At 39.4% G+C, this 72,089-nt stretch overlaps 2 non-coding genes across 2 annotated transcripts; both read left to right on the top strand.

Annotated features, from left to right (window-relative positions):
- Nucleotides 1-21,812: 21,812 nt before the first annotated feature.
- On the top strand, nt 21,813-21,919 carry LOC131247557 (small nucleolar RNA R71). Its single transcript, XR_009171838.1, has one exon. It is a non-coding gene; the product is annotated as a small nucleolar RNA R71 (small nucleolar RNA).
- Nucleotides 21,920-26,679: 4,760 nt separating this feature from the next.
- On the top strand, nt 26,680-26,785 carry LOC131247659 (small nucleolar RNA R71). Its single transcript, XR_009171934.1, has one exon. It is a non-coding gene; the product is annotated as a small nucleolar RNA R71 (small nucleolar RNA).
- The last annotated feature ends 45,304 nt before the right edge of the window (nt 26,786-72,089 follow it).

Below are 72,089 nucleotides of genomic sequence, written 5' to 3' on the forward strand. Positions count from 1 at the left end.
ACTTGTGGCCCTGATCGAGTAACGGTGACCGTTGAACTGAAACTGATCCTCCGCGGTCGATCTGTAAATCCGATCAGACCGAAAACTTAAATTGACCTAGATCTAATATTAGGGAGCTTACTCTGAACCATACACAGAAAAGGGGCCTCCAAATGTGCTCCGTTGGACCAAAACAACCAACTTTTGGCTATAACCTAAGTAAACCATGGTCCTGGGGCCATTCTCATTAGTTCTGGGCCTATATAAGGGCCTTAAACCCTCTCTCTCCCATTCCATACGAATTTTTAAACCTTAGGAGAGAAAAGAGAGAAAAGAGAAGAAGAAAGTAAGGAGAAGAGAGAGAGAGTTAGGGATTGTCGCTAGGATTCGATCCCACCACTCCACGTGCTTAACCACCACTTCCGTGTCGCCATACCGGCGATTCCGATCCTGTTGTTGGGTAAGAAATCCTAACCCTAATCTGACGTAGATATCCAAATAGAGTGATAGGTGGAATAGCTAACCTATTTCATGCTATAGGTTGTCGTTGTGCCGTAGACGAAGACATAGTGTTTGAACTGAGTTCGTTACGATTCTACCGGCAAAAGGTACGGACTATAAACATTTAAGTTATGGTTTTCAAGGCTTTCAATGTCAGCAATAATTTATTTCTGACTTGATTGCTATCACATATGCTTAGATACGATGTTTTGCACATATTATACATATATATGAACTATGTTGAAATACATGCATTCCATGTGTTTGTTGAAATGTTTGTATGAGTATGGAATTATGACTTGTGCTTACTACGATTTATGTTTGAGGGTACATGATTGTTGTACGTGTGGCAACTTCCTTGTGAAAGGATTTGCTATAATGCATGTTATAACTACTATATTACATGTATGTTAATATGTGTAGCCTAAATGTTTCATAAAATTCCTAAATGAGAAAATGCTTGTTGAAATGTAATTGGTTGGGTGATTCTTGATCCCCTTATCTATAGTTACAATCTCTTTCATACAACCTATCTTATTACTACGTGTTTTATGGATGAATGCCTATGTATGTTAACATGTACTTTATGTGTTCGTTAAAATGCTTATATGAGATTCATATTTAAATCGGTTGCTACATGCTGCTTTTGATTAACACATGTGAATGTTATCGTATTTGAGGTGTGATTGGGACTACTGCATAGTCTAGGCAATTGAAAAAGTTTCTCAAGTAGTGGCCGAGGTCGTTTCGCCACACAAGCATGTTTGAGGAATCCGAGTTGTACACTGATTGTCGACAGTGGTTAGGCCACGCAGAGTGCTTACACGCTTCATGTCGATGAACTCAACGTACGCTCGTACCAATCGAGCTTGTCAAGTAACACGATTGGCCTAATGTATGTTCACCATGTATGGACGTTACTGCCTGAATCTAAGGTACTAACTTACCAGTGAAAAGCCTGTTTAACCTTGGTACCTTGATCCGCTAAGACTCATGATCAGATATGGTGGTATGGGATGCCGTGGTGGAGCTGTCAGCCTAGCTGGGGTGACGAGCCTCCCCGTAGTGTCCAGTGAGCAACCCAGTCTCGTGAGTTAAATACGGTGGTATGAGACACTATATTCAATCTGTCGGCCTATGGTTAGGTGACGAGCCATTCATAGTGACCTCGAGCATATACTTGGTCTACAATGAGGTGACAAGCCTTTTCGTAGTAACCTCGAGTATAACCCAGGCCTGCGCTGAGGTGACTAGCCTCTCCATAGCAACTTAGAACCATCTATCGTATGTGACTAACTAGGATTGACGACCATAGATGGATCATTGTTTGGGTAAGTGATATAAAGGGAGGTGCCTTAGCTTCCCAAACACGCTGTTTGAATAAACCTAAACAAGAACTTGGCTAACACGATCATGCACTGCATTGCATGTGCTTTGGCGAAGAAGCACACGTTTAGGGAGGTTGCCATGCGCGATCGTGAGATGATGTTGCTGAGGGAGTGCGGGCGAGGGCATGCATCATTATTGCATACCATCCTTGCATTAACAAGAGTACTTAAGATATGATTGATGTACTACTTGATTGAATTGATAACATGTTAACCTTTTCCTTATAGCTCCACTGAGTTGATCACTCCCTCCCACTCTAGGATGGTGTTTTAAAATACTAACCAGACAATAGTTTAGTTGCAGATGATGGCAATGCTTGCGACGTGGAGCCAAATTTCTATGATGATGAGGAGGAGTTCTTCTATTTGTAACTCTTTGGCAGGTCTATGTAGACCTGGAGTTGTGTCACCTGGGCTACAGGGATATGGATAGATGACATTACACTTCCTCATTTTGTGTATTTTGGAACCGAACATGTAATTATTTAACTTGGTAACCTGATCATACTCTGGGGACTTACAACCATTTGTATGCTTTATATATATATATCACAGTCTTCCGCTTGCGTAATTTAACTGTCTCTGGAGTATGATATGCTACTTTGTTATAATGTCATTCATGTTTAATGCACTAATACGGACAACATTAATCACCATTATCTATGTTGCATAAGTGATGAGTTGGAACTTGGGAGTTGGGCTCCTGCTCAACCCTTGATTTTTAGGGCCTTACAAGTTGGTATCAGAGCATGATTTGGATTAAACTGGACCTGGGTTATGGTAACACGATGCACACTGACATACTTTGACTTAGGAGGGTGCAATGAAACGTAGAAACAGTCATAGGATGCCCAGTTTCACCAATTGAAGAAAGTGACCAAAATTGATCATTGAAACCGTGCCCGTAGGCCTCGGTGATCATGTGAGATGGCACTAAACCTTTCCCAGACTGTCAATCAACAAGTTTAGATGAGGATTTGGTGTATTTTATACTCAAAGAACTTGAAAAGTGTGAATATACGTGTGGTGGGACTCGAAAATGCTTTAAACAGGCTCAGGGTGCCCCAATGACGCAAATCGAAGGGATCCGAGGTGGGTCCCACGCACATCCAGTGTCCCCGGGGGGGACAACATCTCTGGTTTAGGGAGGCATCTCCCCACTGTCCAGCAACCGGGGATGGCATCCCCGAATTTGGAGAGCGGACCTGTCGGGCCGACGAGTGTAGATGGTTGTAGGGCCCATGAAATCATGTGGGACCCCTTCTATTACCCCTCTATGCTTCATTTCCCTCAATCTCACCCTTCTAAGCTCTCCAAATCTCTCTAAACCTCACGTTCCTCTCTCAAATCCCCCTCCATTCTACGATCCTCTTCATTTTCTTCATCACCTACTCTCTTTCCCTCATCCTCCTCAAAACCCTATCTTCTACTATTTCCATTTTCCCTATTTCTTACTCATTTGGGCACAAAGTCCATAGCTTTGTGTCTCATCTTTCAAAAGGCCTCCACATCCACCTTCATTATAAGGCTATTTGGTTTCCATGGTTCTTTTTTGAGCTTGTGGCTGCCATTTTCTCTCTCTCCATAATTCTTTCCCTCATGGGAAAGAAGAGAGCTCCTACGGATGAAGCTGGGCTTAGCCGCCCAACCTATCCAAGGAAGAGATTGGGTGTAAGGACAAGTACGAGTGCCACATAAGAGCTGAGGATGAAGCAGGTGCTCGATCCCCAGGTTCCCATTGAGAGAGCTCTACAGCTTGGCATTGCACATGGTGGATTCAGGGACGCAGGGTTCTCTTCGAAGCGCATGTGGACGAGAAGCTGTTTGGGATTTCTCCACTGATGGACCACCTGTCAGACGCAGGATGGGGGCCCGTATTTGAAGGCAATTCACATGCGACTGTGGACACTGTCCGAGCCTTCTATACCCATATACGGGACCCATCGCTGGAGCCTTTGCAGTTTAAGATTCCCGTGACAAGGCGGGAAGCAGTAATCGATATCGATTTAATGGCTCGAGTCATGAGGATACAACGTGGTGAGGTGCATGCTGATGAGAAGTATTTCAGGAATGCGTGTGAAAGAGATCATCGCACGCGATACCTTTGTGGCCGCTTGGTCCACTGGAACTGCGGCAACTGCCTCCCAGCGATCAAGATGATCCCTGATTTCTATCTACTCCACCATATATTCACATACAATGTGTATCCCAGGTGGAGCAACCGCACTGAGTGCATGCTCTTGATTGTAGACTTCTTGTACCGTGTTGGGTAGGGAGACAACTTGTGCCTGCCTACCTTCATCCTACATGAGATAGTCCTGACCACTGGTTCTACTAGGGCAGCTACTACACTTCCCTTTAGCTGACTCATATGCAAGCTTGCTCGTGAGTTTGGCTATGGACTTCGCCCTGGTGAGTTGGTGCCAATTCACTTTATAAATGACACCACACTCGCCAACATGAAGATTGGGCCGTGACCACAACATGATGGGTCTGAGGACGAGGAAGGCAGTGAAGAAGATGAGGGGAGTGAAGAGGAAGGGAGTGAGGAAGAGGAAAGTGATGGAGAGGAGGAAGAAAATGATATAAAGGAAGAAGGAGAGCAGGAAGAGGAAGAGGAGGCCTAGGACATTGATGAGGGCTCTCCTCCTACTACGCAGGTGCCTGACAGTGATCGGGCTGCTATAGAAGCCCACCTGGCTCAGATCGAGGAGGGCCAAGTCGCCCTACGACAGGAGGTCAGTGAGACCGGGGCCTTCGTGAAATAAAAATTCAAGAAGGTGTCTCGCACCTTGAAGGCCATCCTGTACTGCATGCAGGACAAGGGCGCCCCTCCATCACCGGATTCAGACAACTAGTCTCACGTGTAGTCGTCTTTTAGTTTACTTTGCTGTTAGTCTTCCTTTGTACTAGCCTTAGTAGGCTTGTTTGGTTGATAGTATGTTTAGTGGTTAAAGCTTATATAAATTGGCTCACATGCATCTTCTGTCATGACTCATGTGAAACTATATCTCATGTATTGTGACATATTTTGTTAAATGGAATGCATGCAGCTCCTTTGTTATGGAATGTGTAGAATACTTGAAAAAAATAAAATTGAGTGTTGTATGCTAAATCTCACTCAGGTTGCACCCTATGTTGTATATAGGGAATGCCACCTAAGAGCACGCGGAGTACGGCATGTCTCACACTTGGCGACTCGATTGACGGGGCACCTCTCCTCAGCGATAGCCATATGGACCTCCGTTTGGGCCCGACCCACGAGACTATGCCGGATTCTCATCCAGCCACTGGCCCCACTAATGGGACAACATCTGTTGAACCACCTGTGGCACCATCGGTTCCTGAACAGAACCGTGCGTCTACCTCGACGCCTCACATGCCTTAGGCCGCTCCTCCTCTTGATAGGTTGGAGCAAATGATGCTCTTGATGCAGTAGCAGCAATAGCAGGAGCAACAATTTTTGGCCCCCATTGGAGGGGTCTTTGCCTAGAGTATGGGTGTGGTTCCACCTACACCACTCGTGCACCCTACTGGGAATGTGGGTGCTAGCGGCCTGTTTGAGCGATTCTAACACTTCTGACCTCCTACTTTTGCGGGTACTCACCGACCCGAGGAGATCGAGTATTGGCTAGACCGCATCTCTAAGATGCCAAAGCCGCTGCACTGCACTGAGGCAGAACAGGTGGAGTTAGTCACCTACATGTTCGAGAAGGAGGCCAGCCTTTGGTGGGACAACGTCCTATGGACCATTGCTATTGGTTATGTGTGGACATGGGAGGCCTTTGAGACGCGCTTCCATGAGAAGTATTTCCCTCTCACGTACCACCATGAGAAGGAGGGAGAGTTCCTTCACCTCCGTTAGGGAGGGATGACAGTGACAAAGTACAAGAACAGATTCACAGAGCTAGCTAGGTATGCTCCGTTGATCTTAGCTGATGAGCCGATGAGGATGCGGCAATTTTCTGAGGGGTTGCGACCTAAGATACGCTCAAAGATGTGCTGCACTAGTATATCTCATTATGCTGAGCTAGTGAGCATGTCCCTACAGGTAGAGCAGGATGGGGATAGACTATCCCGTACGCGTACACCCATGGGTCAGAGGCCTCGACCAAATCTGCCGAGCCGACCATTCCTCGGTAAGAGGCCGCGTGCGGATTCACCTCCTAGGCTTGCGGCACCACTGCTCAGCCGAGGCGAGGAAACTTGTGGTGCACCTACTGCAAGAGGTCAGGCCACACAGATACATATTATTTTACTAGGATGAGGGATAACGGCTTCTCGCCACCTCAAAGGATCAACCGCCAGCTTCCACAAGCTATTTCAGCCCCACCTCTACTGTCAGCACCAGCCCATCCATCTTTTTGGCCACCTACACCTCATTTTAGGCCGCCTCAACGGCCTATGACGCCACAGCCAAACCGTTCTCAATAGGCTTGGGTGCACTCACTTACAGCTGAGGCATCCGAGATGGCAGTTACAGCACCGATGGCTTTTAAAGTCACGACGCATGTTCAAGATACACCAGTCTTCTTATTGGTGGACACTGGGTCCATTATCTCTATAGTATCATGCGCTGTAGTCAAGCGACTAAGGTTGGAAACTAGTCCTATGGTTGGGTTGAGACTCCTTACTACCACAAGGACTTTCTCAGACTCCACTAAGATGTGTGGGGGTTGTCCGATAGACTTAAGGAGCAGAATAGTGCTTGTTAACCTGATGATCACTCCATTATGTCACTATGACATCATTCTCGGTATGGATTGGCTTACGGAGATGAAGGTAGAGATCGATTGTGACACTAGGGTGGTGACAGCCCATGGACCGGAAGATATGACCTTTACATTCCCAGTGCAGGTCAGTTGGTACTACCACATTAGTTGTTATGCTGCCTTACTTGAGAGTGTTGATGATCCAGCACTTGGGAACACGCAAGTAGTTCAAGACTTCTTGGACGTGTTCAGGATGATTTCTGGATTGCCTCCTCAGCGCGAGATCGATTTTACCATTGATCTTGTGCCTGGTGTGACACCCATTTCACTACTCACGTATTACATGCCTCCGTGTGAGATGGAAGAACTGAGGAAATAGATCGATGATCTATTGGATGTAAGCTTCATACGACCTACTGTGTCTCCTTGGGGAGCACCCGTATTATTTGTGAAGAAGAAGGACAGATCACTGCGATTGTGTATTGATTATTGCAGGCTGAACTAAGCGACCGTAAAGAACAAATATCCTTTGCCCAGGATAGATGATCTGTTTGATCAGTTGAAAGGGGCACAGTATTTCTCAAAGATCGACTTGTAGTCAGGGTATCACCAATTACGCGTTAGGGATGAGGACGTGCAGAAGATGGCTTTCAAGACCAGTTTTGGGCACTACAAGTTCCTTGTGATGTCATTTGGACTCACAAATGCACCGGCCGTGTTCATGGACTTGATGAACCGGGTGTTTCGGCCATATCTATTTCGATTCGTCATTGTGTTTATAGATGACATCCTGATATACTCCAAGAGTCGGGAAGATCACGAGGAGCACCTACGAGTAGTTTTTGATACTCTCAGGAAGAACCATTTGTTTGCATAGTACAAGAAGTGCGACTTCTGGAAGGAAGAAGTGAAGTTCCTGGGACTGTGGTGTCTAAGGAAGGCATAGCTGTGGACCTTGCTAAGGTAGCCGCAGTTCAGGACTGAGAGCAGCCCGGTTCGGTTACCGAAGTGAGGAGTTTTCTTAGCCTAGCAGCTACTACCGTTAATTCATTAGGGATTTTTCCAAGATAGTCAGACCGTTGTCTCAGCTGACTCGGAAAGATCTCAAGTTTTCCTGGAATGAGAAGGCAGAAGCATCTTTTCAGGAGCTGAAGGACAAGTTGACGTCCGCCCCTGTGGTAGTATTGCTAGAGCAAGGGGTCAAGTATACAATATACACCGATGCATCTCGTGTTGGTTTGGGTTGTGTTCTGATGCAGAAGGATAGGGTTATTGCTTATGCATTGCGATAGTTGAGGAAACACGAGGAAAACTATCCTACGCACGATCTGCAATTAGCGGCTGTCATCTTTGCATTAAAGATTTGAAGATATTACCTCTATGGAGAGGAGTTAGAGCTCTTTTGCGACCACAAGAGCCTCAAGTACATATTTAAGCAGAGGGACCTGAATATAAGGCAGCGGCGATGGATGGAAACCTCGAAAGATTTTAAGTTCAAGGTCTCCTACCATCCTGGCAAGGCTAACCTTGTGGCAGACGCATTGAGCCGCAAGAAGACAATAGCATTTTCGGCTCTACTGATGATGGAAGAATAGGATATGGTAGAGTTTGTGTGAGACTTTGAGCAGAAACTTACTTTAGAGGAGTCGTTCGAGAGCATCGCACACGTTCGTGTACAGCCACTCATCGATGATCGAATCATTGTGGCTCAGGAGGAAGATGAAGGGTTGGTAGAGCTGAGAAAGTGAATTAGTGATGATGCAGACTCGGAATGGAGAATTGGTACGGATGGGGGTTTACGTTATTGCGGCCGCCTGTGCGTCCCAAACCTTAATGACCTGAGGAAGGAAATTCTTGAAGCTGCACACAATTCGAGGATGTCAATGCATCTTGGCAGCACGAAGATGTACCAAGACATGAAGCGCTCGTACTAGTGGGACAACATGAAGGCCCACATCACAGATTATGTGTCTCGTTGTCTCATGTGCCAGCAGGTCAAGGTAGAACATCGCCGACCTCCTAAACTACTTCAGCCCATGCCATAGCAGAATGGAAATGAGATTTCATCTCAGGGTTACCAAAAACAAGGAAGGGACATGATTCCATTTGGGTGATTGTGGACCGACTGACGAAATTGGCTCACTTTCTCCCTATTAGGGTTTCGAACTTGGCAGACGATTTGACAAGGCTGTACATCAAGGAGATAGTACGTTTGCATGAAGTTCCTATGGAGATCGTGTTGGATAGAGACACGCGATTCACATCTATCTTTTGGACTCATATCCAGGAAACAATGGGTGTGAAACTGAAGTTCAGCACTGCGTTCCACCCACAGACTGACAGGCAGACGGAATGGGTAAATCAGGTGTTAGAAGATATGCTGTGAGCTTGTGTGTTGGATTTCAAGGACAGTTAGGATGATTGTCATCCTTATGCAGAGTTCGCTTATAACAATAGCTTCCAAGCAAGTATTGGCATGGCTCCCTATGAGGCCTTGTATGGGCATCCCTATCGTGCACCACATTGTTGGGCAGAGGTTGGCGAGAAGAGCCTGATTGGCCTAGACTTAGTTCAAGCGACCTCATAGAAGATTGACATTATCAGGCGTCGACTTCTGGCAGGACAAAGCAAACATAAGAGCTACGCCGATACAAGGCGGCGGCAGCTAAAGTTCGAGGTTGGGGACCATGTGTTTCTAAGGTTTTCCCCATGAAGGGAGTCCTTCGGTTTGGCAAGAAGAGGAAGCTCACACCGAGATTCATTGGCCCATTCCAAATACTAGATCGAGTGGGTGTGGTAGTGTACTACCTTGCTTTACCCACACCACTCGTAGGCGTGTACAACGTATTTCACGTATCGATGTTGAAGAAATACGTTCCTGACCCTTCCCATGTTATCAGATGGGAGCAGGTACAGTTGATTGAGGATGCTACTTATGTACTGCGACCAATGCGTATCCTAGATAGGAAGGAATAGGTGCTACGCAGTAAAGTGATTCCACTTGTGAAGGTTCTGTGGACACACCACTCTGAGGAAGAGGCTACTTGGGAAATAGAAGCCGAGGTCCGTAAGAACTACCCTCAGATTCTTGAGGAGTACGAAAAGGTACTAATTTTAAGGAGGAAATTTTTCTTTAAGGGGGGTAGATTGTAACGTCTCGAAAAAATTCGTATAAAGACCCGAGTACCACCTCAGGCAGAAATCACTAAGGACCAAATCCTTTAAAAATTAGATGAAAATTAATTAAGTGATAAACTGAATTAAATGCTAGATTAGCTTGAACAACTTTTTATAAGATCTGTAAGACCTAAAACTAGTAGGATCGTTAACGCTACATTGTCTAGAAACCTAGGATCAATCTCAAAACCCAGTTGCTCTCGGGAGCAGCTCGAAACTCCGTTTCAGACCTGGACCGTGCGTTGAAAGTCCGATTAACATGAAACTATACACTTATGACTACCTTACTGGGCTTGAAAACCATCTAAGAAATCAAGTCCTATTAGTATCCAGAAACATATAACTTGAGCTCGGAGCGAAGTGTGTGAGAAACACGAATATCTTTAGGAAGTGAACTGGAACTTAGTGAATTAAGTTGTTCTCTTGCAGGTTAAATCTAAGGATTTAGACCGTTAGATTTTGACCCAATTACACCCTCAGATCAGGGAAATTTTCCAACACATGTCAGTGTACTTGTGGCCCTGATCGAGTAACGGTGACTATTGAACTGAAACTAATCCTCCGCGGTCGATCTATAAATCCAATCAGACCGAAAACTTAACTTGACCTAGATCCAATGTCAAGGAACTTACTCCGGACCGTATGTAGAAAAGGGGCCTCCAGATGTACTCCGTTGGACCGAAACAGCCAACTTTTGGATATAACCCAAGTATACCATGGCCCTGGGGCCGTTCTCATTAGTTCTCGGCCTATATAAGGGCCTTAAACCCTCTCACTCCCATTCCATATGAATTTCTAAACCCTAAGAGAGAGAAGAGAGAAAAGAGAAGAAGAAAGTAAGGAGAAGAGAGAGAGAGAGAGTTAGGGATTGTCGTTGGGATTCGATCCCACCGCTCCACGTGTTTAACCACCGCTTTCGTGTCGCCATACTGGCAATTCCGATCCTGTTGTTGGGTAAGAAATCCTAACCCTAATCTAATGTAGATATCCAAATAGAGTGATAGGTGGAATAGCTAACCTATTTCATGCTATATGTTGTCGTTGTGCCGTAGATAAAGACATAGTGTTCGAACTGAGTTCGTTACGAGTCTACCGGCGGAAGGTGCAGACTATAAATGTTTATATTATGGTTTTCAAGGCTTTCAATGTCAGCAATGATTTACGTCTGACTTGATTGCTATCACATATGCTTAGATACGATGTTTTCCGCGTATTATACATATATATGAACTATGTTGAAATACATGCATTCCATGTGTTTGTTGAAATGTTTGTATGAGTATGGAATTATGACTTGTGCTTAACATGATTTATATTTGAGGGTACATGATGTTGTACATGTGGCAACTTCCTTGTGAAAGGATTTGCTATAATGCATGTTATAACTACTATATTACATGTATGTTAATATGTGTAGCCTAAGTGTTTCATAAAATGCCTAAATGAGAAAATGCTTGTTGAAATGTAATTGGTTAGGGTGTTGAGATATAATTCTCGATCCCCTTATCTATCGTTACAATCTCCTTCATATAACCTATCTTATTACTATGTGTTTTATAGATGAATGCCTATGTATGTTAACATATACTCTATGTGTTCGTTAAAATGCTTATATGAGATTCATATTTAAATTGGTTGCTACATGCTGCTTTTGATTAACACATGTGAATGTTATTGTATTTGAAGTGTGATTGGGACTACTGCATAGTCTAGGTAATCGGAAAAGTTTCTCGAGTAGTGGCTGAGGTCATTTCACCACACAAGACATTGTTGGGGAATCCGAGTCGTATGCTGATTATTGACAGTGGTTAGGCCACACGGAGTGCTTACGCGCTTCATGTCGATGAACTCAATGTACGCTCGTACCAGTCGAGCTTATCAGGCAACCCGATTTGCCTAATGTATATTCACCATGTATGGACGCTACTACCTGAATCTAAGGTACCAACTTACTAGTGAAAAGCCCGTTTAACCGTGGTACCTCGATCTGCTAAGACTCATGAACCGGACATGGTAGTATGGGACACCGTGGTGGAGCTGTCGGCCTACACTGGGGTGACGAGCCTCCCCGTAGTGTCCAGTGAGCAACCCAGTCTCATGAGCCAAATAGGGTGGTATGGGATACTGTATTCGAGCTGTCGGCCTAGGATTAGTTGACGAGCCATTCGTAGTAACCTCGAGCGTAAACTTGGTCTACGATGAGGTGACGAGTCTTTTCGTAGTAACCTCGAGTAAAACCCACGCCTGCGCTAAGGTAACGAGCCTCTCCATAGCGACATGGAACCATCTATCGTATGTGTCTAACTAGGATTGACGACCCTAGATGGATCATTGTTTAAGTAAGTGATATAAAGGGAGGTGCCTTAGCTTCCTAAACACACTGTTTGAATAAACCTAAACAAGAACTTGGCTAACACGATCATGCACCGCATTGCATGTGCTTTGGCGAGGAAGCTTACGTTTAGGGAGGTTGCTATGCGCGATCGTGAGATGATGTTGCTGAGGGAGTGCAGGCGAGGGCATGCATCATTATCGCATACCATCCTTACAGTAACAAGAGTACTTAAGATATGATTGATGAACTGCTTTATCATTATTGCTTGATGAATTGATAACATGTTAACCTTTGCCTTATAACTCTACTGAGTTGATCACTCACTCTCACTCTGGGATGGTGTTTTAAAACACCAAATAGACCCTGGTTTAGTTGCAGATGATGGCGATACTTGCGAGGCAGAGCCGAATTTCTATGATGACGAGGAGTTCTCTTATTTGCAACTCTCTGGCGGGTCTATGTAGACCTGAAGTTGCATCACCAGGGTTACAGGGATATGGATAGATGACATTACACTTCCTTATTTTGTGTATTTTGAACCAAACATGTAATTATTTACTTTGGTAACCTGTTCATACTCTGGGGACTTATAACCATTTATATGCTTTATATATGTATCACAGTCTTCTGCTTGCATAATTTAAATGTCTCTGGAGTACGATATGCAGCTTTGGTATAATCTCATGCATGTTTAATGCACTAATACGGACAACATTAATCACCATTATCTATGTTGCAGCGTTGGAACTCGGGAGTTGGGCTCCTGCTCGACCCCTGATTTTCAGAGCGTTACACAAAGTAAGCACTCCATACCACCCACAAACAAGTGGGCAAGTTGAGATTTTTAATAGAAAAATTAAACACATCTTATAAAAGACGGTTAACCTTGATTGTAAGGATTGGTCAATCCGATTGATCGATGCCTTATGGGCATACCGTACCACATTTAAGATCCATATTGGAATGTCTTCCTTTAGACTTGTCTATGGGAAAGCTTGTCACTTGCCTGTGGAATTGGAACATAGAGCTGGCTCGCTACGCAAACTTTAGTTGAATGAACTCGAAGAAATTCAGATGATGCGTACGAGAACTCGAGAATTTACAAGGACAGGATGAAGGTATTTCATGACCAACATATTCTTCAAAAATCATTCACACCACGTCAGAGAGTCCTCTTGTATAATTCTCGGTTACATCTCTTTCCGGGCAAACTTCGTTCTCGTTGGACCGATCCTTTCACTGTTACTAATGTCTATCCTCATGGGGCCGTCGAGATACAAGATCTGAACAATGACAAAGAATTCAAAGTGAATGGATATCGTTTAATGCCATTTATTGAGAAATTCGATTCAGAGGACATGTCCAAACCTCTGACTAATCCTGTATACCAGGATTGATCTCCTAGTCTGATGGAGGTATAGTTAGGTACTACTTTCATGTTATGTTTAGGATAGTTTGCTTTCCGTTGTTTTAGGATAATTTGCTTTTTGTTGGTTTAACTCATGTGTTAAGCCACCTTCACACTAGAATCATTTGAAAAGCCTTAAAATTCCTTCTTTTTCCATCACTTCCCATTTTCTTTTTCATTGCCTCTTTTGCATTACATGCTTATTTCTTTTACATTGAGGACAATGTAAATTTTTCGGTTGGGAATGGGGGATTAGGTGAACTAATCAGTGTTTTCTCAACTTTATGTAAAAGTTTTGAAAAATTTCAATGCTTTAAGTTGCAATCTGTTTGGGAAGTGATGAATTATGTACTTAAGAATGCTTTGGGTATGATAAGATAGAAATTGAACTTTGAATTGCTGAAGTCTAATCATCTAAGTAACTTATTACTTAAGTGCTTGTGTTCAATTGATCAAGAGGTAGTTTGAATATCATGTTAAATCACAAGACACATTCAATTTGCTTTCTGTAGGACATTTTAGAATTTCTGATTGTTAGTATGTGAATCATTGATGGATGGTGAGAATCGAGTTTGAAGAACTTTATCGACCTTAAAAGAAGAAAAGAGCCAGTTAAAAAATAGGAGATCGACAAAGAGGTCATGAAAAAGAATGAAAAGACCGGAAAAGAATGCAAAAATAATGCAAGGTCTATAAAAGAATAAATAAACATTGACCGTCAATATAAAATCAAAAAGTGGAAAAAGAAGGAAAAGGGGATAAGTTCGAAATCAGTACTTGAGTTTCAAACTGATCTTGAAGGGATGAGCATAGCTAATATGATGAATTGATAGTATTCATACGGGAAGTAAATTGACTCTCACTGAGCACGTTGAAAACTTGATATACAAATTATGCTTCAATTAGTGGATGAAGAACTTATTTCATCAGTTGCTTATGTGACTGGGCTCTAAGTTTTTGAAATCTCACTTGTGTATCTTAATTCTACCCATTCATCGTTAAGTGCACAAAAGATTATTTTCTGAAAAGGATATCTAACATTAAGCATTGAGATTTATTTTTCACATACTTTGCTCGGGACTAGCAAAATGTTGGTTGAGAATTGTGTTGAGGGTAATATGCATATTGGACCCCATTTATTACATGGTTTTATGAACATGATAATGCTTAATATTCTATTTTAATCATGTTTGGGTTACAAGGTGAATTTAAGAGCTTGGATTTAAAAGGATGCTAAAAGCATGGATTTAATGCTCAATAATCACCAAGGTCAAGGATGGATATGATGAGACCATGAATGAAGAATTCACTGTCAAAGATCCAAGAAAACCATCTGAGGAAGGAGGAGCATTGAAGACTTGAAGAGGAGAAAAGGAAGCATAAAAATCGGCATCCTTCGACTAGTCCAAGCCCATGCTCGACCAGTCGAAGGACCCTGCTCGACCGGTCGAAGGAGCTTCGACTTGAACTCTAGCGACCAATTCTTCTATATTCCCATCATCCTCGATCAGTCGATGATGGTCCACGACCAGTCGAAGGTGACCCTCGACCGGTCGAGGATGGTCCACGACCAGTCGAGGGTTACGCAAATCTTGTGTGGACTGCGTAAATTTGAGATGGTTTCCAGAAATTTCCAACTCAGTGTGAAAGGAGGTGATGCAAAACTATAAATAGGGGTCCCCAGGGCATCCCTAGGCATCATTTAGGGTTTGAGGAGTGGAGCAAGAGCGTGGAGAAGCCGTCGCCAAGAGTTTTTCTTTCCTTTCCTTAGTTGTTTTTATGCTTTTCTTAAGAGTTTCTAGTTCAATCATGTCTATGGTTGGCTAAACCTCTTAGCTAGGGCTAAGAGGTGAAGCTTGTAGTGTGATTGGGATGTTTTTTTTTTTTTTATTCATGTTTTATTGAACTCTCTTGGATTCTAGTTTGATTATGAAGGAATATTTTTAGTTTTTAATGGTTTGTTGTGACTCAAATTACAAAAGATCTGCAATAGCTTGAGATATCTTATTTTTATGTATTGAGATTGTGAAATTAGGAGATCTTGTTGTTCACCATCGTCCCTTAGGCATGGTAGGATGATGGAATCCTTCCTAACCTTCACAATTCTCTTATGATTGGTTGTGTGATTGGTAGATCTTGTTGTTTGCTTTGTCTCCTGGGCATGGTTAGGTGATGGAATCACTTCTAAATCCTCACAACTCTCATCCATTGATAATTAAATCTATGAAAAGTTCAGAGATCTGACAAATCTCTTCGTCCTTGAATCAAGCAAGGTAGCATCCTGAGAATCTACAAGTGGATCCATGGAAACCCTAGTTTCCCACCCTTGAATTTATTAAGTTTTTTTTATTAAATCTCTAACAATTACTCTTTATACTTGCAGATTTAGATTTTCATCTTCTTCTAGTTCTAGTTCTAGTTACTTTCAGAAGACACACACATGGATTCGACCTCAGTCTTACCGAGATTATTACTACATCGTGACCCTACACTTGGGGTTGTGAACACCCACCAAATGAACAGTATGAATACAGCACATACATCAACGTGGGCCTACTACTGGATGGCTAGTTCAGTAGCGTCTCAGCCCTGCTAGACATTCCAAGGGGCTGGACAGCCTGGACATACATATACACAAGGTGGGCTCCACCTGCAGACGTCCCACCAGAGGGTGGACCCTGTCCATGTGGACCACAAAAATGGAGAACGGCGTAGATATATCACAAACATCATGGTGGGCCAGCTGGTTAACAGTCAGCCCTACTAGACATTGGCCCAGTTGGGGCATTAGATCTGCCTCTAGGTTGAGCCCAGGACCTGCTGAACATGGAGAAATGGATGGACGGTGTGCATCTCTCCTATGCACAACAAGGTGGGGTCTACGTGAATGGGTCACCCTACCCTAAAGATCAAGCCAATATTTATATTTTCCTTTCATCGAGGCTGCTGGACAGTACCAGGGATTGGACAGTCCAGGCCTACTGGGCCCACTCTAGAGGGTTCTCCATGGCTGAATAGTGTTGATACAAGACATACATCAAGGTGGGGGCCACAAGAGGGGATACAAGTTGGAAATCCCAGTTGATATTTGGGTTTTTCCTACATCCAGACGGTTAGCAAAGTGGGCCCGAAATTTGGGCAGCAGCATGGTGCTGCACATTACAGCCCATAAAACCATTAGATGGTGTGGATATATGTTCACAACCCCAAGTATAGGATTGCGATGTAGTAATAATCTCGGTGAGACCGAGGTCGAATCCATAGGGACTGAACTTGTACGTTTCTGAAAGTAACTAGAAGAAGAACTAGAAAAAGATGAAAACCTAAATCTGGAATATTTGAGAGAGTAATTGTGAGAGATTTAATGAAAAACTTAAGAAATTCAAAGGTGGGAAACTAGGGTTTCTAAGGATCCACTTGTAGAGATCAGGGAGTTCTATGCTTAATTCAACTCACATGATTGGACTCAGAGTCCCACCTATCCAATTGGAATATATCTCAGTAAAATCAAATCTAAACTTCCTTTGACCTAATTCTCAATGGAAGAATGGTGTGAGAACTGGAAGTGATTACATCATAAAACCATGCCAGGAGACAAGGTAAACAATAGGATTTACCAATCCCACAACCAATCATAAGTGAATCATGAAGATTAGAAGGATTCCATCACCCAACCATGCCCATGGGAGGATGGTGAACAATGGTATTTCCTAATTTCATAATCTTAATACATGAAAAGAACATACTCAAAGCTATTGCAGATCCATTTTAATTTAAGTCACAACAAACCATTAAAAACTGAAAGTATTTCTTAAATATCAAACTAGAATCAAAGATAGTTCAACTTAAACATGAATCAAAGAAATAGAAACATCCTATCATGCTACAAACTTCACCTCTTAGCCCTAGCTAAGAGGTTTAGCCAACCATTGACATGATTGAACCAGATTCTCTTAATAAAAGCATAAAAACAACTAAGGAAAATGAAGAAAAAACTCTTGGCGACGGCTTCTCCACTCTTTTTCTCCACTCATCAAATCCTAGATGATTATTAGGGATGCCCTAGGGACCCCTATTTATAGTTTTAAGCCTTAGACTTTCGCACCGAGTTAGAAATTTTCGGAAACCGCTTCAAATTTCCGCACTTTATGTGCTGGCTACAAACTCAGGACTGGTCGAGGACAACCCTCGACTGGTCGAGGGTCATCTTCGACTCGTCAAGGATGACCTGATTTTAGCAATTTTAGTTGTTGGAGTTCGAGTCAAGGCAGCTCGACTGGTCGAGCAGAGTCCAGGACTGGTCGAGTGTACGTAGGACTAGTTGAGCCGGAGTTAGGACTGGTCAAGGATCACGCAAATTCACTTTAAAACTCTAATTTTCTTCATTCTTGACTTGATTTTCTTCAATCTTTAGTATGTGCATTCTTCATTCTTGGTCTTGGTGATTCTTGAGCATTAAATCCATGCTTTTAACATCTTTTTTAATCCAAGCTCTTGAATTCACCTTGCACCACATACATGATTAAAATAGAACATTAAGCATTATCATGTTCATAAAACTAAGGAATAATTGGGGTCCAATATGCAATATTTGACCCTCAACATAATCTCCAACCAGCATTTTGCTACTCCCGAGCAAAGTATGTGAAAAATAAGTTTAATGCGCAATGTTCAAACCTTTATAAGAAAACAATCTTTCGTGTAATCAAGTATGAATGAGTAGACTCAAGATGAGAAATTGAGATTTTGAAAACTTAGAGTTGAATCAAATAAGCAACCAATCAAATAAGTCCTTTATCCATTAGGGTGGAGCATAGTTCGCATATCAAGTTTTTCAAGTGCTCAGTGAAAATACTATCTTTTCATAATGTTAGCCATGCTTATCACTTCTAGTTTGATTGAAAACACGAGTACTGATTCCGAACTTATCCTCTTTTCCTTCTTTTTCTAGTTTTTGATTTTATATCAACGGTCATTTGTATTCATTCCTCTTCCTTAGACATTACATCTTTTCAAAGACATTTTTCATTCTCCTAAAAGATGTTGTCATTTTTCATTATTTATGACCTCTTTGTCGATCTCCTATTTTTTAACTAGTTCTTTCTTCTTTTAAGGTGGATAAAATTCTCCAGACTCGGTTCTTAATATCTTTCAATGATTATCATACTAACAATCAAAAAATCTAGTACTATTCATAAAAAATAATTTGAATAACATAATATTTGAACTTACTCTTAATAAGTTGAATGTAAGAACCATAAGTGATAAGTCACTTAGTTGCTCCAACTCTAACATTTCAAAATTCGATTTCTATCTTATCTTCATACTCAAAACAATCTTAAATACACAACTTATCACTTTCCAAACCGATAAACATTGAAAAATTTTCAAACATTTTGCAAATTTTGCTCAAAACTGAGAAAACACTGATTATGTAACTTATTCTCCTATCCCCAACCTAAAATCTAAATTGTCCTCAATGTAAAAGAAATAAGCATGATCTATAAAAGAGACAACATAGTTGAAAGAGAAGTGATGGAAAGATAGGACCTGATGAAGAGATTTTGCGGCTTTTTCCAAAGGATCTCAGTGTGAAGGTGAGTTAGCACAAGAGTTAATCAACAAAAAACAAACTATCCTAAAATGTTGGAAGCAAACTATCCTAAGCAGCATAAAGCCGACTATCCTAAAATTGAAGAAAGCAATAAACTTAACTATACCACCATCAGACTAGGAGATCAAGGGAAAAGCTACTCAATCATGCTGCAAGGTTCCTCCTCCGGCCAATATCTTGATAAATTGCTCAGAAGGTTTCTCAACAAGATCATCCAAAAACCCTTTTTACAATAGGCTTGCATGACTTGGAGCATAATTTCCAGAGAAATTTATAGAGCTCAGAAAAAAATTGTCATTGAATCGCTTGATGTATCCAAAGTATATATGATTCACCTATGACAGAAAAAGTTTCAATGTTAGTACTCCATGGTGAATTAGAGACTAGAAGTAGATGAAATTCAAAAAAATTCTTAGTAGGTGGGGTAGTCTCAACACACTCCAAACTTTCAGTCTTCAGTTCAATTTTCAGCTTCTCCTCCTTTAATGGTAAACATTCAAGATCTGGGGGAGGAGATTCTTTAGAATAAGGGTTTTCTCGGTTAGTAACAACTATCGAGGTATTGCCTTGTCAGGTAACCACTATGTTTTATATCATAGGATTGTTTATATCCATAAAGTGTACCAGGCAATCTTCTAAAGAGTCAAAACATTCAGCTGAAAGGAGTTCATTCATCACATCGAGATCTGTGATGATATGCCCAATAACTCCTTTATCTTCTTTGAGAGTAGAAATGAGTATACTCTCTTATTTTTTCTCAAGGTGGGATGAAATCACCACTGGATATGTCTCTTCTTGACCTAAGTAAACTTGTTCAAGATCAGTGGGCAAAGGTTTTAGGTCAATCTTCGGTGTCTTAAGGCTAGACGGTAGAGGTATTACATCAGTTTGAGGCAATTCTTCAAATTATGGCCTCCACCGATTAACTTCAAGTACCGGCACAGTATTAAGTATGACCCCTGTCTCTTTAATCATGTCATCATCAAAATCATGGGAGTGGGCTAGGCACATCTTTAGAGGGTCATAAATAAGGTCAAAAGTGCTCTATCTTTCATGAAAGAGTCAATCATGTTAATGTCATGGAAATCGTCATCATCCTCTAACTGTCTGCTCGTATTGAAAAAGATGTTTAACTCCAAAGTTTATTTCCAAAAGACATACTCATGACTCCATTCTTGCAATTAATGATTGCATTTGAAGTGGCAAGGAATGAGCGACTAAGAATCTCAGGAATTTGAGTGCTCATGTTACTGATGGGTTGCGTATCCAGGACTATAAAATCTACCGGGTAGTAGAATCTGTCAACCTAGACCAACACATCCTCAATTACTCCTCTCAGTACACGAACTAAGCAATCAGCAAGTTGTAATATGGTTAGGGTGGGTTTCAATTCACACAAACCTAGCTGTTTGTAGACCGAGTAAGGAATTAGATTTACGCTCGCTCCTAAATCAAGAAGTGCATGCTTAATGCGGTAATTTCCAATTACACAAGCGATGGTTGGGCTACCGGGATCTTTGAATTTCTGTGGCACATCTTGCTTTAGGATGCACTCACTTTTTCAGTTAAAAAGATTTTCTTTTAAATATTTTTTCGTCTTTTGGTCGTACATAAGGCTTTCAAAAATTTGGCATATAAAGGTATTTGTTTAACTGCATCAAGTAGAGGAATATTGACCTTCACTTGTTTCAACACCTCTAGAATGTCCTGAGAGTTAGAGAGAGGTTTTGGTGCAACCAACCATTGGGGGAATGGTGCAATCATCTTGCTCTGAAGTTCCGGTTCTAATTCTTATGGAGCATGGCTAGGTCTATCATCATTGTCCTCTTCCGGGTCCTTAGGCTTTTCAGCCCTTACTGGAATAGATTTTTCAATTATCTTCCCACTCCTAAGAGTGGTGGTAGACTTAGCTTGCTCCATTTGATTTGAAGAGCTTGGGTCACTTATTTCATATTGCGGTTTGGGATTGGGGAGAGGTTAAGTAGGAAGCATCCCCTTTCCCCCAATCACTAATTGTGACTCTATCCTTTAAACAGATGATGCAAGCGTTCCAATTGCTGATCTGGTTTCCTAGATTTCTTATGCCGAATTCTGATTAAGTAGCTCTTGGTCTTGAATATGTTTTAGAACCGGATCTTCTTGAAGTTTCCCTTGATTTGGATTTTGATTGAAAATGCCTTGAGGGGTAGCAGTTTGTCCATTCCTCCAACTGAAGTTTGGATGATTTCTCCAACTAAGATTGTATGTATTGGAGGTAGGTCCATTGAAAGGTCTTTGGTAATTGTTCACGGCATTAGATTCCTCATTCAACACCCCTCGAAAGGCAGGTATTGTTGGGCAATTTTCAGTCGTGTGAATGTTGCAATCACAAATACTACAAACAGTTTCCTTAACCTTATCATTCTTTAGTTCCATGGCCTTGAATTTCCTTATGAGATTAGCCACTTTAGTATTGATATCTTCATACTCTTTCAGAAGGTATAATACACCCCTCTCCTTTGATTGAGTGGGCTTAGAAGTGGTGCTGGATTTTAGGTACATGTCCCATGATTATGCGTTTTCAGCAAGTCTATCCAAGTAGTCCCACACATCATCGACATTTTTATTCATGAATTCCCCATTGCACATTGTCTCAACTAATTGGCATATAGAAGATTTCAGTCCATCATAGAAAAAGTGTGTAATGCGCCACATTTCAAAACCATGTCGTGGGCATGAACTGACAAGATCCTTGAACCGCTCCCAACATTGGAAGAATGTTTCATCCTCCTTATGGGCAAAGTTCATGATTGACTTTCTAAGGGTGTTCGTTTTATGATGTGAAAAAAATTTCTTTATGAACTCCCTTATCATGTCATTTCATGTGCCAATAGATCTAGGACGTAGTGAATGCAACCACATCTTAGCTTTCTCTTTTAAAGAAAAGGGAAAGAGTTTCAGTCTGACTGTGTCCTCAGACACGTTTGGAAAATATAAAGTGGCTATGATCTCATCAAAATCTTTCAAGTACAAATATGGACTTTCATATTTAAGTACATGGAATATCGGAAGGAGTTGGATCACCCATGGCTTAATATCCATGTATCCCGTATTTTTTGGAAAAACCATGCATGAGGGTGTGCTCACCCTCACCGGTTGTCAATAATCTCACAAAGTATGGGGCGGGGGTGTTTGATGCACCTCATTCTCATCCTAGACTTCCTCAACCCTAGGTTGAGGTTGTCTTCCTGGTTGATTAAACGGTTGATTTGCAGTCATAACCTCAATTAACTCTGACGATCTCGAGTGGTGTCTAATCTTCTGATGGATAGATAACCTCTTAACCAATCCCCCTTCACTCAAAAGATGTCGAGTGTTATCACAGACCCACTGGGCATGAAACACTCTCAGCCCTCAATTTCAAATTTTAACCTAAACCTAAAAGAGAGAAAGGAAATAGAAATATAGAAATAGAAAGAGAGAGGGAATTGTGAAGAAGTTACCAAATTAGAAGTTCCTAATTAAAATCCTGCAAAATAAAACAAAACAAGTCAGTTTCTAAAATGGTCTGATTCATGCAGTAAATGTGGTCCTTGCAGAACGTCCAGCCTTCCCATCTTTCTGGACCTGCTGGGTGTCCAGCAAATGGACTATCTGGATAAAATACTCTCATCATGGTGGCCCATAACATCATAGTGGGCCCCACCAGATGAACAACATGAATACAACACATACATCATGGTGGGACTGCTGCTGGACAGCCAGTCCAGCAGCATCCTAGCCCTACTGGACGTTCCAAGGGGCTGAACGGCCTGGACATACACATACACAAAGGTGGGCTCCACCTGTAGACGTCCCACCAGAGGGTGGGCCTCGTCTAGGTGGGCCATAAAAAATGGAGAACGGCGTAGATATATTACAAACATCGTGGTGGGCTAGCTGGTCTAACAGTTAGCCCTGTTGGACGCTAGCCCAGTTGGGGCATTGGATCTGCCTCTGGGTTGGGCCCAAGACTTGCTGAACATGGAGAAATGGATGAACAGTGTGCATCTCTCTTGTGCACAGTAAGGTGAGGTCCACGTAAGTGGGCCACCCTGCCCTAAAGATCAAGCCAATATTTATATTTTCCCTTCATCCAAGCTGTTGGACGGTACCAAGGATTGGACCATCCATGCCTGTTGGGCCCACTCCAGAGGGTTCTCCATGGTTGGATAGTTTAGATACAAGACATACATCAAGATGGGGGCCACAAGAGGGGCCTACAAGCTGGAAATCCCAGCTGATATTTAGGTTTTTCCTAATCCAAATGGTCAGCAAAGTGGGCCCAAAATTTGAGCAGAAGCATGGTGTTACACGTTACAGCCCACAAAACCACTGGACGGTGTGGATATACATCACATACATCAAGTAGGGTCCACCAGGGTGGGGCGCACAATGTTCAGATCGAGCTGATAGTTGTGATTTTCCTTCATCCAACCCTACATGACCGACCAGTCATGCAGACCTAGAAACGGGCATCAATGGTGGGCCTAATTGCTGGACGGTGGGCGTCTCACTATGTGGACGGTCTGGACCTTACATGCATCATCAGATGGGCCACAATATCATGGAATAAGAGAAGGGGAGAGAGAGAGAGAGAGAGAGAGAGAGAGAGAGAGAGAGAGAGACGGTTGTGGGAGGGGCTCCGCCATTATGAGCCCCTCTAGGCGCCATGCATATACCAAGATGGGTCCCATCCATGTGTGGTCCCTTAAATCAACAATCAAAGTGGGGATGCCATCCCCACCACAAGATCAAGGATTTAGATGACCCCTTTACTTGCTAGATATCAAAGAAACATCATGATGGGGTCCATGGAGAATGGCCCCATCATGGTACATGCATGCAAGCATGGTGGGCCATTGGCCACACCTAGGGACCAAGATGGGATCCCTACCATTGATTGGTAGGTCCCACTTGCTCTCATGCAAGAAAATAGATAGATCTAGCCTAAGAATGCACCCACCTCTCCTCTTCTTGCTCCCTAGTATTCCAAAGCTCCTAAGGTGCTTATTTAATGGTGGAGATGGTGCTTTAATGGTAGGATTGGGTGGGATTTACTAAGAGGAGGGCTAGTGTGATGGGTCTTTTCTCTCCTTGCTTGGACATCCAAGGTTTCCTTGGGTTATAAATGAGGAAGATGGGAGAGAATGGGAGGGAGAGAGAGAGAGGTATAGGGAAGTCATCATGGGATGTAAGAGGTAATCATAGCATTGTAAGAAGGCATGGGCAAGCTAGTCATCATTGTTTGTAAGGCATGGGGGCTAGGGTGATGTCATCCTAGGCTAGGTAGGTTAGGATGATGTCATAGTCATGATGGCTAGTAGAGATTCTTCTCTACCTGGAATTTATGGTCCTGCGACACACAGTCTATGGCCGAGATTATGCGCTAGTCATAAGTCTCAATCTAGGTATCGTATTAGCGCGCGAGACGTGGCGTTGGAACAACGGCAACAGTGCGGTCATAGTGTTACAGGTTTCAGGTCGAGTCGACTTGGGTCTACGGGATGTAACTTAAGGTTGCTGGCAAACGGTGTCTACAAGTCACAGGTCGCTGAAATTCAATAGGGAGGATCATGGTATCCTAAGAAAAGTATGGTACTAGGACACAGGCCTTACAACTTCCTTTTAATCTCCTGAGGTGTCCAAAGTATATATGATTCACCTGCAGAAGATAATTTCTCAATATTAGTAGGCTAAGGTGAATGAAAGACCATAAACAATTAAATAACAAAAGGGTTGTTCTCCGTGGTCCCTTTAAAATCCGAGGTTGTAGGCTCCGGTTCAGAATTTATCTCCTCCACCTGTAATGGTAAGATTTTGGTGTTAGTGGAAGGAGTGACATCAACTTCCTAGCTAATATTATTGTTTGAATCCGCAAAGTGCGCTAGGATGACATCCAGAGATTCAGGAGTTTCTGTTAAAAGAGACTCATCATTTTCAAATGTATCTATCAAGTTCATCTCATGGTTCAGGTCCTCATCCTCTTGTGGCTTGTGCAAATGAAACACATTGAATTCTACCGTCATATTCCCGAAAGATATTTTCATTACTCCATTATGTCAATTTATGATGGCATTGGCAGAGGCCAGGAATGGTCGACCTAATATGATCGAAATTTAAGCACCCATATTTGAAGCCGAGTGTGTGTCCAAGATGATGAAATCTACTGAATAGTAGAATCTATCGAGTTGGACCAACACATCTTCTATCTTACCTCTCGGTATTCTAATCAAGTGATCAGCTAGTTGTAATGTTGTTTTGGTGGGTTTCAACTCACCGAGGCCTAACAGTTCATATACCAAGTATGGTAGCAGATTAACACTTGCCCCATGGTCTAAAAGTGTGTTATCAACCTTGAAGTTTCCAATCACACATGAGATCGTAGGACTTCCAAGATCCTTATATTTTGGGGGAGTGTTTCGATTGATTATGGCACTCACCTGTTCAGTAAAAAAATGCTTCTTTGTGTACGTTTAGCTTTCGCTTTACCACACACAGATCTTTCAGGAATTTGGCGTAAGATGGGAACTATTTAATTTCATCCAACAAGGGGGTGTTGATCTTGACTTGTTGAAAAACCTCTGAAATATTATGACTCTCACTTAGCCTTTTTGATGTGATGAGATGTTGGGGAAATGGGACCACGAGTTTGTATCCCTATAATGGCTCTTTGTCATATGGAGCATTACTAGATTCACCACCATCCATTGAATTTTTTGGATTCCTTAGGTTTCATAACCTTCCTTGGAATCTCTTTGTCTTTTTCGTTTCCACTTTTCAAGGTGGTGATGGTCCTAACATGTTCCAGATGCTGAGTTGAAGAGTTGAGATCACATATCTCACATTGTCTTGTTAGGTTAGGTTGCTGTTGGTCCAGAAAGATTTCAATCTCCCTAACATTCAGTTCTGTCTCAAGTCTTGCAATCGAAGTCCTAAGCTCATTCATAGCCTACAGTTGCTCGCCTAAATGCATCTAATGTGTCCTCAAGGGTTCTCCCTAGTGGAAGTCCACTAAATGACCCTTGTGGGTAATTAGTTACATTCGTAGTTGGTTTATCTCCCCAGTTAATGTTCCACTCATCGGGAGTGTGTGTCAGAATTTGGTGCATTAAGTGGTTGTTGATACATATTTGTAGTATTTACTTGAACGTGAAACACCTCTTGAAAAGTTGAGATTGTAAGACAATCTTTGATTGGGTGTACATCACTCTCACAAATTCCACATACAGTTTTGACGACTGCCTTGGGCTGAGTTGGTTCCTTCCTAGATTCCAAGTCCTTAATTTTTCATGTGAGAATGGCCAAGTCATTAGTATCATCCTCCTTCCTGATTACATGTATTCCTATCTCTCTTGGTATTTCCTTGAGAGTACTAGCTTGGTTTGATGTGTCCCATGATTGAGCGTTTTCAGCTAGCATATCAAAGTAATCTCATGCATCTTCTAGTTTCTTATCCATGAAGTCGCTATTACACATCATCTGTATGAATTGGTGCATGTTTGGACTGAGTCCTTCATAAAACAGAATTGTCTGCCAAGTTTCGTAAACATGGCGTGGGCAGGCGAGAAGTAAGTCCTTCAACCGTTCCCAACATTCAAAGAAGGTCTCATTATTTTTCTGGGAGAAGTTCATTATTTCCCGTCTAAGAGCGTTGGTTTTATGAGGTGGGAAGAACTTTTTAAGGAACTCCTGGCTCATCTTTGCCATGTACCAATGGATCTAGGCCTTAATGAAGGAATCCATATTTTAGCCTTTTCTTTTAGAGAGAATGAAAATAATTTATGGCTAATTGTATCAGAAGGAGCATCATTAAAATGTATGGTTGTAACAACCTCTTCAAATTCTTTAATATGCATATATGGATTTTCTAAATCAAGTCCATAGAACTTAGGAAGTAATTGGATTATCTCATGTTTGAAATTCACGTTTCCTGTATTGATTAGAAGAATTATGCAGGAGGGTGAACTTGTTCTCACCGGGGGGACTCGATGCATTTCATTCTCATCGCACACCATCCTAATAGGTAGTGTGTGATGCATAGGGCCTTCATCAATCTGATGTTCTTGAGCCATGCTCTCAGATGATATTTCAAAAATATTTGAGGATTTTCTAACTTGTCAATCAATTTTTCCAACAAAAGCTCTTTTTCTCAAAGATCTCAGAGTATGATTCCCTACCCACGAGGGCATGAACCACACCAAATTTTAATTCTCTTTTCTAATTCCTACAACAAGTATGGAAAGCAGCTAAATGGAGGAAGTTAAAAGAATGTTACCGGATCGGAGTTCTATGTTAGGACCCTAGAAAACAGAAAACAATGTTAGTTTCTAAAAACAAAATCCAGAAAAAGGATCCTAAAAACAAAATTCTAACATTAGAAAGTTCTAAAACCACTGGATTAGAAAATTTTAGAAAATAAGAAAAAATCTAACCTAATCCTAAAAAGAAAGAAACCTAAGTCAAATAAGAAATCTAAGAAAGAAAGGAAGAGAATTAGAAAGAGGCTACCAAATCAGAAGTTTCTATATTAACATCCTGCAAAAGAAAAAGGAAAGTGAATTAGTTTCTAAAAAAGAAATAAGGAAGCAACCTAGTTTCTAAAAATGAAAAAGGAAAGTTCCTAAAAATGGAAAATAGAAAGTTTCTAAAAAGAGAAAAAGTTAGTTTCTAAAATCAAATTAAGAAAGTTTCTATCCTATAATTAGAAAGCTAAGTTAGTTTCTAAAATAATTCAGAAAATAACCCTAACCTAAAAATAGAAAGTAGAAAACCCCTAATCTTAACCTAATTCTAAAATAGGAATGCAACCGTTAGTCCCTGGCAACGGCGCCAAAAACTTGTTCACAACCCCAAGTGTAGGGTTGCGATGTAGTAATAATCTCAGTGAGACTAAGGTTGAATCCACAGGGACTAATCTTGTGTGTACTCTGAAAGCAACTAGACGTGGAACTAGAAGAAGATGTAAATCTAAATCTAGAAATAAAGGGAGTAATTGTGATGTATGAAATTAGAAACTTAAGAAATTAAAGGTGGGAACTAGGGTTTCCAAGTATCCACTTGTAGGTTCTCAGGATGCTACCTCGCTTGATTCAAGGACACAACTGGAATCAGAGTCTTATGTTATCCAATTGATAAAAAGAAATTTGTCAGATCTTTAAACTTCTTATGGATCTAATCATCAATGGATGAGAGTTGTGAGGATTTGGAAGTGATTCCATCACCTAACCATGCCCAGGAGACACGACAAACAACAAGATTTACCAATCCCATAACCAATCATAAGAGAATTGAGAAGGTTAGGAAGGATTCCATCATCCTACAATGCCCAAGGGACGATGGTGAACAATGAGACTTGCTAACTTCACAATCTCAATTCAGGAAAAGAAGATATTCAAAGCAATTGCAGATCTATTGTAATTTCTCACAACAAACCATTAAAAACTAAAAATATTCCTTAAAATCAAAATGTAATCCAAGGGAGTTCAACAAAACATGAATTAAAATAAAGCTAACATCCCAATCACACTACAAGCTTCACCTCTTATCCCTAGCTATGAAGTTCAGCCAACCGTAGTCATGATTGGAACTAAAACCCTAGAAGAAAGCATGAAAAACTAAGGAAAAAAGAAGAAGCGCTTGCTGATGGCTCTCCACCCTTGTGCTTCACTCATCCAAACCCTAGATTAATTCGATCCTCCCCAGGGATGCCCTGGGGACTCCTATTTATAGTTGTGCAACACCTCCTTTCGCACCTCTTTGGAAAAATCTGAAAATTGTCTCAAATTTATGCACTCTGCGTAACTCTGCGTAACTTCACGTGATTCGTTCGATGACATCGAATATGCTTCGATGTCATCAAAGGTGTCTTTTATACATGCTTTTTTCCTACTTTTGAAGCTTCACCGGACTCTGCGACCTATGTCATCGAACCTTCCTTCGATGTCATCGAAGAGGCTTTCGATGTCATCGAGTATTGTTCAAGGAATCGATAATGTGTCCAAAATAGTCCAGAGAGTTATTCCAATTTCTTCAATAAATTTGATGTCATTGAAGAGACCTTCTATAAGGCCCGTATCCTAGACCGTATCGTTCTGTAGGCTTCTACAGTCCTCCAGGTCGAATTCTGGTAACCCGCGACCCGTAATTGGCCTTTGCTTGTAACCTTGAGTCGTATCCCATATTCTAGAGTGGCTCAACCTGAGACTTGTACCCGTGCGACTGCACCCTCTCCGTGGTTCCGACGCCGCATCTCACGCGCCGATAAGATACCCTAGCCAGGAGATGTGAACCCACGTTCAGTTCGAGGAAAACACCGCGCTTTGTAATCCCAAGAGAAAACATCACATCAATCACCTCACTTGTCAATGTGCACCCATCACTTAACCCATTACTCTATCCCAACCCCAAGTACAAAAGCAACCCCAAAAGTCAAACTTTCCATCACTTCACCCATCTCTCTCTCCCATCCATCACTCCATCCCATCTCCTCTCTCCCTCCCTCTTTCTTTCTTCACTCTCAAGCAACCAACGTCCAAGCCTTTCTATGGAAGAAGAGAGAAAGCCAGGTGTGAGCCACTCCCTACCACCCAATCCCACCATCCAAAGTCCATCTCAACCGTTGAAGTTATTCCCTTGGAGCTCTAGCATGCTTTGGTGGAAGAAGGAAGAGGAGATCTAAGGTGGGTGCTTTCCTAGGATTAGATTTATATGTTTTTTCTTGGATTTAATGATTTGAGGGCCCACTTATGATGGGACCCATCTTGATGTATGCATTAGATAAAGAGGGGAACATAGTATGGGGTCCCTCCCCTTCTCATGTTTATCTCTCTCTCTCTCTTGATGTGTGACCCACCAATGATGCATGTGTTTCATCCATGCTTTGAGGACCATCGTGATGTATGGTTCAGATCCACACCATCCAGACTTCTGGACAGTGGGTTGATCATGAGGTGTGCGTTATATCCAACCATCAATCCATTTGTGGCCCCCACTCGCTGCACGTGTGTAGCATCCACACCGTTCATCTAATGTGCAAACCCACATGATGTATGTGTTGTCTGCATCATCCATCTAACGATGCTGTGCAGACCACCATGATGTATGTTTTCATCCCACACTGTCCATCTGGACATGAGGTGTGGGACCACCTTCATGTATGCATCTTATCCCTGTCGTCCTCCATTGTTGGGCGCGTGGGGGCCCACCCCACACATGCGGCACACGTGTGGGTGGGACCCACCCTGATGTATTTATTCTATATCCACACCGTCCATATGTCAGGATGGTGGGACCCCTTTGACATATGTGTTTTATCAACACCGCCCATCCATTTTTTCCAAGATCATTGATATGGTGGGCCCCGGTTTGATTTGGCGGGCTTGGGCATTGCATCTTTTAAAAATAAATAATAATATAATAATAATGATAATATATATATATATATATATTATAACATATAATATTATATGGTGGGCCCTACGTGGGACCCACATTGGGACGAGTTTTGTCTAACCATCCATCTAATGGTACCCCACCATGATGTTTTATCCACTCCGTCCGTCCAGTAAGGGGACGTGGACCCCACCTTGATGTATGTGTTTCTCTAGCCATCTATCCATCTTGTAGCATGTGGACGGTAGGTCCCGTAATGATGTATGTGTTTTATCTACACCGTCCATAGGATGGTGGGCCCTACCGTGGTGTATGTATTTTATCGGCACCGTCCAGTTGGGATGGGACCCACCTAAGGTATGTCTTGTATGCACGCCGTTCATGGGCTGCAGTCCACCCTGGTATATATGTTTTATCCTTGCCATCCATCAGTTTTCGGGCCCATGGGAATGACCCATTGCGATGCATATGAGACCCATGTGTAGGGCCCACATGTTATGTATTTGAGGCCCATGTGTAGGGCCCACTTGTTGTGTATATGAGGCCCATTGAGCAGTCCATTGTGATATATGTTAAGCCCATGTCATGCGATCCATTGTAACCATTGCGATGTGTATTAGGCTCATGTCATGCGGCCCATTGTGATGTGTATTAAGCCCATGTTATGTAGCCCATTGTGATGTGTATTAATCCCATGTGATGCGGTCCATCGTGACGTGTATTAGGCCCATGTGATGTGGCCCACCGTGATACAGCCCATATGATGAGGCCCGATGTGCTATATAAGACTCATGTGATGCAGCCTACTTGATGTATGAGACCCTTGTGTAAGGCCCATTGAGATTGTATGTGGCCCTTGAGTGAGGCCCAATGCGATGAATGTGCGGACCGATGTAATGTGTGATTTCACTATAATGTATATAATGATGTTTATGTGAGCCATTGCTTGGGAGCGATGTTGGTTAAATGTCCACATTGATGGGCAATGATTTTTCGATGTCCCCTTTGTGACCTTCCCTTGGGCCCATTATGAGGCCCATTCTTGTTATGAGTAGGCTGTCCAGGCCCATCCTTGTTATAAGGAGAGTACACCATCATCTTATAACATGCTTAGTATAGCTTCATGATCCATGCCCATGCACATCATATGTATGCTTGATGTGAGGAGTGATTGATCATAGCATATGCCATTGGGCAGATTATTATGGGACTATCATCATGAGCATGCGGTACACGCAGGATTGTTACATGACTGGATAGTGTGGCTCATGCATCTTGCACTGTGTGACATGACCACCGTACTCCCTAGTGACATCAAGGCCGTAGCCTCCACAGGCATGTTGTAGATGGCTAGATGGGACACCAAAAATCTTTTTCACATGAGGTGCTATAGATATCCCTGTGTGAAAGTCCCTAAACCCTCTTGGTTCCTAAGGTTGCTCTAATGTCTAGACCAAGTGGATGTATGAGCGCATGAGGGCCGTATACCATTAGGCCACGTCTCCCACTGTGTCATGGTCGGTTGGAAGGGGGTGCGGCCTTACCTGCCTGAGAGGAGGGAACAAAGCTAGGCTGAGTTTAACCAGCTCAAGGAATGGGTCCGCTATCGACGAGCTGGGCCAGATATTGGCAAGTGGATAGTGAGGTCTCTTTCACTCAACTTGTTACGCGCGATGGGGCGGCAACCTGGTTTGGAGTGTACTAGACCCCAGTGATGATCCCAGAGATGTACAGTATGATATGTGAACTTACTGAGTAGGAGTTGTATACCCAGCATTTTACTCATTCATTCACTATCCACTCAGGCTGGTGGTGCGCAACTATTTATTCGTATACTTCGCGATGGCAAGGATTTCGGTTGGGGCGTGCAACTAACATGAGATCAAGAGTTTACCACATTGAGTCTGACTATCCAAATTTAGGTTGGGACTGGTTTGGGTAGAAGTGCCTTGTGATGGACCCTGTAGCCTACGATACTACGTAATATCATCCCGACTTCACACTCCAGCTTGGTCATTTCATTCGCATCGCATATTGTATTGCATCTTTAGCACATAGCATTTGGTTTACTGTGCTTATGTATTATAAAACCTGATTAAGGTTGACGGTAATCGTAGACTCGGTATCTGATATTTGGCTTACTATGTCTCCACATTACATAGCCGACTTACATTAATTTCTCAGTATATGACATTGGCTTATTATGTATTGTCATCGCATATTCTGGATAAGGTTGATGATATTTCTATGGACTTGTTGTATTTCCGCTTACTTTGATATTTGCGTGCTTAGCACTTATCTTGTGCACACACTTTCACCACCCTCTAAGCTTTCTATAAGCTTATACACGATATATGCGTGTAGGTGGCATTAGGTTACAGCAGTGTCGAGCATGAAGCGTGCAACGGTGTTCTGGAGCTTTGATTTTGATATATGTATTTCCCTTTCAGCACTGTATTCAACTGTTTATATTAGTGGATACGTGATGATGATGTCGCCTTTGTGATTTGGGTAAACTTGTGGTTATACTTATTATGAGTTAAATGTACATTGGAAAATCCTCCTTATAGGATCCTAGGATCAGAATCTGGCGTATTGGCGCTGGGAGCCGAGAATGGGGTACTACGGAGGTTGTCGGTACCGGATTCGGCAATCAGGAATTTTGTGAGCCTGATTTATGAGTTTGGGGCGTGACACCTTCGATTTCATCGAGGAGTGCTTCGAGTAATCGAAAGTGGTGCCCACTATGTCCACCGAGTTTTGCCAAAATTTCACAAAAAATTTGATGTCATCAAGGAGGCCTTCAATGTCATCGAGCAGAGCTTCGAGTTATCGAACAAGTTCTTGAGTCATCGAAAAATGTCTTCAATTTGTCTAGCGACCAACTCGGTTTTCCTTCATAAATTTGATGTCATCGACATGTGCTTGTTGTCATCGAATGGTAGCTTCGATGTCATCGAATGGTGATCGATGACATAGTCAATGTGAATTATGCACTTGTTCTTTCGACTTCGTTCCTTCTCCACTTGGTTTTTTGGAATCTTAGGACCTTGAAATCTTCAATCTTTGTCTCCTAAGATCCATTCTTTGCTTTGGTGATCTTCAATCATCAAATCCATGCTTTTAGCATCTTTTCCAATCTAAGCTCTTAAATTCACCTTGTAACACAAACATGAGTAAAATAGGACATTAAGCAGTATTATGTTCATAAAACCAAGATATAAATGGAGTTCAATGTGAAAAATTTGACCCTCAACACTGGCCCGAGGCAGTCTTTGACTAGCTCGAGCAGATCAGATTCAGTTCAACGGACTTTAGATCGCGTGTGATAAGATCTATCCAAAATTCGACTGGCTCGAGGGCCAGTTCGATTGGTCGAAGTGCTCTTTAACTAGTTGAATTTGGTCTTCGACTAGTCGAATTTCCCAAAATCTGAAATGGTAAAGTTGCTAGACTTGGATCCGAAATTTCTTGGGCTGGTCGAAGGACAAGCTCCGACTGTCGAACAAAAAATTCGACTAGTTGAATTTGTAACCAAAATTGGTTTTTTGCTTCAAGATTGAACTTGGACTGGCCGAGGAAGCTTAGGCTAGTTGAACCAAAAGTTAGGCTAGTTGACATCCAAGAAAAATAAGCATAAAAACTCAATTTTTAATGTTTTTGAAAGCGCCTAGTCCTAAGGTCTTTCTAAGGTTTTATACTACCTGAGTATATCAAATATTTGAACTTCTTTGACTTGAACTCAGTTATGGACTTCATCTTGATTTTTTTGCTTGATCTTATTCTTGAACATCAGTTGATCTTTAGCTTGATCTTCTCTTGAGAATGTACCAGTCTTGAGCTTAATCTTCTCTTGATCTTGAGCTTGATCTTTTCTTGATCTTGAGCTTAATCTTCTCTTGATTCTGGACTGGTCTTGAAGATCTATTGTCAAGTTATTTTGGCTATACGAATTTGACAACTAAAGTGTGCTTAATCATTCTAGCACTTACAATCTCCCCCTTTGTCAATTTTGTGACAAAACAATTATCATTACGGATATGACAATATTGAAGTCTTATAATCCGAAGAAATATTATAGTAGGAGCTTCTTGTAAGCTAAATGGTACTACTCCCCCTGTAATGTGACACATAGCATTTCAGCATTCCATAGCATTCCACACACACACACACACATATATATCATTATAACATTTTTTATAGCATTCGTGCATTCCTCCTACATTCTCACTACTATAACATTATAAATCATTATCAATCATGTGCTAACTCACCCCCTTTTTATCACAAGTTGACAAAGGAAGAATGAGATAAATATCAACTAGGCATAGATAGATTTCGAATACCAAGAAGTACGTAGAAGTAAGCATATGAAATAGCTAAAGTCAGGAAAGCATATGAAATATTTAAATTTTAAGAGGGTTAAGGAAGTGTAAAGTGAAATCATCATGTACCAACATAAGAGTAAAGTTTAAGTTACAGAACCAGTAAAATAAGTTTAAACAGAAAGATAATCAATCTTAATTTGACCCAAAGGCAGAAGGAGCAGGCATCATTGGGTCAAGTTGATTCAAACTTCAGCTGATGCAATGGGAGTACTTCGGCATGTACTTCATTGAAGACTTATGGGTTTGAACCAAAGATTCTTATGATACATGCAACACTTTAACCTTCTCCTCCAATGATTTAAGTCGCTCATCAACCTAGGAGGGTTGGTAGTCGCAATCATCTAGATCATCTTACTCTTCTAACTCATTGAAAATGTCTTCCATGGTTCTGTCTGCAGGTGGTTGTGCTTCCTCTTCTTATTCATTTGACCAAGAAGAGGTTTCAGGTTCATCTTATTCAGATTGGCATTTTTAAATGGGAGTTTGGATTCCGATGCCTTAGCCGATGGAATTTGAACGTTATAATATAATGCAAGGCAAGTCATAAGATATGCAAATGGAATCGAATCGTGCTTGGGATACAAGCAATACTGAATAATGATGTAGCAAATTAAAGATGGTTGACAGACACACATAACCGATGCAACAGAATGAAAGACTCTAACCATGAAGGGAGAAAGATCAGTCGTATTCCTGGATCGAGAATAGATGTTGGATGTGAAAATTCGATGCAAAACTCTAAGCACATTTTCAAATAGAGGCAAGTTAGGGAGTTGTACATTACCTTGGCCAATTATTTTACAGTTGCTTCCATCTCCGAAAGTGACTGAGCCGCCATTTACTTCCTTGATATTTGTGAATATCTCCTTGTCACCTGTCAAGTGTCTTGAACATCCATTATCTAAGTACCATCTTGAGTGGCTAATGGCTTTAAAAGCTGTGTGGGCAACAAGACACTTAATCTTTGGAACCCATTTCATTTTGATTCTAGGTTTAGGAGTATCTCATGATTTTCACTGTATTTGGGAGTTAGGATTTCTCCTTTTTCTATAAACTCCTGTCTTAACTGAGTTAGATTTCAGAAGCTCTTTAAGCAAGTCCACAATTTTTTCAGCTAGTGGTGGTTTATTATTTCCTTTGGTGTTTATAGTTGATGACATTACTGTTTATTTTAGAGACTTGAGAAGTTTTTCAGTTTTTGAAATCATTATGATTTACATCTCTTAAAGTCTTTCCTTTAGAGTTCGAGGATTCTCCACTTACAAAGATAGGAGCAGAATCCTTGGTTTTTAAAGAGTTATTTCTAATATAACCCAAACCAGACTTGTCACCACATCGCCTCGATGAGGCTAACAATTTTTCAAGCTTTTGGTCACCAAGGGCATATTTCCAAGTGTCCTTTAAACTCTAAAGAGAAGAAACTTCAAGTTTTAGTTTCTCATTTTCTATTTTGAGTTTTTGCAATGCAGAAGATTTAAAACTTAAATATAATTTTGTTTTCTCAAAACAATCAAAAAAATGAGATTTTTTAAAAACTGCTTTTCGAGTTCTACTTTTAGTTTAGCATAATTTTTATTTAAATTTTTAACTTGACAGCAATTTTACAACTCTCTCTGTATAGAGCATTATAGGCATCTTGAAGATTGTCTTCATTTTCAAGGTCACTTCTTAAAGTTTCATAATCAGACATATCACAACTGTTTGAAGAAGTAACTCTGGCTATTATCATAATGCTTTTAACTCATTTTCATTTTCTTAATTTAATTCATCAAATTCAGAAGTAGTTTCAGAATCAGATGATTCATCCCAAGTAGCAATCATGCCCTTTCTTTTAGATTTATCCTTTTTAGGACATTTATTAGCCAAGTGCCCATATTCATGACAGTTGAAACATTGACTCTCTTTTGTTTTAGATTTTCAAGAATTTAATTTTCCTATTCTTTTATCAGATGGTTTTTGAAAATATGTTCTTTTCTTATTTTTAAAAATTCTATCAAATTTCTTTGCTAACATTGCCATATCATCTTCATTTTCTTTAAAATTAGAATTAACATTACTTTCTTTTGAATTAGATTTAGAAGATTTAAGAGCAATGGACTTTACTTTAGGAGCTTTGAAATTCCGCTCATAAGTTTGAAGAGAACCAACTAACTTAACTTTCATAACATCTGTATCCCTTAACTCCTTTATAACAGTAACATTTGAATTGAACCTATCAAGTAGTGATCACAGTATTTTTGTGTAAACCTTTCTTTTAGGGATTCTATCTCTAAGACCCCACATGGAATTCACTATATCATTCAGTTTTGTATAGAAGTCCATAAAAGACTCATTTTCTTCCATACGAATCTCCTTGAATTTGGTTGTGAGGATTTGAATTTTTGATTTCTTGACAATAGTGGTTCCTTCATGTGTCATTTCGAGAATGTCTCATGCTTGCTTAGCTATATTGCATGAAATATTTTTTTTAAATTCATTAGGCAATAGAGCACAAGTTATTGCATTTAAGGCTTTTTTATTTGCACTGCTTTCACTTTTTAAAACTATAGTCCAAAAAGCAAATACAGTTTCTTTCATTGATATGGTTCAATCATCGGCTGCTACTTCCATCATAGGAGGGATCCACTTAGATACAATGGCTTGCCATACACTTTCACTAAAGATTTAAGAAAAATCCTCATCCTGGCTTTCTAATATGAATAATTAAAGCCATCAAAAGGAGGTGGCCTGGTAATAGACAGGCTGACAAAATTTGACATAATAAAGCTCTAGATCTAGCTTAAGGAGGTAAATCCAAAAATAAAAATAAAAATGAGCAACTCGCTCTGATATCACTTGAAAAGGAGAGCTTAAGATGTCCTAGAAGGGGTGGGGGTGTTAATAAGACTATGCCAAAGAATTGAAATAAGTGTTGAATATGTAAATAAATCAAATTTCTCAATTGCTTAAGTATTGAAACATTGATTCCAAATAATTTGTAGGATAACCTTCACCTAAAATTTTAGGCAAGACAACCTTATTTCACGAATTTCTTTAAAATCAAGACCTCAAACTTGCAAGAGTATGTGTGTGTGTGTGTGTGTGTGTGTGTGTGTGTGTGTGTGTATATATATATATATATATATATTACAACATTCACCACTTTAACTAAAAATTAAATACAACCATTCACCACAAAACATAGAGGATTATAGTGGTTCAGTGATTAAAAACTGTCTTAAAACATCCACACCTACTTCAATCCCAAAATTACTCTCCATGTAATTTTGGCTTTCACTATGAAAAAGGTTTTCCCAGGGCCACCTTAAAACCTTATACAATTCTTATGATTTTCACAAGCTATCATAATCAAAACCATCACTGAGATTTTTAGTCTATCTCAGACAAAACCTATACTGAGATTTTTCAGGCTATTGTTCACAACCTCAAGTGTAGCGTCGCGATGTAGTAATAATCTCGGTGAGACTGAGGTCGAATCCACATGGACAAATCTCATGTGTATTCTAAAAGTAATTAGAACTAGAACTAGAAGAAGATGTGAATCTAAATCTGAATTAATTGAGATAGTACTTGTGAGTATTAAATTAGAAACTTAAGAAATTCAAAGGTAGGAACTAGGGTTTCCAAGGATCCACTTGTAGAGATCAGGGAGATCTATGCTTGATTCATGGACACAACTGGAATTAGAATCCCATTTATCCAATTGGAAGATTCTCAGTAAAACTAAATCTAAACTTCCTTTAACCTAATTCTCAATGGATGAGAGGTATGAGAACTGGAAGTGATTCCATCACAAAACCATGTCCAGGAGACAAGGCAAACAACAGGATTTACCAATCCCACAACCAATCATAAGCAAATTAGGAAGATTAGGTAGGATTCCATCACCCAACCATGCCCGTGGGACGATGGTGAACAACAAGATTGCCTAATTTCACAATCTCAATACATGAAAAGAACATACTCAAGCTATCGCAGATCTATTGTATTTTGAGTCACAACAAACCATTAAAAACTAAAAGTATTTCTTAAATATCAAACTAGAATCAAAGATAGTTCAACTTAAACATGAATCAAAGCAATAGAAAACATCCCATCACGCTACAAGCTTCACCTCTTAGCCCTAGCTAAGAGGTTTAGCCAACCATAGACATGATTGAACAAAAATCTCTTAAGGAAAGCATAAAAACAACTAAGGGAAGAAAAACTCTTGTCGACAGCTTCTCCATGCTTTTGCTCCACTCCTCAAACCCTAGAAGATGCCTAAGAACATCCTAGGGACTCCTATTTATAGTTTTACAACTCCAACTTTCGCATCGAGTTGGAAAAATCTAGAAATTGCCTCAAATTTCTACAATTCATGTGCTGCCTGCGTAACCTTAGATTGGTCGAGGACAGCCTTCGACTGGTCGAGGGTTTCCTTTGACTGGTCGAGGATGACTTGATTTTAGAGGTTTTTGTTGCTGGAGTTCAAGCCGAGGATTCTTCGACTGGTCGAGCAGGATCCTTTGACTGGTCGAGGATGGGCTTAGACTAGTCGAAGGATGCAGATTTTTAAGTTTCCTTTTCTTCACTTCAAGTCTTCAATTCTCTTCATTCCTCACTTGGTTTTCTTGGATCTTTGGCATGTGAATTCTTCATTTTTAGTCTTCTAAGATCCAACCTTTGCTTTGGATTCTTGAGTGTTGAATCCATGCTTTTAGCATCCTTTTCAATTCCAGCTCTTAAATTCACCTTGCAACACAAACATGATTAAAATAGAACATTAAGCATTATCATGTTTTTAGGGTTCCTTAAAATGAAGATTTATCGATATGAACAGAGAAATTTTGATGATAGAAGTATGAGCAGTTCTACAGTTAGAAAAGTAAAGAAAAGATTTGAGCAACTTAGTAGTTTTGGAAGGTATACATTTGAAGAGGATGATATACTTCCTATGATGAACTAGTTATTGGCTGCAGAGAAAATCCAGCTGTCATGGCCAAAACACCTAAGAGAAATGAAGATGACAAAATAAAGTGATTATTGCTATGATCACCATCTTCCTGGGCATCGAACTGAGAATTGCTTCATCTTGAAGAAAATTTTACAAAAAATGATGGATAATGGTGAAATTATTATAAGGAAAATGTATGACGTAAGAGAAAAGATAACAGCGTGCAATCCTAATTGAAGTCAGTCATGATTATCACATTTTACTACAAACACAACTCTCGATATCTTTCTAATTATGAATGTGAGAGTACAAGTATTCATGACAATGTTTGATTCGCCATAATATATTACCTTTGAAGGTTGTTACAATTTTGATTATGAAGATTATCAACATAATACTTCTTAATCAAAAGGGGGCAAGGCAAGTAGAAGGATGGGAGAGTTTTCTGCCATGTATTAGTCTTCTGCTTATATGAATGAATAAAGGATAGATTCTCACGCACATCAAGTGTGTATCAAGTGTATCAAATTTATCACGCAATTATCACTAATGATTATCTCCAGACATCAATGAACTATCACCGATCATCGTCAAAATTAATATTATTGCCGATTATCAAACGTCAATGATTATTGTCAAATCGCCATCGCTAATCGTTACTAGAGTCTATTACAAAGCCATCATTGTCAAATTGATATTATTGCCAAGTTGATACACTATTTTAAACATAAATATTATCAAAGATATTATCATCAACGCTGGTAATATATCATTTATCAACTCATCATCCATGGCAGTGATGATGGCGATTTATCATCTACGGTAATGGAATGCTACGCAGAAAGACCTACCACAATCGGCAATATATTAAATATTATGCGGGCAGCAGTGAGAAGCCAATGGCCCTAAAAAGCCCGCGAAGGCTATTACATGCTTAGACCAATGCGGACAGTGGTGTGTGCCTGTACGGCCAACCATGCGTGAGACCAATGCCGTCTATACAGTTTTCGACAGCGTCACGAGGGAAGGTGAGAGAAAATGCCCTCTCGTGAATGGGTTCGACCTGGCAGACGAAGAAAAAGTGGGCTGCAGTGTGTGCTCTTTGACATGTCCATAGGTAGGCCAACCATGCATAAGACCCCCCTGATTCTTGGTTTGATTCCTGTAGAAACTCATGAGGATGAGTTTTTAACCTCCTCATCAATGGACTGGCGCCTCGAATTTGGTACCCTAAGGTAGCCTTGTGTGCCCCATGAACTCTAGAGAGTTACTACAACCAACCCTGTGTGTAAAACCCATTGAGTTCACTGCCCCTGTAGCTTCATTGGGCCCCTCTGATGGATCGTGGTTTATGAACTTCCCATCCGCGATAAGTCCAGTGAACTCATAAGAGTTACAGAAACCATTCGCATAAGACTCGACTCCAACATGAGTTTAAAAAACTGTGCTATCTCCACTACTCATGAGCTTAAATTATGTGTGAAAGTGTCCAGTCCAGTCAAGTCAAGATTAGTTAAGTCAAGTCTAGTTGAGTCGTGTCCAATCTAAGTTCTGTTTAGTAAAAATATGCCAGCTCCACTAATTAAGAGCTTAAATTACGTGCGATATCAAAATGTTGGAGATACATTGATGTTGCAGATACATATGCTCACCTATTTTACTTAAAATATGTTCAAATATGCAAATGCCTGATATAATGAAATAAATCATGAAAATTTCAGACACTGATTAGACAAACAGATAGTAATGTATTTTTCCATAAACAGGTGCAAATTACAATGACAAATATTTTCAGAATGACTACAACGCTCTATTCAAAAACTTAATCTTCAGGATCAGCTATTAGTCTTCGATTATAATATATTTATCTTTTCGAAGAGAGCTATGGGATTTTTCTGTCTCTTGCTTCCTTGATGATGAAGGTAAATTATCCCATAAATTTCTCAAACACGGCGGAGAATGAAGTCACAAGTAATCATTATTTTCTTCTAGGAAATTTGATAACTTGAATATATTCTCCGAATTCCTCAAAGGGACACCAAAAGCTATCCATCCTTTAAGGGTATCAGTAGGTTTTACTTCATATATAGTTTCTTCTAAAGAAATCCTTACACAAAACTAACCTGGAGAGGGGGCATGATCTACTTCTTCAAAGTAACCCATGCCTTGGTCTTTCTGGTAATCTCTTACGCGTGGCAGAGGAATCCATATGACATGATCCACTGGATAATAATTGCACACTAAACAATATTGATGAGCCCACTAATGCATCCAAGAATAAGAAATATGGACTGGATGATTATAGTTGGGAATTAAGAAGCGAGATCCAGTATTGACATTTAAGAGTTGCCTCCATATCAAAGCCCAATTATATGGTCCAATACCACAACTCCTCGTGGGTCTCGTAACAATGTCACAAGTCTCTGGCACAATTTGATCAAATCCAAATTGACGAGCAAATCTACTTGGATAATAAGGTTGATGCTAAATGTACTACCTTCTCTCAGTGGAAGAGTACTAGATCTGATAGAAATAAAGAATGAATGCTTGTTAAAAGAGATAGAATCATCGTCAACAACTTTTATACCTTCCGGATGGTTGGTGAATTGAAGTTGATAAAATTCAATAGGATCACTATTCTCTATCTTTCGGGTGACCCAACCCTTCGACTTCTCAATCATCCTCCTTAGTTGGTAATGTTAAAGAGGGAGCCGATGAGGGTTTGAATATGCTTTTCAAGAGTCAGCAAAAGTCCAAGGGAAATAACTCCTAGCCAGCCTATGAAGAAATGTCAGGGAGCACAAACTGGAAAAGATTTGGCCCCTGAATCTCTAAAGCTAGAAATAACATCCCCAAAAGTGCGATAGGGAGCATAGAACTGGAGGAGCTAGTGAATATCTCTGACCCTCCCCCATTGCACCCACAACTACGAAGAGAGATAGTCTGATGATATCTATTTGATTGGAATTGGGAAATATTACCAAGCTTAGCTAGTAAGCTAGAAAAGTGGATAATTCGCAAGAAGAACTATATTCAGTGGTACTCTTTACACTCTTACGAATGATCCTGAGTTCTCGATGATTATAGCCTGTGAAGCTATCAAGATAAAGATGCGGTTAAATGATATGAATATATGTAAGATGAAGGCTTCAGAAAGACAAAGTTTTTTAAAAGAGAGAGAGAGAGAGAGAGAGAGAGAGAGAGAGAGAGAGAGAGGAAATATATCGTAGTCTTCGAAAAAAATGAGCCAGCCATTCAAGAGAATTAATATGATCAGGTTGAGGGAAATTAGCCAGTTCTTTGAAGAGCTCTGAAATTTCAGAGCTATTATATTTGGCAGAAGCAAGAGAGAATTCTTCATTTGAAGGTATATATGCATTAAAGATATTGCCCATGATAGGAAGACCTGATATGCAAAGAAGATCCCATAGGGTAATACTCATTTCGCCTAAGGGAATGTGGAATGAATTGGCAATTGGAGACCAATGATTAAGAAAGCCTCTGAAGATAGCTACATCTTCACAGAAATGTTTTGATGTAGCTATGGTCATGTCAGATAGACTAATTTGCACTAGAATTGTGGTATGTTTTCAGGTGATGGCTCGAGCCCAATCACTATAGAAATCTCGAGGTGATAAAGACCTTTGGCTAGAAATTCATCTGTCCGCCAAGTTGAATAATCATTGAAGAAATTTTACTAAGCAGTTTCAAAGAAATGTGTGGGGAATGGCTGATGAGGATTACAATAAGGACGCAGGAATCACATTTTACAAATCATGCCAACAAGATTCGTTCACCTCCAAACATCCTTATAGAATTCTTGGTTCTCTCATAATCCAGTTATCTATAGAAACAAGATTTGTTGAGATCATTTGGTCAGCCGGTTCACTGTGTAAAATTGACCAATGATGCTGCACGTTGATTGGGATGACAGTTGTTTCATTCTTAGAAGGATTGTAGAGTTTCAAGACTTCTTCATTAATTTCGATGCAGTCCCAAGTATGTTGAAGAATCTGCTAAGAGTCTGAAGAAGATGAATGATTCTTCTTTCTTGAAGACAAAGCCTTTGAATGTTGCATATTTATTAGGACAAGTATAGAGATTTGAGGAATAAAGATTTAAGATCTGGAAGGCTTTGAAACTTCTAAAGGCTTTGCACAGGATGATGATGATTGTGTGGGAGCGTGCAACGAATAATTGTTACACAGGCGCGCAAAAGGAAGTTTGCTGTATGGAAGAGGATATGTATTGCATGGGGGCGCGCAAAGTTAAGGGGTTACACAGGCAAGTGGCAGAGAGACAAGACTTCTGCAAGAAATTGAAGGAATGAGAATGAAGAGTTGGTTCTGATATTTATAGGAGGTCCTGGACCTAATTAAGGTACCCAATTATTCATTGTGCGGGAACGCGTAAGGACATGTAGAGATAGACAAATTGATTGATCCTATTTCTTTGTCCTAGAAATGACAAACAAAGGATCAAGGGGGGCATCTATTGAGGTATAAAAAGTAGTGAAAAAAACTAAAGAAATTCAAGAAAGGATTAAGAGGAAGAACAAAGAATAGAGTATGAAGGAAATATAGAAGGAAGGGGTAATTCATGGTGTTGTGCGTGCCCACCCAAACGATATTCATGGTTGGGCGAACCTGCACAGCATTAGTTTGGATTGATCAAGTTGGATGGTTGAGATCTGATAAAAGGTGGGCCCATGGCATGAAGATCGAGGGTTCACACCTGTGAAGGCCGATAAATACCCCACTCCCCCTCTCATTTGGACACGATGAAGATTATGAAGAAGATCAGAGCTCCGGAGAAGAAGAAGACTTTGAAGGTATTCAGAAGAAGAGAAGAAGAGAAGGAGTAAAAGGCACATCAAGCTGACCTACATAAACACTGTGTTGCGCGGGTAGCCATATCAAAGCACTGTGATGCTGTCAAAATGATCCATCAGCAAGCCAATTTCCTTTCACTTCCAGTTCTTCTTCAAATTTAGAATTGTGACTTCAAGTCCAAGGAGAAGATACAGGATAATCATATTCCTCTTAATGGGATGAGCGAATCAAAGAGTCGAAATGTTGCCGGATTTGATGATTTGATATTCAGATTTGATGTTCAAGGTTATTCAATACTTGTATTTTGGATATTCTATCTTAAAATCAAGGGAAATCAAAGGATGTAAACAAATTCAGAATAAATAAAAATGATGATTGTTCTCTATATATTTTCTTTGTTATGATTAAGTAAGATAATTCCCTAAATCAAACACATTTGTTTCATGTCGAAATAAGCTCCGACTTGTCAATCAAAAAATTTGAATAGTTAAATTTGCAACCAAAATTGGTTTTTGCTTCGAGATTAAACTTGAACTGGCCGAGAAAGCTTAAGCTAGTAGAACGAAAAGTTAGGCTAGTTAACATCCAAGAAAAATAAGCATAAAAATCCAATTTTAAACAGTTTTAAAAGCACCTAGTCCTTTGGTCTTTCTAGGGTTTTATACTACCTAAGATATATTAAATATCTTAACTTCTTTGACTTGAACTCGGTTATGGAGTTCATCTTGACTTTGAGCTTCATCTTATTCTTAAACATTAGTTGATCTTTAGTTTGATCTTCTCTTGAGAATGTACCGGTCTTGAGCTTAAACTTCTCTCGATCTTGAGCTTGATCTTCTCTTGATTATGGACTGGTCTTGAAGATCTATTGTTAAGTTGTTTTGGCTATACGAAATGTGATAACTAAAGTGTGCTTTATCATTGTAGCACTTACAATCCACCTCAAATACATATAAATCAAGTTGGAGAAACCATCCAAATTTCAGTTGGTGGAATGGACAAACTGATACTCCTCAAGGGATCCTTAACCAATTTCTAAATGAAAAGAAACCTTAAGAGGATTCGGTCTTAAAAAATATTTAAAATCAAGAGATTTTTAACCAGGGTATGCTACAAGCCTTTCAAGACCTTACAAATGCCATACAAGGGCTTGAGACAAAAAATTCAAGTGGGGAGAAAGGGATCCTTCCGGCCTAGCCTCTCCTCAATCCAAAACTGCAATATGAAATAAGTGACCCCAAGCTTTTCAAATCAGATGGAGCAAGCCAAGTCTGCCACAACTGAAATTGCGGTAAGACCGCTTTAGTAGGAGTTGGAATAGGTTAAAGTGTCATAGAAGGGGGTGAATAGGACTTTAAAAACTTTTCTTGATAATTAAAATCCTTTCTTGATCTAATGCACAACTATCAAGATATACTCACATTAACTCTAATGGCTTTCAAGCCAAGTAGAGGATCCAATCACAAGACTATTTAATATTCAACCAATATATAACAATTAGTCTATGATGGATGAACTAAGTGATAAGGTGTGTGGTATGCGATTGGCAGTTCTAAACATTCATGTTATCATGTTTCGTGTAATCATTCAAAGTAAGCATAATAAATGAATATGCAAGTATCAATCCCAAACACAGTTGTTTATAGTGGTTCGGCTATGTGCCTACTCCACTCCCGGTGGACACACTCAACCCTTAAGTGTATCGGATTTCACTAACGGAGGTTTTAATTCAGGTTCACCTCTAACTTCACAACCTACACAAAGTTGACTCTAGGACCTACACAAGGAATCTAGACATGCCTACACAAGGCATAAGTTTATGCCCTACACAAGAGCAAAGGTCTACACATAGTACTTAGGTTTTATGCCCTACACAAGAGCAAGGGATCCACATAAGGAACCTCAGTTTTAGGCCACATAGGCCAAGGATCCACACAAGGAACCTAGGTTTTAGGCCACACAATGAACCTAGGTTTTAGGCTACACAGGCCAAGGACCTACACAAAGGACCTAAGTTTATGCCCTACACAAGAGCAAGGGTCAACACACAACACCCAAACGTACTCTCCTATCGGAGGACTCCTATGAGGGCTTGAAAGAGTGAGATGTACCTGTAACCCAATCCTACACAAGGAATGATTAACAGGGTCTCTGGACTCTAATGACTTACAGATAAGTAAATGAGCCCCATTTTGCACGTTGATGAAGATCTCCTCCTTGATGATGAAGATTCTTCAGCTCCCTTGATCTGCAACACTTGATGATGCTCCAATGAATGCAATGGGTTGGGTCAAGGTTATGTTGGAATCCTTCTCTAATAAATGTTTAACTAATTAGTGAAGGAGCGATTCCAAGCTTTCAAACATTTAAGGAATCCTAACTCAATGATTTTCCATTAAGATGGTAGCTGGATGATCCTTGAATGGAGAAGTTCATTCATCAATCCACACTTTTCAATATCACTAATGAGGGGGGATTGAAGGATGAACTTCCATGAGAAAATGAGCTTAGGGTAGGCAGTATGTAATTACTCTCTCAAAGCTCTCTCTATTCTCTCTACCTGCAACCAAGAACAAGCTCTCCTTATATAGGAAAAAGTTTCAACAGAAATAAAGATGTCAGTTTTTGATAGAGTTTGATGTCATCAAACCTGATTTGATGTCATCGAACGTATACTTTCGATGTCATCAAATATCGGTTCGATGAGAAGAACTCAATCAGAAACATATTCCGGGAACTTTTGATAGAAGATCGAGGAGATCGAACCTGATTCGATGTCATCGAGATTCGAACTCCGACGTCATCGAGATTTGAACTCTGATGTCATCGAATCGACGTTTGATTCCTCAACATTATAAACACAAGATCTTGCTGGACTTATAAAATGGATTATGATGTCATCGAGCTTGATTTGACGAAGTTCAAAGTTCGATGTCATCGAATCCTAGATCGATTCATCGATCGTTTCTGAAGATATTCCTTAAAGGCTCGTTGGACATTCCTTTGTCTTATTTTGATGTCATCGAGTATCCCTTGATGTCATCGAAGTTTGAATACCGATGACATTGAGTATAGTATCGATTCCTCAAACATTTCAGATGATTTTCCTGTTGAGCTTGCTGGACAGAAACTAGTCTAGATTCGATCTCATCGAACCCTTTTCGATGTCATCGAGATTTGAATTTCGATGACATCAAAGCTTGTTCGATTACTCAAGCAATATCAGAATATTTTCTAAAAAGATTTGCTGGATAATGCTCTAAGTCCTTCGATGTTATCGACTTGCCTTCGAAGTCATCGATTACAAATGTTCAATGTCATCGAAGGTATATTTGATCTATCGAAAATTCTGTCCAAATACTTTGTGGTTGCTGGAAAAAAATGTCTTAATTTGATGTTATCGAAGCCTTTTCGATGTCATCGATATTGAGTGCTCAATGTCATCGAAGAAATCTCGATGTCATCGAACTGAGCTGAGAACTTAGAAAATTTTCCTAGTTAGAATAAGCTTTTAGACTTTTAACTCCTATGTTGTTCTAAGGATTTTAAGGATTTATTTACCTGGGTGTTTTGGGACAAGGGATGTGAGACTAACTATACCTTTGATGGCTCGGAAGACACATCCTGATGAGGCAATGACTTGAGCAATCCTCTTATGGGGCTCACTTGACTCATCGACTCAACCTTCACGCTTACTGACAAACCAGGGCACTTTCAATCTCCCCCTTTGTCAATTACATGACAAAAACATAAAACACCTAGAACAATACCTAGAACAACATCCTCAATTGTGTGTACATGAACTTTACACAATTTTACAAATGATCTATTTGAGTTCACACACACAAAATAAAGTCTTCATATAGTTGCTCCCCCTATCTTCTTCCAGCTACTCCCCCTATCACCTGTATCACCATGCATATAAACCATACACAATTGTTCTCGTGGTGGGATTTGTTCTCCCCCTTTATGTTAATCATTGGCAAAGGTTAGTATATACCTATAGCATATCGATTAACTAAAGTTGCAATTAAAGAAACTAGGAGAAACAAGGTAATAGGAGAGCTGTGATTCCTTATTTAAAAGCATGGAAGCATAACTTCAAAAGACAAGATAGATTCTAGACAGATATGCATTATAAAGCATGGAATCATCATATCACACATAATAAACCACTTCTATGGGCATATAATTAACAACAAGTAACTAATCACCATTTCTCACATAACATGCATCTTATACTTAATTAATATAAAGCTCTAAAAGATCATCATTAAATAATAGGAGCAATGAAGCAGACTGCCCAAGCTTGGCAGAAAATAAGCATAAAAAAAATATATATATATATATATCATCCAACCCATCCATGGGCACACATAATATCAAACAAAAATCATCTAGCCCATTCTTGGGCACATTTACCCAACGAAAAAAATCCAACCATTTTGCCCAGTCATGGGCATACCAAAAAAAACTATCACCAAGCATATAGGCATGACTATGGCGCTCGAGTCTCACCATCTATAAGCAATTTAACAATTTACTGTGTAGTATGTTATACTATAGTGAGTATCTCCTCGACTCTTGTTAGGTGCACCTTGCATCGGTAGAGACAGTCTTCAATACCAGCTTGTCCTCTCAGCAAGTGTCGCTCAAGTTCATTTTGATTAAACCTCTGGAGATTGACGGACTTCAGACTATTGAGTGGTGTACGATTCGAGCCCCATAGAGTCACGCACTGACTTTCTTCAGCACCCTGAGTTGGAGGGGGAGGATTATGCGATTGATGGGAGGTAGTCAGTAACAATAGCTCAAGAGTATCATAATTGAAATGTACCTCTGGTTGTACCGCATCAAATGTGGATGGTAGGCCCAAGAACTTCCCCAACTTACGAATGAGAGATGGGAAAAGCAGTGTGGCAAGGTCTTCGCCTTTGACAACGCGAATCAACTGTCCTAAAATGAGGGTAGATAGGCATATAAGGATCTCTAGATAGACGTCATACAAGATGTTGAGCATGAAAGGAGAGAGATTTCTTCCCGATATGTCACATGGATACACATTGGTACCAAAAATGTCATGCATGATCTTGTAGGTGGGCTCAAGAATGTTAACATGAAGAAACTTTCCCTCAGTTCTAGGATTAGTAAAACCTTTACATAAAGCACGGGTTATCTCTCCCCACACTCCTAAGGCATTCAGATTACGTTCAGTGACTGGTACTCGTGTAACTTCCACATCCAACACCAGTCCGAGTAGCACCAGATGGATGATTTTGTTCTGATTCCCAACCCTAAGACTGATGCTTGGTGGATCTTCATAAACAGAATGACAACATTGAAAGAACTGGTGGATCTGATCATACTGATAGGTTCCACCCAATTTTAATATTTTCTACCATCCGATTATTTCTAGCATTAGGTCTATACCATATGGTTCAATGTAGCTGTGAAGAATAACATAGTCAGCAATAGTGGCCTTCTCCCATGCTCGACGTTTGAGAGAAGACCCATGTGCTACCATCTTGTTCTTTCTGGATTTTCTGCCTTTCGAAGATTCATTAAGGAGTTCCTTACCTTTTCCTTTCACCATCCTACTTGAGATAGATGTTCTTGAGAGAGATGGAGAGGGGATGATAAAAATCTAGAGAAAGTTCTTATTTAGATTTTTTGCACGTCCGCAAGTTTTTATATAGAGTTTGTCGATGACATCGAAGCTGATTCGATGTCATCGATTAAGGACTCATAATGACATTGAACTCTGGTCCGATGACCGTTGGGAGGAACCAAAGGTTTTTCCAACGTTTCATATTCCTAATAACTTCGATGCAATCGAAGCTTACTCGATGTCATCAAGTATGTCAAAATTTTGAAAAATCTGCTTGTTTATCGCATTTGATGTATAGGTGGGCAATGGTTGATATACGAAGGTATGCCTATTTTGCATATGCACATACAACCGGAGCAACATTGCTTCCATGTTCCTTTTCAAAAGGGAGGACCTTAGTCCTTAGATTTTCCAATCTAGCCGATCTTTCTTTTGTGTATCTCATCAGATTGCACATACTCCAATTGATTTTTGGAGATCACAAAATCTGTTTGCATCAAGTGACTTTTTTAGGATATCAGCAAGTTGTCTTTCTATTGACACATGATCCAGCACAATGGTCTTGTCTTCAACAAGCTCTCGAATAAAGTGGTGTCGGATGTCAATATGCTTGGTCCTAGAATGTTGAACTAGATTTTTTGAGATGTTGATGACAATTGTGTTATCATAGAACAAAGCCATCGTGGATTGCTCAATCCCGTAATCCAACAACATTTGTTTCATCTAGAAGAGTTATGCACAACAACTACCTGCTGCAATGTATTCGGCCTTGGCAGTGGACAAAGATATTGAGTTTTGTTTCTTGCTCTGCCAAGATACCAAACAATTTTCAATATAGAAGCACCCGCCACTGGTTGATTTATGATCATCTATATTTCCAGCCTAATCGGCATCTGAGTACCCGACAATAACGGTTGAAGTTTTGAAAGGGTACCACAAACCGAAGGTGGTTGTTCCAGCCACATACTTGATTCTTTTGACTGCTGACAAATGTGATTCCTTTGGATCTACCTGATACTGGGCACATGCACCAATGCTAAAGGCTATATCTGGACAACTAGCAGTGAGATACAGTACGCTCCCTATCATACTGCGGTACAGGTGTTGGTCCTCACTCTTGCCATTTATATCTTTGGAGAGTTTGAGTGTGGTACTCATAGGAGTATGATAGGTGTGGCCAGATTTAAGTCCAAATCTTTTTACTAAGTCTTTTGCATATTTGAACTGACATACAAATATTCCATTACACATTTGCTTCACTTGTAGCCCTAAAAAGAAATTCAGCTCACCGACCATACTCATTTCAAATTCAGATTTCATCAGTTCGGCAAAGCTGTGAGCAGTATCTTCACACGTAGACCCAAAGACAATGTCATCCACATAGATTTGAGCAATAAGTAATGAATTCTCTATTGTTTTTGTGAATAATGTTTTATCAACACTGCCCTTACAGAAATGACAGTCTAAAAGAAATTACGTTAACTGTTCATACCACGCACGAGGTGCCTATTTAAGACCATAAAGTGCTTTGCTCAACCGATAAACATGTTGGGGATACTTGGGGTCTAAAAATCCCTTAAGTTGTTCTACATTCACTTCTTCCTCAAGTACCCCATTTAGAAAGGCACTTTTGACATCTATTTGGAACAATTTGAACTTTAATGCACATGCAATAGACAAGAGAATCCTGATTGATTCGAGGTGAGCCACAAGGGCAAATGTCTCATCAAAGTCAATGCCCTCTATTTGTGAGTAGCCATGTGCTATTAATCTTACCTTATTCCTAATTACATTCCCAGACTCATTGGATTTATTCTTGAAGATCCAGTTAGTTCCAATGATGTTTGTATCATCTGGCCTAGGAACCAGTTGCCAAACCTCATTTCTCGTAAATTGTTAAAGTTCTTCCTGCACAGCATCGATCCAGTATTCATCTTGAAGGGCCTTAACAATATTTTTGGGCTCAATCTTTGAGGTGAAGTAGAGATGGCTATAGATGCTCTCTATCTGGCGTTAAGTTCTTACACCATCATAAGGATCACTAATGATTTGATTGAGGGGATGGTCCTTAATGGTGGGTAAGTTGGTCGATGGTTAAGGTTCATTAGAGGACGAAATTTTATTATCTAATTTACCTAGAATGCATGAATCCACATCATCCTCTAAGTCATTCAAGGGACTTTCTTCTTCATGTGGCTAACCATCAACAACCACATTGACAGGTTCTTGAATAGTGAGAGTTCTCAGATTGTATACTCTATAAGCACAACTATTCAGGGCATACCCTAGAAAAATGCCATCGTCACTTTTAGACTCAAACTTTCTTAGATATTCTCTGTCTTTAAGAATATAGCATTTGCTACCGAAGACTTGAAAGTATTTCAAACTAGGTTGTTTTCCATACCATAGCTCGTATGGTGTTTTATTTAATCTTGCCCTCAAATATACTCTATTTATTATATAGCAGGCAGTATTGACAGCTTCAGTCTAGAAACTCTTGGCCATATATTTTCCATTCAGCATTTCGAAGCCCATCTCCTGTAGTACTCAATTTTTTCTTTCCACAATTCCATTTAGTTGTGGAGTTTTTAGGGTTGAGAATTCATATTGAATCCCTTTCTCATCACAATATCTTTGAAATCGATCATTCTCAAATTCACCACCATGATCACTCTTGATACAGTTTATGCAATGTCCTTTTTCATTCTGAAGTCATTTGGCCAAAATCACAAATTCATTAAATGCATTAGATTTTCCTCGAAGAAAAACGACCCAGGTAAACCTGGAGTAATCATCTACTACCACTAAAAAATACCTTTTTCTACCATGACTCTCAACTTTGGTGAGGCCCACTAGGTCCATGTGTACCAAGTCTAATAGCTTGGATGTTGCTATGGTGGTTGTCTTTTTATGTCCAACTTTTATCTATTTACCTTTTAGAGAGTCACCACATACAATTTTTTCTTCTTTCCTAATCTTGGGAAGTCCTTTGACTAGATTATTGAACTTAGTTTAGCTAGGTTTCGATAGTGGACATGTCCCAGCCTTTGGTGCTACAGCTTGGACTCATTCTTCATAGCCATATGACAGTTTGTGGATAGTACATTTTCCCTACTACTTTGTATGACATAACAGTTGTCACTCGTGCGTAGACCTTTCATGATAGGATTTCCTGAATGATCTAAGATTCAACACACATCTTTTGAGAATGTAACTAGATGTTCTTTGTCACAGATTTGGGAAATGCTGAGGAGATTATGTTTTAACCCTTCTACACACAGAACATTTTTTATTTTGGGAAGTCCAGGACCAACAATTGTTCCATGTCCAATTATTTTGGCGGAGCTCCCATCTCCAAATGTGACTGACCCACCATCAAACTCTAAATAATCACAAAAGTGGGTTTGATCACCAGTCATGTGTCTGGAGCATCCGCTGTTAAGATACCATTTGGAACTATTGCCAGCCTTAAGAGCAGTATGAATTACTGGGCAATTATTTTGACGTTTGATAGTATTAAATAGTTTAGGAATTTCAGTAACCAATTGGTTTTAGGACTTTACAATAGTCGCTTTTACACCCTCTAGTCTCATTCTAATGGCCATAGTTTCACAACTTCAGTCAAGATCACTTTCTAGGCGGTTAAGCCCTTAAGAGAGACCCGCTTTGATACCAATTGAAATTGCAGTAAGACCGCTTTAGTAGAAGTCGGAATAGGTCAAAGTGTCCTAGAGGGAGTGAATAGGACTTTAAAAACTTTTCTTGATAATTAAAATCCTATCTTGATCTAATCCACAACTATCAAGATATACTCACATTAACTCTAATGGCTTCCAAGCCAAGTAGAGGATCCAATCACAAGACTATTCAATATTCAACCAATATATAGCAATTAGTCTATGATGGATGAACTAAGTGACAAGGTGCGTGGGTCGTGATTTGCAGTTCTAAACGTTCATGTTGTCATATTTCATGTCATCATTTAAAGCAAGCATAATAAATGAATATCAAGTATCAATCCCAAACACAATCGTTTATAGTGTTTCGGCTATGTGCCTACTCCACTCTTGGTGGACGCACTCAACCCTTGAGTGTACCGAATTTCACTAACGGAGGTTTTAAATCAGGTTCACCTCTAACCTTCACAACCTACATAAGGTCAACTCTAAGACCTACACAAGGAACCTAGACATGCCTACACAAGGTACAAGTTTATGCTTGAGAACTATATAAAAGAAAACCCAGAATCCCTGTAGATCAGGACACGACTCACATTAACCCGCTTGAGAACTGCATAAAAGAAAACGCGTCCTCATCATCCTCATACTCTTGCTCTGCCTCAGGGGTCGCATCATCATCTGCATCTAAGACAGAGTTTGGTTAGTGTTGAAACACCGTCTCAGAATGTGGGAGTGAGTGATCAACTCAGTGGAACTATACAGTAAAAGTTAACAATGAGAAGACCTAAAACTTGTGCCACCATTTAGGCAAAAATTGGTTAAGTGTTAAACTAAATAATGGGTGGATTAAGCTTGGGCCACCATTTTTACAAATGAGAAGACCTAAAACTATTAATACCATTGACTCAACACTACATAAAGACCTAGGAAAAATCCCAAGAGTCTGTCGCTCTCGGAAGTACATTGAAACTCCGTATCGGACCTAGATCGCATGTCGTGAGTCCGGTGACTGCAAAAATATAGGATTATGTCCATCCTGCTGGGCATGACAACCATCGCGGGAATCGAGCCCAGATAGTATCAAGAAATGCACAAATTAAGCCCTGAGTGAAGTGTGTGAGAAACGCGAATACCTTTAGAAAAAAAACCAAAACTTAAGTGAATTGGGCTATTCGCTCACACGCGAAATTGGGGATTTCAGACCTTCAGTTTTTTACCTAACTTTACCTGTGGAAAATTGAAAATTTTCTGCACGTATCCATATACTTGTGGCCCTGATCGAGCAAGTTCGACTGTTGATCTGACATGGGTCCTCCACGGTCAATCGATTTGTCCGATCACAGCGAAATCACATCCTAGCATAGATCCATTTTCAGTGAACTTACCCTACGACATATGTGAGTAGTAGGCCTATGAGCCTTGTTTGTCAAAAACAACTGCCCAAAGAATATAAACCATATATATAGTGGCCCTAGGACCATTTACATCACTACTGGGCCTATAAATAGCCTCCCACACACCCTCTCTCTCTCTCTCCCATATACGAATTTCTCCAAACCCTAGGAGAGAGAAGAGAAAAAAGAAGAGAAAAGAGGAAGGAAAGAAGAGAGATCTTGGGAGATTGTTGCAGTGTTTCTCTCCCATTAGTCCATGCATTGAATCACTTTCCCATTACGCTACACGATCCATTTCGGCTACGATTTGGGTAAGAAAACCTAACCCTAGTATCATTGTAGAGATCCAGATTGAGTAATCGACAAACTAGTTAACCTATTTCATTGTTTAGGTGGCCTAAATTCCATTTTCGGGAATGTAGAATTCGAACCGAGTCCTAATCGAGTATTCTAACAAAAGGTACGGACTATAAACGTTCAGGTTATGGTTATCAATGCTTTTAATGTCATCTAATGATTTATGTTTGACTTGCTTGCTACCATATTGTCTTAGATATTCCGTTTTCGATATAGCATACATGTATGAACTATGTTGAATAAAAGATACATCCCATTGGTTTGTTGAAATGTTTGAATGAACATGTAAATGTGATTTGTGCTTGCCATGACTACTAATCTAGGATTCATGTTTGTCATATGCATGACAACCTCTTTGTGTAAGGAATTGCCATAATATATGTCGTAACTAATCTAGTCTATGTAGTTTTGGTGAAGTGTAACTTAGTGTTTGATAAATTGTCTGAATGAGAAATTGTTGATGATTTGTATTTCTTAGGGGTAATGAGATAGGATTCTCAATTACCTTATTTATACGTATAGTTTCCTTCATGTAATCTTATTTGCCTCTACACGATTATGGATAAAATTCAAGTGTTAGGTAATATGATCAATGTGTTTAATAAAATGCTCAAATGAGGAATTGATTTGGATTGTTTGTTAAATGCTGACATGATTACCACATGTGTCTACCTATTGCATCTAAGTAAGATTGAGGCTACATCATAGCCCAGGCAATTGGTAACAGTCCTTATTCGGGTGGCCGAATTAGTCTCGCCACATTGGGTTACTCGATGAATCTGGGTTGCACAACGATTGTCGACAGTGGTTAGGCAAGCACTCCATGTCGATTAAGTTAGCATGTGCTCGTACCAATTGAACTTGCCAAATAAACCGATTGGCCTATTGTGTGTTTACCATATATGGACATCATTGCTTGAATCTAAGGTACCACTTACCAATGTAAAGGCCCGTTTTAACCATGGTACCGCGATCCGCTAAGACTCATGAGCTAGGCATGGTGGTATGGGACATCGTGGTCAATCTGTCAGCCTACGCTGGGGTGACGAGCCTCCCCGTAGTGACCAGTGAGCAACCCAGACTCGTGAGCCAGGCATAGTGGTATGAGACACCGTATTCGAACTGTCGGCCTACGCTGAGGTGATAAGCCTCCCTATAGTGATCGCGAGTATAAACTTTGAATTTACCTATCAATTGTTTTTTATTAGGAGTGATGCCCTACAACTTGCCTATCTTATGTGATTAACTAGGATTGACGACCCTAGATGGATCCTTCGGTTTGGGTTAATGATATAAAGGGAGATACCTTAGCTTTTCGAACCTACTGTATGAATAAGCTTAATTAAGTACTCGGCTAACACGGCCATTCATCGCATTGCATTATTTAGGATGTGCTTTTGGCGAGGAAGTTGCACTTTAGAGAGTGTTTTCATATACGAAATTGGTTGTCGGAGTCGCTTTTGAGGGAGCTTTGTGCAAGGGCATACATCATTACTTGCACTCTATTCCTGCATTAATAAGAATAGTTAGGAAGTGATTGTTATGTTGCTTTATCATTACTGCTTGATTGACTTAATAGCGTGTTAACCTTTACATTATAGTACTACTGAGTTGATCACTCACTCCCACCCTAGGACGGTGTTTTAAAACACCAACCAGACTCTAGTTTAGATGCAGGTGATGACGAAGTCTTTGCGATGGAGTAAGACTTCATGAATGAGGAGGAAGAGTTCTCTTACGTTCAGCTCTTAGGTGGGTCTATGTAGATCTCGTACTGATGCACAGGGACTACAGGGATATTAGCTTAGTTGAACATCTTACACTTCTACATTTTTTATATTTTGAAACAATACATATATATTCAGCCCGGTTACATACTCATACTCCGGAGTTTGTGAAACACTTTTATATTTAAATACATATGCTTCAGACTTCCGCTTTCTTAGTTTAATTATATCTGGAGTATGATATGCTGTTTTGGTATAATCCCACTCATGTTTAACTCATTAATATGGATGAAATCTGAACATCATTATCCATGTTGCAAAAGTGATGTGCTGGATTTTGGGAGTAGAGCTTTGCTCGATCCTCGAAATTCAGGGCGTTACAAAAATATTCCAACGAGGGCTAAAAAGCTTAAAGACCCAGAAGAAGCTGAGAATGATGGACCTAATAATGCTCCACATGGGTTAGAACCAGAACCTTAAAGTAAGCTAATTGCGCCATTCCCTCAAAGGTTGATTGCACCAAAACCTCTAACTAACTCACAGGATATTTTAGAGGTGTTAAAACAAGTGAAGGTCAGTATTCCTCTACTGGATGTCGTTAAACAAATCCCTTCATATGCCAAATTTTTGGATGTCGTTAAACAAATCCCTTCATATGCCAAATTTTTGAAAGATCTATGCACTACCAAAAGACGGCAAAACATTCAGAAGAACATTTTTCTGACAGAAAAGGTGAGTGTCATCCTTAAGCAAGATGTGTCATACAAATATAAAGATCCTGGTAGCCCAACTATCACTTGTATAATTGGGAATCACCAGATTGAGCATGCACTTCTTGACTTGGGGGCAAGTGTAAGCTTGATCCCTTACTCGGTTTACGAACAATTGGGTCTAAGTGAATTAAAACCCACCCGGACCACATTACAACTTGCCGATTGCTCAGTTCGTGTACTAAGAGGGATGATTGAGGATGTGTTGGTCTAGGTTGGTAAATTCTACTATCTAGTAGACTTTATTGTATTGGATACTCAACCCATCGTAGATATGCGCACTCAAATTCCCGTCATTCTTGGTTGCTCATTCCTTTCTACATCAAATGCAATCATTAATTGCAGGAATGGAATTATGAATTTATCTTTCGGAGATATGACATTGGATCTCAATATCTTTTTCAATGTAAGAAAACAGTTAGAGGATGTTGATGATATCTATGACATTAACTTGACAGATTCTTTCATGGAAGATAAAGTACTCCTGACTCTATACTCTAACACTCTAGAGACGTGTTTGGCCCACTCTTGGATTTGGATGATGACACGATTAGGCAGATGGATGACATACTTGATGTTATGCCGGTACTTGAAGTTAACTGGTGGAGCTCACAATTTGAGAAATTTTCCTAAACTGATGTAGTGCCTCTACCATTTAGCCTCAAGGCACCGAAGCTTGACCTAAAACCGTTGCCCGATGATCTTAATTATGTCTGCTTAGGTCAAGATGATACATATTCGATGGTGATTTCTTTCCACCTTAAGGAAGAACAAGATAGTATGCTTATTTCTACTCTCATTAAGCATAAACGAGCCCTTGGATGGTCGATTGCAGATCTCAAGGGAATTGATCATTTGATTTATAGTCATGCATTCATCTTGAAGATAATGTGAAAACCTCTTGACAACCACAACATCAATTAAATCCAAATATGAAAGAGGTGGTTATGGGAGAAGTGCTTAAGTTGTTGGATGTAGGTATTATATACCCTATATCCGACAATCAATGGGTGAGTCCAACTCAGGTGGTTCCTAAGAAGTCTGAAATCACCATCATAGCCAATGCTGACAATGAACTCGTGTTAACTAGAGTCACTACTAGTTGGAGAATGTGCATTTACTACAGAAAATTGAATACCATAACGAGGAATGACCACTTTTCTTTGCGCTTCATTGATCAAATTTAGAAAAGGCTAGCTGGTCACTCTTACTACTGCTTCCTTGACGGGTATTCGAGCTACAATCAAATAGAAATAGCCCTTGAAGATCAGGAGAAGACAACGTTCACATGTCCCTATGGCACCTTTGCTTATCAAAGGATGCCATTCGGACAGTGTAATGCCCTTACCACCTTTCAGCGATGCATGTTGAGTATATTTTCTAATATGGTGGGGCAATATTTAGAGGTCTTCATGGATGACTTCTCTATTTTTGGTCATCTTTTAGCGAGTGTCTAAAAAATCTAAAAAATATGCTGAAGCAATGTAAGGATAAGAATTTGATTCTGAATTAGGAGAAGTATCATTTCATGGTTCCCAAGAGAATTATTCTTGGACATATAGTTTCGTCCAAGGAAATTGAGGTACACAAGGCTAAAATTGATCTTATCTCTAACCTACCACCTCCCAAAAGCATACGTGATGTGCGATCCTTCTTAGGACACATTGGATTCTACAGACGATTTATAAAGGACTTTAGTCACCATCTTGTCCTTTATGTAATCTACTTCAAAAGGATGCACCATACGAGTGGACCGAGCAATTCCAAGAATTTTTCACTAAGCCTAAGGGCATGTTGACTACTACATCTATCATGCAGCCACCCAATTGGAGCATCCCCTTTGAGATTATGTGCGATGCATCCAATTTTCAGTAAGCTCAAGCCCTGTGTTATTCACTATGTAAGTAGAACTCTAAATTCTTCCCAAGTGAACTACTCTACTATGGAGAATGAACTCTTAGTCGTAGTGTTCACTTTGGACAAATTTAGGTCCTACCTGATCGGATCCAAGATCAAATGATCTACACAGACCATGTGGCATTAAAGTATCTTCTTTCTAAGACAGATGTCAAGCCCCGCATGATAAGATGGATCCTTCTATTCTAGGAATTTGATTTAGAAATAAGAGATAAAAAGGGAGTAGAGAATGTAGTGGCTAACCATCTTTTAAAACTTGATTTCTCTGATTCCCATGAGACGACACATATAAATGGCATGTTCACCGATGAACAACTATTCAAACTCTCCCAATTACCTTGGTTTTCTGACATTGCAAATTATCTTGCCATAGGTTTCACGCCGACATATTGGACTGTGCAAGATAAGAAGAAATTCTTCACTGAAGTACATAAGTTTTTCTAGGATGATCCTTATTTGTTTAAATATTGCCCAAAGCAAATTTTAAGGAGATGTGTGCCAGATAATAAACATCAAAGTGTCATCTCCTTTTATCACACTCAGACCTGTGGTGGTCACTTTTATGTAAAAAAGACTACAGCCAAAATTATACAGTGTGGCTTTTACTGGCCCACTATGTTCAAAGATACTCGTGAGTTTTGCAAAGCCTGTGAGTGTTGTAAGAAATTGGGAGGATTGTCCCATCGAAATATGATGCCATTAAACTCAATTCTTATCATTGAAGCATTTGATTGTTGGGGCATTGATTTCATGGGGTCATTCCCCCAATCCTTTGGAAATATTTACAACTTATTGGCAGTAAACTATGTCACTGAGTGGGTTGAAGCGATCCCGTGCTGGAACAATGATCATATAACAATCATTAGATTCTTAAAAGAAAATATCATTTCCTAGTTCTGAATGCCTCTGGCCATCATTAGCGATGGAGGTTCACACTTTTGTAATAGGCCATTTGAGAACTTAATGAAGAAATATGACGTCTCTCATAAGGTGAGCACTCCATACCACCCGCAGACAAGCGGGCAAGATGAAATTTTCAATAGAAAAATTAAATAAATTCTAGAAAAAATAATTAACCCTGACAGTAAGGATTGGTTAATCCGCTTGACCGATGCTTTATGGGCTTACCGTACAACTTTTAAGACACCCATTAGAATGTCTCCATTTAGAGTCATCTATGGGAAAGCTTGTTACTAGCCCATAGAGATGGAAGATAAAGCCTACTGGGTTATCAAAAATTTGAATTTGAATTTAGACAACATTGGCTCATTGTGCAAACTTCAATTGAATAAACTCAAAGAAATTCAGAATGACGCATACGAGAAGTCGAGGATTTACAAGGACAGGATGAAAGTGTTCCACAACCAGAACATCCTTCAGAAATCATTTACACCAAATCAAAAAGTCCTTCTGTACAATTCTCGGTTACATCTCTTTTCGGGTAAACTTCAATTTCGTTGGATCGGCACTTCATTGTCATGACTATTTATCTTCATGGGGCTGTCGAGATAAAGAATCCAGCAAATGACAATATTTTTAAAGTGAATGGACATCATTTAAAGCAATTTATTGAGAATTTTGATTCAGAGGATATGTCTATGCCTCTGATTGATCCTTTGGACTAGGATTGATCTCCTAGTCTGATGGAGGTATATTTAGGTTGATTGCTTTCATAGAATTTTAGGATTAGGATAGTTTTCTTTCAGTTTGTTAGTCTCCAATTCTCCTTCTTCAGGTACTAACTTTCCATCACTTCTTCTTTCTTTTCGTTGTCTCATGTACATTGCATGCTTATACCTTTTACATTGAGGACAATGTAGATTTTAGGTTGGGGGTGTGGATTAGGTAAACTAATCAGTATTTTCTTAACTAATCAGTGTTTTCTTAGTTGTTGAGCAAAAAGTTTGAAAACTTTCAATTTTTCAAATTAAAAAACCTATTTGGAAAGCAATAGTTTGTGTAAGTAAGAATGCCTTGAGTATGATAATAAGATAGAGATTAAATTTTGAATTGTTGGAGTTTGATCAACTGAGTAAACTATCACTTAAGTTCTTGCATTTAACTGATTAAGAGGAAGTTTGAATATCATATTGATCTAAATCACAAGTCACATTTAATTTTCTTTCGATGAAGGCACTAGAATTTCTAATTGTTAGTATGTAAATCATTGATAGATGTTAAGACTTGAGTCTGGAGAATTTTATCCACCTTAAAAAGATGAAAAGAACCAGTTTAAAAAAAAAAGTGATATTGACAAAAAGGTCATGAAAAGACTGGAACAGAATGAAAAGTCTGAAAAGAATGATGTTGAAAAGACTGAAAAGAATGAATAATAGAAACTGTCCGTCAATATAAAATCAAAAACTGTAAAAAGAAGAAAAATGAGATAAATTCGGAAGCAGTACTTGATTATTCAATCAATCTTGAGATGATGAGCATGACTAATATTATGAAACAATAGTATTTCTATGGAAAGTAAGTTGAAATTCACTAAGCACATTGGAAAAACTTGATATATGAACTTACACTCCTAAGTAATTGATGAAGACCCTATTTGATTGATTACTTGTTTGATTCGACTCTAGATTGTTTCCACTATAAATGAAGGTATTTCGATAGTGGAATTATCATTCAATAATTGACAAAGAAAATAGAAGAACATTCATCATCATAAATTTCATTAATTCTGAGTTTCAATTACATTCTCGTGTTTCCCTTGATTCTGAAACAAAGTACAATGAATCTATGCAATGAAAGAAAGTATAATCAATTCAATAATGATTTCGGCAGCATTTTGGCGTATTTGGTGTCTGTCAGAGTAATAGAGGGGTTGTGCTAGTCCATAATCTTTTGCTTTGAGTTGACACTTGAGAGGTGTATACATCGCAAATTGAATTGTGAATGGAACCTTCAAAACTGCAAAGCACAAGGCTGTGGAGGCCTTTTATTGCATGACCACGGAATAAACCCATCAAATCTGCACAACATTATTCACCGCGCAACACTATCACGTGAAACACTATTCATCACACAACACTATTCACTTGCACAACTTTTCATCCATGCAACACTATTCACCCGCGCAATACTGTTTCGACCAGAAACAAAGGGTATTTTGATTTGGGGAATATCTCACTTAATAATAACAAAGGAAAGGAATGAAGAGAATAATCATCTTATTTATTTAATCTAAATTCGTTTTTATCCTTTTTAACCTTTGATTCCAAGATAAGTCATTATAATTGAAAGTACAAATACTAAATGAATTCAAATATAAATTTTAGAAGCATTCCAGCTCATAGCATTCAAGTCTCCATAGGAGATGAGTTGTGTGGATCTTTTTTCTCATATGCCTTTGAATGAGGAATACAAAAGGAAATTTGGAATATCTTGAAGGAATTTCCTTTAAAAATAACAACAAAATGCCATTTTTTGAATCACTCACGCAACTCAGCGATGAGTTGCCCGGCTCGAGGAGTTGCGCGGGCCCGCGTAACTCAATGCGAGTCGCGCGGGTCAGCTTTCCTCTCTTTCTCCCTCTTCTCTCTGTGATACCTATTAGAGGTACCAGTCTCCTGAAAATGTGATCATCCCAAATGAAGGGGGAAGGGGGGATTTATAGGCATCTGCATGTGTGAGCCCTCGAATCTTATGTTGTGGACCCCACTTCGCATCCATTCAATGCAATTGGCACGAACCACGCTGATGAGTTGCGTGGGTCCGCACAACTTGAGCCCTCGCGTAACTCAACTTTCATCACTTCTCTTATTTCTTTCTTCTTTCTTCAATCTTCTTTCTTTTTCTAATTAATTTTATGCTTCAACAGATGGCCCCTTGATCTGAGGTTTGATCGACCATCAGGTCAATTTGAAGGATCAATCAATCGCTTCCTGGAAAATCAAGTTGCGCAAACCCCCGCAACTCCTCTTATTTAGGTCCTGTTTAACTCTAACTGGGTCCCATCGACTATAAATACTGGCCTTCCTATTCATTTCCTCTCCACGAATCTTCTTCAGACTATAACTTTTGCCACGCAACTCATCTTTTCCGTGCAACTAGTTTAGCCACACAACTAGTCTGGCCACACAAATTGTCATCCGCGCAACTTCTCTGTACTCAGTACAATTTCTCTAAGCTCTGAAATTCTGCCGAATTTTCTTCTCAGCCTTAAATTCTTTCTTTTTTCTTTAATCTTGTCAATCTTTGATCCATAAATATGAAGCACTTGAAGGCCTCGTCTTCAAGAAGGAAGAATCATTCATCCTCTTTAAGATCTAGAAAAACTTCCCAAAACACTTGGAACTATATAGAAATTCATGAAGAAGTCTTATAATTTCAAAACCCTTCTGAGAACGAAACAGTTGCTATCCCTGTCAATTTCCAACATCATTGGTCAATTCTGCATAGTGAACCATTTTATCACATGATTCGAAATAACCTTATTTCTGAAGATAATTAGATTATGATGGAACCAAGAATTCTAGAAGGATGTTTGGAAGGCAACAAATCTCGTCAGAAAGCTGGCATGATTTATAAAATGTGATTCTTACGTCCTTGCTACAATCCTCATCAGCCATTTTCCACTCACTTCTTTGAAGCCGCTCAGCAACATTTCTTCAATGGCCATTCAACCTGAAGAACAAATGAATTTCCAAAGGTCTTCCATCGCCTCGGGATTTCTATAGTGCTTGAGCTCGAGCCATTGTTCGAAAACATACTACTATCTTGAAACAGATTAACCTCTTCAATGTAATCATAGCCATATCTAAACATTTTTTTATGGAGATGCCACTATATTTAGGATTTTCCTCAATCACCAGTCTCCAATCACCAATTCATTCCATCTTCCTTCTGGCGAAATGAGTATCACCTTATGGGATCTTCTCTGCATATCAGGTCTCCCCATTATGGGCAATATCTTTGATGTATACGTTCCTTCAAATGAAGAGCTTGCTCTTATCTCTATAGGAGATAGTATGTCTAAGATTTCAAAGACCACTCTCGAACTCTTCAGAGAAATGGCTAACTTCCCACAGCCTAATGAAATTAATTCCCTTAAATGGCTAGCTCATTTCTCTCAAAAACTACAGTATATTTCTTTCTTGCTACTTTCTCTTTCCGAGTCTTCATCTTTGTTTTAATAACCATATTATTTTGCTTTGATAGTTTTGTAGACCATAATCATTGAGATCTCAAGACTGTTCGCGAGAATATTAAGAGTACCACCGAATACAGTTGTTCTTGTGAATTAGCTGCTTTTCTAGCTTACTGACTGAGTTTGGTGATATGTCCCGATTCAGAACAAATAGATATCATCAGACCATCTCTCCTTGTAGTTGTGGGTGCAATGGGGGAGGGTCAGAGGTATTCGTTAGCTCCTTCAGTTCTTTGCTCATTATATTGCACTTTCGGGGACATCATTTCCGGTCCTAGAGATTCAACGACCAAATCTTTTCCAGTTTGTGCTCCCTGGCATTTCTTCATAGGCTGGCTAAGAGTATACTTTTCTTAGACCTTTGCTGACTCTGGAAGAGCATATTCAAACCCTCATCAACTCCCTCTTCAGCATTATCAATTAAGGAAGATGATTGAAAAGTTGAAAGGTTGGGTCACCCAAAAGATAGAGAATAGTGACCATATCGACTTTTATCAATTTTCGATTACTAACCATCTGGAGGGTATAGAGGTTGTTGATGATGATTCCATCTCTTTCGGCGAGCATTCATTTCTTGTTTCCATCAGATCCAGTACTCTTCCACTGAGGGAAGGTAGCACATTCTAACATGAACCGTATTATCCAAGCAAATTCTCTCGTCAATTTGGTTTTAACCAAATAGTACCAGAGACTTGTGACGTTGTCACGAGACCCATGAGGAGTTATGATATCAGACCATATAACTGGGCTCTAATATGGAGGCAACTCTTGAATGTCAATACTGGATCTCGCTTTATAATCCCTTGCTATAATTATCCAGTTCATACTTCTTATTCCTAGATGTGCTGGTGGGCTCATCAATATTACTTGGTAAGGGAGTATTATCTAGTAGACCATGCCATACGAATCCTTCCACCGCAGCTAAGAAGTTATCAAAAAGACCAAGGCATAGGTTATTTTGAAGAGACAGATCATGCTGTTCACAACCTTAAGTGTAGGGTGGCGATATAGTAATAATCTCAGTAAGACCGAGTTCAAATCCACAGGGACTGAAACTTGTACTTTTCTGAAATTAACTACAAGTAGAACTAGAAGAAGATGTGAAACTAATTCCGAAGTATTTAAGAGAGTAATTGTGAATAGAGTAATTAAAACTAAGAATTTAAAGGTGGGAACTAGGGTGCCAAGGATCCACTTGTAGTGATCAGGGAGCCCTCTTGCATGATCCAAGTAACACAATTAGAATTGGAGTCTTATCCTATCCAATTGGAAAATATATCAATAAAACCAAATCTGAACTTTCATTGACCTAATTCTCAATGAAGGTGAACTATGATAATTGGCAGGGATTCCATCACCAAACTATGCCCAGGAGACAATGGCAAACAACAGGATTACCAATCTCATAATCTTAAAGGAGGAGAATTGTGAAGATTAGGAAGGATTCCATCACCCTACCATGCTCAAGGGACGATGGTGAACAATAGGACTTAATAATTTCATAATCTCAAATCAGGAAAAGAAGATACTCAAAGCTATTACAGATCCACTGTAATTTGAGTAACAATGAACCATTAAAAACTGATAGTATTCCTCAAATATTAAATTAGAATCCATGGAGTTCAACATAAACATGAATCAAAGAAATAAAAATATCTCATCATGCTACAAGTTTCACCTCTTAGCCCTAATTAAGAGGTTTAGCCAACCATAAACATGATTGGATCTAAAACCCTAGAAGAAAGTATGAAAACAACTAAGGAAAAAGAAGAAAAACTCTTGGCGACAGCTTCTCTACCCTTTTGCTCTACTCAAACCCTAGAAGATGCCTGGGAACATCCTAAGGAGTCTTATTTATAGTTGTGGAACTCCAACTTTCGCACCTAGTTGGAAACTCTAGAAACCACCTCAAATTTACATAGTTTGCTAAAATAAACTTCACTCTGTGCAGTTTTCTAAAATAGACTTCACTCTACGTAATTTCATAAAATGACCCAGAGTTTCAGAATATATTTTTTCAAGACGATTTCAGGATTCCTTTTCTTCACTTCAAATCTTTAATTCTCTTCATTCCTCACTTGATTTTCTTGGATCTTTGGCATGTGAATTCTTCAATCTTGGTCTCTTAAGATCCATCCCTTGCCTTGGTGATTCTTGAGCATCAAATCCATGCTTTTAACACCTTTTTTAATTTAAGCTCTTAAATTCACCTTGCAAAACAAACATGAGTAAAATCAAACATTAAGCATTATCATGTTCATAAAACCAAGATATAAATGGGGGATAATATGCAATATTTGACCCCCAACATAATCTCCAACTAGCATTTTTCTAGTCTCGAGCAAAGTATGCAAAAAATATTTTGAGAACCATAGGATAATTTCTATAAGCTCAAGTGGTTTTTTTAAAAAAAATCCAAATAATAGAATTCTAAAATACATTAATGTTATGCATTACCTTCTCCTAAACTCTAGCACTCAGGAAGTTTCATAATCAAGTTCAAAGCATTAATCCTCCCATTAGAACAATTCCAAACATTGAGTTCCATGGGTGTATAATGAAGTCTAGACTTATCACAATCAAAGGTTCAATTCGTCACTTTTATGATAACATTGATAATTAAAAGAGCATTCAGGACAACCAAAACCTAAACCGAAACTTACCTTATAGTTCATCTTTTAGTTTCCTCTTTTATTCCTCCAGCTTTTGATTTTTTCATCAATGGCTTTCACGCTATGTTAACCTTTTTAAAGATCTTTAATAGGTAGCCCTTTTCGACGACAACTTTTTTTAGCTGGGTATTTTCTTTTTCTTTCTTTTCAATTCTTCCCATTGAACATGATGGACAAATTCCCCAGGTTAGTTCTTTCCATGCTTAATAATCATCAAGTTAACAATTCAATATGAAACTGACACTTTAATGTATAAGCTGGATGTGACATGTGAAATCATGACTCAGTCAATGTTTAAAACTTGTAATCAAGGATCAATGACTTAACTTAATTTTGAGATCTCTCAAGTGACTAAAATTCAAGAGACATAAGGCATCAACATTAGGTATCTTGTAATTTTAATTCATGTATTAACTTCGAGATCACTTAAATTTGCAGAAATTTCAAATTTTTTTATCAATTTTCACAACTTCGCCCAAAGACTAAGAAAACAACTAATTAGCCAGCCTAATCCATGCCCCCAATCTAAAATATACATTGTCCTCATTGTAAAAGAGATAAGCATTCAATGCAAATGATGCAACGAAAAGAAAAAGGAAGTGGTGGAAAGGTAGTACCTGAAGAAGGAATTCTGAGGTTTTTTTTCAAAATATCTCACTGTGAAGATAGATTAGCACAACAATTAAACCACCAGAAAATAGACTTTCCTAAATAGCAAAAAGCAAACTATCCTAAACGGTGAAAGGCAAACTATCTTAATCTTAAATTCTTTGAAAGCAATAAACCTAACTAGGAAAACAGGGGAAAGCTACTTATTCATGCCGCAAGGTTCCTCCTCCAGCTAGTATCTTGATAAATTTATCAGTAGGTTTCGTAACAAGATCATCCAAAAGCCCTTTTTGTAATAGGTTTGGATGCCGTGGAGCATGATTTTCTAGAGAAATTTTTGGACCTTAGCATAAAGTTTCCTTTTAATATCCTAAGGTGTCCAAAGTACATATGATTCACCTGAGACAAAGAAAGTTTTAGAGATAGCGCAACATGGTGAATCAGAGACAACAAGTAGATAAAATTCAGAGAAATTCTCAGTATGTGATGTAATCTCAACATATTCCAAAATTTCAAGCTTCAGTTTAACTTTTAGCTCCTCCTCTCTTAATGGTAAACATTCAAGATCTATGGAAGGAGGGGCTTCGGAATAAGGGTTCTCTCGGTCAGTAACAACCACCAAGGTATTGTTTTGTAAGGCATCCATTATTTCTTTTATCATGGGATCATTTGAATGTGTAAAATATGTCAAGCGATCTTTCAGAGAGTTGAGATAGTCAGTTAAGAGTGGCTCATTTTTCACATTGAGGTATGTGATGATATGCCCAATGATTCCTTCGTCTTCTCTTAGAATAGAGGGAAACATGATCTCTTACTCTTCACCTTAGTGAGAGTCAATTGTCACCGGATACATCTCACCTTGCCCTATATAGACAGATTGTAGATCAGTAAGCGCATTGATGTGAAGATTCTGTTCATTGCTACTACTCAGTAGAGGCACTATATCATCAACGGTTGATAGCCCAGATGATGGCCTTAACTGAGTGGTTTCAAATTTCAGAGCCATATCGAGTGACTTGTCCATCTCCCTAATCATATTATAATCTAAATCAGGAGAGTGGTTTGCACACACCTCAAAAGAGCTAGAAGGGTCATTTAAAAGAGGCTCATCCTCCACATTTAAATCAGGTGTGTCAGATGGGTGGAGTAGATCATTATGGTCAACAACTTCCTATACCTCGTGATCACTTTTCTGAACCATAATTAAAATCGATCCCAGTGAATCTTGGGGCTATAAACTCATGATTCTCATCCCAATACTTATCATCTTCCAATTCAGTACAGTTCACAAGCGGGATGAGATCACTTTCTTCACACTGTTTTTCTAGGTTGAGTTGAGGCTCGAATAAACTAGCCTCTTCCTCCTCATTGAAGTCAAGTGTGTCATATGACTGGAGCGTGTCAGTATTATTATATTTGAAAGACACCTATGTCTCTTGATCATTCCTTTGGATAGCCACCGAGATCGAGTCTTCAGAAAATTGAACCGTATGCTCATTAACACAATCCTACTCTTCATTCTTAATATCATTATTCTCCATAATCGCATCACGTGAACCTAACTGTTGTATATCTTTTATAAGTTCTTAAAATATTTAGAGTGTGTTTTGTTGGATGAGCTTTATAGTTTGTGTGGAATTCTGAAGTGAATTCTCTTGGATCGTTTCTTATTGGATCTTAGAGGTATAGGACCCAAGAGAATTGTCACTGTGATGCATTATTGATTTAACTTCCCAATCTTGATGTTTCCACTGATGATAAGTAGGGAGTTGGGAATGAAGAATTGAATTGGCTTAAGGCTGGGGTGAACTATCAAGGCACGATGCAAGCGCTTCTATCGTTCTTTTGGTGCTAGTAAAATCGTCTATGTAACCCTGAAGTGACTCCTTTTGGATCATTTCTGGTTGGGTTTCGAAGGTAGATGACCCAAGAGAATTGTCACTATGATGTATTGCTGGTTCATATTCCCAACATTGATGCTTCTACTGATTATAGTCATACGAGTCATAGGTGGGAGAATCTGGTGGTTGTTGGTACATATTATCACCCATAATATAATCTCTCATTGTTTTCTTCTTGTCTGACGGGTGATAATAGTTCTCACTCCCATGATAATCCCAACAATCATGTATTGTTTTCTTAATCCGTGGGGTGTAATTGTTCTCCCGCATACGATTGCGTAAGGACTTCTTAACTAGTGGAGCATTGTATTCCATTTGGTTCTTGATGATGTTTCAAAAAAAATTGAGTCGTAGGTTGTTTTCTAACATAGTCATCTGACAGCCCTTCACAATTTCTCGCATTCTCTAAAATTAGCTCAGCATATTGACGTTCCCACTCTTGCATATACATGGTGAAATCCTAATTTTGAATCTATTCCTAAAATAGAATAAAAGAAAAATCATACAGCAATATGGAAAGTAAGTAGATGTGAAGTTAGAAGGAGTTTGCCGGTTTGGAGAGTTCTATGTTAGGATCCTACAAAATAAACAATGTTAGTTTCTAAAAATAAATCAGAAAAAACCCTAACCTAAAAACAAAACAAAAAATTAGTCCTAAAAATAAATTTGTTTCTAAAAACAAATTAGGAAAGTTTCTAAAAACAAATTAGTAAAGTTTCTAAATCTAGAAATAGAAAGAAAAGTTAGTTTCTAAAAAAATTAAATTAAGAAAGTTTCTAAATCTAGAAATAGAAAGAAAAGTTAGTTTGTAAAAACAAATTAGGAAAGTTTCTAAATCTAGAAATAGAAAGAAAAGTTAGTTTCTAAAAACAAATTAGGAAAGTTTCTAAATATGGAAATAGAAAGAAAAGCTAGTTTTTAAAAAAAAATTAGGAAAGTTTCTAAATCTAGAAATAGAAAGAAAAGTTGGTTTCTAAAAACAAATTAAGAAAGAACCCTAACCTAAAAATAGAAAGTAAATAAATCATAATCTTAACCTAATTCCAAAACTAATCAAATCCAGAAAATGCAACCGTCAATCCTCAGCAACGGTGCCAAAAACTTGTTCATAACCCCAAGTGTAGGGTCGCGATGTGGTAATAATCTCAGTAAGACCGAGGTCGAATCCACAGGGACTGAAACTTGTACATTTCTAAAATTAACTAGAAGTAGAACTAGAAGAAGATGTGAAACTAATTCTAAAGTATTTGAGAGAGTAATTGTGAATAGAGTAATTAAAACTAAGAATTTAAAGGTGAGAACTAGGGTGCGAAGGATTCACTTGTAGTGATCAGGGAGCCCTCTTGCTGGATTCAAGTAACACAATTAGAATTGGAATCATATCCTATCCAATTAGAAAATATATCAATAAAATAAAATCTGAACTTTCATTGACCTAATTCTCAATGAAGGAGAACTATGATAATTGATAAGGATTCTATCACCGAATCATGCCTAGGAGACAATGGCAAATAATAGGATTTACCAATCACATAATCTCAAAGCAGGAGAATCGTGAAGACTAGGAAGGATTTCATCACCCTACCATGCCCAAGGGACGATGGTGAACGGGACTTA

Source organism: Magnolia sinica, chromosome 5 (genome assembly GCF_029962835.1).
Source record: "Magnolia sinica isolate HGM2019 chromosome 5, MsV1, whole genome shotgun sequence".
NCBI lineage: Eukaryota > Viridiplantae > Streptophyta > Magnoliopsida > Magnoliales > Magnoliaceae > Magnolia > Magnolia sinica.